The sequence below is a fragment of the Mixophyes fleayi genome, chromosome 3 (assembly GCF_038048845.1).
Source record: "Mixophyes fleayi isolate aMixFle1 chromosome 3, aMixFle1.hap1, whole genome shotgun sequence".
NCBI lineage: Eukaryota > Metazoa > Chordata > Amphibia > Anura > Limnodynastidae > Mixophyes > Mixophyes fleayi.
In genome coordinates, this window is record NC_134404.1 from 22303586 (window position 1) to 22375674 (window position 72089).

Genomic DNA, 72089 nt, shown 5'->3' on the forward strand with positions numbered 1-72089 from the left:
CACCTTGTCTTACGACCAGCACCTGTAAAACAAGAGAGACAGCACAAAGACAAACCCTTCCCAACACCCCAGATACTTACTCAATCCCGAGGGAGTGCTATGGGACTCACCACACCATACTTCTCCTCACACGGACCACTCTCACGTCCTGAGATGCTGTACCCCACAGGCCTTCGCCCGCGTCCCTAGCTCCGGCTGTTAAGCCCGCCTTGTCCTGGGGCTCAGGACTTAGGTGCCCTTCCGGACGGATAGAGGGTTTCTATAAGCCGCTCCAGAACTCTACTTTGTAACTACTTAGGAACCGAGTGTTCCCTACACTGTGTCAGGACCTAGAGTCCTGCTAGACCTGGGCCGAATGCCCACTACCAACTATAAGGGCCTACTGCCCGCTCACCATCAGGGACCTCATGTCCCTCTAACAGCAAGGACCCAAAGTCCTACTATGCTACAGGGCAGCCACCCTGCTACACTCGCGGGAGCCTATACCTCCCCTCGCCAGAGGCCTCTGCCTCTCTACACTTCCAAGGGCCTCGTGCCCTGATACGCTGAAAGGGCCTCGTGCCCTGCTACACTCAAAGGGCCTCATGCCCTGCTACACTCAAGGGCCTCGTGCCCTTCTCACTAACTAGGGCCTTGCGCCCTCCTGAGGTAGACCTATGGGGTCTGGTACCCCTTCTGCCTAGCTATGGACCTTGTGCCCCCTGCAATACTACCTATGGGGTCTGTTACCCCTTCTACCTAACTATGGGGCCTTGTGCACTCACCAGAGAAACTATGGGGGCCTTGTGCCACTGAATACCTACAATGGCCGCCGCTACCTGTGCCACAGGCCTAGTGCCTGAAAGGTGCCCCCGGGCCTTGTGCCCGACCTATTGGAGTATTTTATATTCACCTGCTCCGTGCATGAAACTCAGCTTGACTCGCCGTCTTCGGTGCTTCCACGTTCTCCAGCCACCGGCGCCTCTTCTCCTCTTCGGCTCTCCTGGAGTCTTCTTGGCGGGGGCGCTCTTAGCGCTTACAAGGGCTCCCCGTCTACGTTCTCCTCGCCGGTGTCTTCTTTGTAGTCTTGGGCAGCAGGGTAGCTCCCAGCCCTTACAAGGCTCCCTGCCACTGCTGGACGTCGGAAGACGTCCTCTCTCTTGCTCTCCACCACTGGACTCCTGTAATTGCGGCGCCGCTGGCGCACTGACATCATTAGCTGTCGCCGCGAGACAATCGGGGGCGCCAGTAGTTCAAATGGCCGGAGGCGAGCCAGGATCAAGGCTCGCTTGCCTGCTGCCATCGGGACCTGCAAAAGAAGAGAAGGGATACTCAACGCTGGAACACCGGGCTGGTGAGTATCTTCCTCTGTCTTCTATCTTCGCCCTCTTCAGGGGCAGCTGGACTACGGAGCACTCCTCCACAGGAGTTCAAGAAAGAACAATCTCATGACTTGAAGGGCCATATTTGTCAAGTAACCCTAATTTTCAGAGTAATATCAAGGTTGTAATGATTTCTCCCTAGAAATTCCTCTTACTCTGTTTATAAGATGCAAGTCTCACCATCTATTTAAGTACTTCCAAATAGGTTTTTATCCCGAAAGATCCCCCGAAAACTGCTTTTTAACAGTTTAAGTTACATGCCTATTTATTATTAGCGAATCACAGCCTGCTTGATCACACATGCAAACCCGATAGATTTCTATGAGGACTACAAAAATGCCCTATATCTCAAGCTCTGAAATTTGAAGCTTGTCCCGACAGCTAACGCCAGCTGAGGTTGGCATTAGCCATTCTACCCTATGGGAAGCCACTATCCCGTCTGAAGAATTTTAACAAATAAGCACGTTAAATAATGTATTATTGCAATATGAAATGATCATTAACATGAAGAAAATGCGATTAGTAATAAACAGACCCCTTAATCTGTGAGCTTCACAATTTAACAGTGATGAGCATGTTAAATGCAAAATAAAATAAAATATTTATATTCAGTGAACGTGTCATGATATAGTTCCCCCAAGTTCATCTAAGTGTGGCACTCATCTTTACTGTTAGGGGCAACCCCCCAGCAGTTATTATACTGCCCTGTGTGTCCATACTCTGCATTGTGTAATATATGGTCCTGCAGGCACAGCACCCCCTAGCGACAGCTGCGGTTACTAGCAAGAACCATAACAGTTATTATACTGCCATGAGTGCCTATACTCTGCATTGTGTAATATGGTGCTGCCTGCACAGCGCCACCTAGCGACCACTGCGGTTACTAGCAAGAACCTTAACACAGTTATTATACTGCCACAAGTGCCTATACTCTCCATTGTGTAACCTGCTAGCACAGCGCCACCTAGCGCCAGCTGCGGTTACCAGCAGGAACCATAACAGTGCAATATACAGGAATAAGCTCAGCAGAAGGAGCCTCAGACAGGAGTTCTGGGATGTCACATAGTGACTGCGCCCTATAAATGTCCGCTGCAGGGTGACTATGACCGTGATATTGCGGGAACAGGGGAGTTCTGTCGGGAGCGCGCAGATGTGGGCATGCGCAGCATGGTTAGGGATGGGCATGGTTGCGCATGCGCACTTGCGAAGTAGTGGTAGTATGACCGTGGTTGCGCCTGCGCAGTAGAGTCAGGAGGGAGGCGGACACGGAGCGCTGATCCCGGGCCCGGTCTGCTCCCCGCTCCCCGGTATGTGCAGCCTGTAACGTCCGCCGGTGTCCTCCTCCCGCTGTCTCTACGATGGAGTTTGCGGAGCTCATCAAGACCCCCAGGGTGGATAAGGTGGTTCTGCACAGGCCCTTCCACCCGCAAGTGGGCGGGACCCTGTGTCTGACGGGTCACCACCTGATCCTCAGCTCCAGGCAGGACAACAGCGAGGAGCTGTGGCTGCTGCACTCCAACATCGACTCTATAGACAAGAGGTAATGTCACCTGTGTGTAATGTCTATACTGTGCATATATATATATATATATATATATATATATATATATATATATATATATATATATATATATGCCACCTGTGTGTAATTATATCACCTGTCTATACTGTCCATAGATGTCACTCTGTGTCTATACTGTTCGCACAAACTCATACTTGTATACATAATGTAACCTGTGTCTATACTTATACATGATGTCACCTTTGTTTATACTGTACAGCCATATGCATATAATGCATCCCATGACTATAGTGAATGTATGTAATGCCCCCACTGTCCATATATGTATAATGCCACCTAATGTGTCAGAGTGTGCGTGGGCACTCATACACACACACTGCCATCTGGATTTGTACTGTGTGTGTAAAATATATATATATATATATATATATGTGTGTGTGTGTCTATACCGTTTATACCTAGATATATATTGTGCACACACATATATACAAGGGCTTCCGTGTCTATACTGTGTGTGTGTATAGGACTGAATAGTTTATTACAGTACTAATTGTGCATAGTTTTTTATTTCATGTCAGATGTTTGCTTAGTTATCTCATGTGCCTTAATTAATGTGTGTGTCCCGTCCCCTCGTTTCAGGATGGAGCACGTTATGGGCTGTACTGTGCTCCTGATCATCAGTGTGACATTGAGTCCAAGAAATGATTGTCTTTTTGTCCATATACAGATTGTATTAAACGTCTTTTCCCCCACAGGTTTGTTGGCTCTTCTGGAACGATCACCATAAAATGTAAGGATTTGCGTATCATACAGCTGGAGATAACCGGCATGGATGAATCTCTAAACGTTGCTAATTCTATTGAGGTGAGACAGAACAATGCATATATAGGTATATTCCTCCTATTGTGCTCTACAGCTTGGGATGATTGTTATATAACCCAGCCCCCCTACACTGGTGGCTGCTGATACATCTGTACCTATGAAAGCATCCAGCGCAGTGGTTGAAACGAGCGACTGCTTTTGATTGGCCGAACGCTGCAGTCGTCCAGTTAGAAGCCGTCTGTTACTTAAATCACAGCGTTGGGTACATACTTGTAGGTATTGGAGAAATTCCCCCACAAATACATTACATTGGGGGAAGGAGCGCTGTACTAAACACCTTCTATAATGATGCTTTTTGAAATAAATATATATATATATATATATATTAAAATATTCAATAAACCTCAGATTTGCGCTATACTGGTTTTAATGTGTGATGTTACTTAGTTTTATTTCAAGAACTAAAAATACATCAGTAACTTTGCTGTGCTCTCCGTAGGCCTTATCCACCCTGGACTCTATCACATTGATGTATCCGTTCTTTTATCGGCCCATGTTTGAGGTGACGGAGGACGGATGGCATTCTTTCCTTCCCGAGCAAGAGTTTGAACTCCTCAGCGCAGAGGTGAGTTGTCCGGTTCCTAGCGCACCTCAGCTTCATGTGTCCACTGTATGTGATCCATCAGGGTTCACTGATACGTTAAAGAGTGATTATTGAGTATAACAGACGTCTTAATCATCCCTGTGCTCAGGGTACACTAATAATGCATGTATTGTGGCTGTCCTCCTCCCCGCAGAGGTGGATTAATATATGTGGCAGTTATCCAGCGTCTGAGGAAACAAATTAATTAATAGGCTCCATATTGTAATGTTATGTATTTTATGCTACAAAAAAAAGTCTATTGTTTTCTATGATGTGCCGTTGTTATTGGGTTTACTGGTGGTCCCTGTATACCTCACCCCTTTACTGTTTTGAAAAGATTAGCCGGCTAAGCTGCCGTGTGGTAGACGTGGAAGGAAACGGCAGTATTGCTACAGATAACACAGAAGATCAGTCACTCAAGTGTCAAAACAGGTTGTGAATGTGTAAAAATAGATCATTCAACATCCTGGATGCCGTTTGAGCTTGGTCAATACAAGGACACAGTTTGGAGCGGTCATACAATGTTATTTACATGGAAACCATCGTTAAAGGGACTTTTACCCCTAGTCTAGTCTCCTTGATTTAAGATCCAGTGAGGATCGTTCACTTGACTTTTCATTGCACAATCCCAGGAGGAATCTTGTGAAACAAGTCACGTGTCCTGAGGAGCTTACACAGATATCCGGACTGTGTCCGTAAGAACGAGACCCCTGATTGGATAGTCATGGCATCCAATGACAATCTAACATCGCCACTTTGCAGGTGCCTCTATTGAATGTTTAGTACCTGCTCAGCAATATTCAGAATGTCACCAGTAGATTATTATTATTAATCTTTATTTGCAGGGCGCCACATGACGTCTGTACAACAAGACAGTACATGATATAACTGTAAAATACAGTAAACAAATAACACTACAACTCTCTGCACAGCTACTGGGGTACAAGGGGTATATTCAGCGCAGACTGAAACCTGTGCCCATTAGTGTGGGCACTACTAACAGGTTTAGAGCCACTGAAAGAGGTGCAGAGACAATAGAGGAGAGGAGTCAATGGGCAGAGAGCCCAAGGAGGAGGTGGGCAGTGTAGCTGGTGAGCAGAGGTTATATGTAATGAGAGCAGGAGGGAAGAGGGCCCTGATCACTAGAGCTTACAATCTAAAGGGGCAGACAAACGGAGACACATGGGGGTGAGCCAATGTAAGAGGATCTGAGGGCAAGAAGCAAGAGTGGGAGAGATGGAGGATGAACGAGGGTGACATGGTTATCTGGAGGACTGGGAGGCTTTTATAAACAGGTGGATTATCTGCAGATGGAGGAAGGATGTTTAACTGACACAGCAGCTTAAGTTTGTTTTTATACCATTCAGAAAACCATAATTTTATTTATCTTTAAATCTGATGGGACAGTTTGATTGTCAGGATCTCTGTCCGCACCGAATACCATCAAATATACACAGCCATTTCCATTTCTTGTAAATTAAAACCCTTTTTTTAAATAATTTTCATTGGGAAATGAAGAGAATAAAACAGATCTGTTTATCTCGTATTAACCAGCTTGTCCCGTCCCCAGATATTAGTAATTCCTGTGTTTCTTCATCTCTGCCCCTGTTGGTTGTGTCCAGATGACTAACATGAGACAGACACAGATTGCCTTGTATAAAACCAGGGTCCGGTGCTCTGAATTGTGAAACTAGACCATTTTGCAATAAGTTTATAGAACATCCGCGAGTCTGATTAAAGAAAAAAAAAATATTATTTTTAGGAACATTTCTTTATATAGCGCCAGCATGTTCCATGATGCTGAGAAAGCATATCCATTACTATATAGGTGCGCTGTAGGATATTGTTCTGTGTAGCGCAGACCATTCAGTGTTTTTATATATTCTCACTGCTACGTACAACGCTCCTCATGAATATCGCTCACTTTGTCCGCTACTGAGGGGTTTAAGGCATTTCTGCCTGTTTCCCTCTGATCAGTTTACGTGCAGACAATAGTCTTTCAGACTTGGGGACATATGTGGAAATAGATACACAGGAAAAGATGATGTAACTCACAGCAACCAATCAGATTTCTGCTTTTATTCTGTACTCTCCTATATAAAGGTGAGCTCTCTAGAAGGATTGTTATACATATACTGGTGTGAGATTTGGCACAGTCACCCAGAGACTGCTAGATGGGAATTATCTTCTGTTAGTCTTTATTATGCTTTCCAATTATATCCAACTATGGGCCTGATTCATTAAGGAACGTAAATACTGATACGTGGTGTATATTGCGTAAATCGCTCTGCGCATGTCCAGAGTATTTACCAGAGAACACAACAATTTATCTTCTAGCACAAAGGACCCTTACTACAGTCTACGAGTTCAAGGGAGGAGACTGGGTGTATGGACCTAGTCAGTGTTTAGGTTGTGCCAAGCTTGAGGGCACGTAGCAGCCTCCAATTCCAGCTTTGGGCATTTCTAAGCTACGTGTTTTTCGGTTGTATCCCCTGCACCAGTTTGCATTCAGGAACAATTGTAAAAATGCATTTTATGTACATTAATAACATCCTAATATATGTATTTTATAGAGGGGATCCCTTTTTTGTTTTTGTTTATTTTTTTAGTTTTTAATGGTTTGTCACTAATGACTATATTATTAACAGGTGACATTAATGGAATTTTTTTTCTGTTGGTTGATTTGAGACTTTTATGTTCCACATTTGTATTGGACGTATCCTGCAGTGTATTGTCTGTTAGAGCAGAGCGGCCCTAGACCGTATTCACCAACAGACATATCTTCAGATCCACTCCTTGGCGTTTATTAAAAAACGTTAGTTTTGCGTTTGTTGATGAATCGGGCCCTATATGTCCAAACTGGCAATAAAGATTCCACGAGAATCGGGTACACGTTCATTCCAGGCCACTGTTTGTTTGTATCGATCAGCAAGCTGAATTGTACATGAGGAGTGCAAATTATTTAACTCCATAAGAGATCTGTACAGCAAACATTATTTATCAGATAACGTTATTATAGCGTTTCTAGATATGTTTCCCCAAAAGTAAGGATTCGGTAATGTTGTGACAAACAGTTTGTGAGCTGTGTAATTTTTTGTTGTTGCATGTTCTCAGTTAACATAGAATGATATCACGGCCCCATATTATTCACCATCGCTCTGTCTTTGCCCTCAACTAAACGTTGGTAGTGGTCGATGTAGTGCCGCAAAGGTCTCTTTAAATGCAGTGTAACATTAGATCAGCGTTTTGTTTCCAATTGTCTATAGGTCGTAAGCCCCGCCAGTGCCACGTTATGACCCGTGGTCCTAAGTGACTCTTCTCTTTCAGACAGACGATTGGAGACTGAGTTATGTGAATCGAGATTTCTCCGTCTGCCCGTCCTACCCTCCGATCGTCACCGTTCCCACATCCATCGACGACGAGTCCCTGCGCAAAGTGGCTGCGTTTCGTCAAGGAGGACGCTTCCCTGTGCTCAGCTATTACCATAAAAAGAATAGTATGGTAAGTATGTGACTATTTGTACGGCTTATTTTTCCAAAGAGCTGACAGTCTAATTTGGAGCCTAAAAGGTGAGCGGCCTGGCAAACAACTTGGGGCTAGATTTACTAAGCTGCGGGTTTGAAAAAGTGGGGATGCTGCCTATAGCAACCAATCAGATTCTAGCTTTCATTTATTTAGTACCTTCTACAAAATGATAGCTAGAATCTGATTGGTTGCTATAGGCAACATCCCCACTTTTTCAAACCCGCAGCTTAGTAAATCTAGCCCTTAGTCTAGATTTCTTATTAGGTAGTAGCTTGTCCTGTATGGATACATGTCCTGGAAGTCTTACATGTATGTGGATTGTGATTTTATTATTTCTGCATAGTGTGGACCCTTAATATTTGATCGGAAAATGTTTGTGGAGCCATCGGCCAAACATACTGCATGGTGTCAATGAGTTCTAGTCACTCTTTCCAGCTTATGAACGATTCTATCTGTCTAATGTAATGTTCCTCATGTGTGGCCAAATTGGACAAAAATCAGTTTGTTCAGTGATTAAGTGGAACGCCGGATATATATATATATATATATATATATCACTGTGGCTCATCATCATCATTTATTTATATAGCGCCAGCAAATTCCGTAGCAAACCTTAATAAAACAATACTGGGTAATACAGATAGAGAGGTAAGAGAACCCTGCTCGTAAGCTTACAATCTATGGGAGTTTGAAACACAAGGGCATGTGCTACATCATATTGCACAATGGACCAGCTAGGACGCAAAGGTAAAAGTATTGAGTGGGCTGTGTGTGTTGCAATGTTGGTCAGAGGGTTGTTGTCTTGCGTTACCAGTGTAGAGGATGGTAATAGGGTAACCTAGGGAGATTAAGATGGTGGTTGAGGAATATCATAAGCTTGTCTGAAGAGGTGGATTTTCAGTGAACACTTGAAGCTATGAAGACTAGAGGAAAGTCTTATTGTGCGAGGGAGGGAATTCCACAAAGTAGGTGCAGCCCGAAAAAAGTCCTGTAACCGAGAATGGGAGGATGTGATGAGAGTGAAGGGAGACGCAGATCTCGTGCAGATTGGAGATGTCGAGTAGGGAGAGGTGTATTTTATTTGGCTCCCGCCAAATAACATACACCTCTGTTAAGTCTCTTCCTGTTGCCAAGGTAAAGCGTATATTAGGTACTGTGAAGATACCGGGTTTATCTGGCCCAGTGCTACCCAGTACCTTCTAGGATTCGTATGGTCACTCAGGCAAAATGCAGTTATAAAAATACAACAGTATATTTATTGTCATACAAACAACACTAGAATATTATGTACACACAGTAAATAAATGCCAGGCAGATTTACCACATCATCTGTCCCTTACCCCAATAACTTAAGGAGATATTGTCACCTGCTGTCCAGACTTCATGACCCATGGATCCCTCTCAGCTGCATATATATACTCGAGTTAGAAAACGACAATTCAAAACTCCATTTTGCACCTTCCTGAATGAAATCCAAGCATGAACACCCCTCCCCCCTGGAGTTGTTCCTTATATATCACAGGTCTAATTTCCACAGTCTTTCCCCTCCCTGGGCAAACCCCTGCGTCTATTCTACTTCCCCATTGGCCAGTGCAGGACTAGGGGGTTTGGACAGGGCAGTGGAGATGAGATATCCTTTCACAGAAGCCCCCTGCTGGGATGCAGACAGAACGTCTGGACTAGTCCTAAGGAGAACAATTGATGCTTAATTGGCTTCCCCTACTTCCAAGGATAAGGTAGCAGTGAGCCCCTCCTAAAATTAACCCTTTACACTACTTTGTGATGTCACAGGGTCCCCAGCTGTTCCATGCTTCCTGTAGAAAAAGGAGGGGGGAGAATGAATGCAGCTCAAGCCCTCTCACCTGTATCCTAGACACCACCTGATCTTAACCCATAACCCTCCTGGCTTCAGTTTAAGGACAATGAATAACATTACTTCAAGTCATCAATATATAATACACAATATACATATTTAAATTGAATTACAATGTCCCCTTAACCACATGTTATTGGACAATGCAGTTATAGTCTGGTGAGCTGGGGAAACAAAAGAAGGCTATAAAAAGTATTTGCTATAATCACATATCACACTCGTTTTGTCACAGGTACTTGGACCCACATAGCATGTTTATGTAAAGTACCTACAATAGTTTCAATATACTCTGCATCTCATTTACACAGGTACTCTAGTTTGGTAGTGAGGGATGTACGTGGTATCGTCTTTCTTAATGAATGGACAATGCTGTCGTTTGCATTTCTGTCCATTTGAAGAGTCCAAATAATAGGATTAGACTTCTTTAATGGAAATGTACTGTATCATTGGTTTGCTTATGATGCATAGTTTAAACTAAACAAAAAAATAATTAAAATGACAAAAAAATGGCAATTGGCAAAACAATCGGGGGATATAGATTGGGAAAGGACTTTGATCTCATTCCAGGTGGAGTAACACAGGCAGAAGAGGAGCAGATGCAGAAACTAGATGGAACAAAAGGTTATGGGAAAGTAACAGAAGCTGGCATAGTGAGGAAATATTAGTGCATTTAAAGGGTTATGTAACATCCAGCAAAGCACAAGAGAAAGTGATACGTGTCTGTATCTTAATCACCTTTTGACAACAATTTGCAGATGTAACAACTTGTGAATGCTGTTGTGTATACAGTATCTTGCATTGGTCTATGGGAAGCAAAATTGACTCCCTCTGACTCCTACTGATCTCTCTCAGGCCTTGTGTTTTCTGTAGTCATAGTGACTGCAAAAGAGAAACGGTGGAATCGGTACACGAAGGGCTGGGTGCACCAAATACCGACCAGCACGCCTTGTGTAACGTTGGGCAGCAGAGCTGCTGATTCTGTTTCTCCGATGTGGAGCACACACTAATGAAAGAGCCAGTCCCTCTGTTACAACTAAATAGAATGTCTCAGAGCGTCCTGCTCAAATTTGCCAGGGGTGCGGTAGTCCAAGTGTGGTTTACTTGTATCACTGAGGCACTGCTGATGAGGCCAATAACAATTTCACGGTCCTGCATCGTCCTGCACGTGGTAGTTCCAAAAGGGTGGAGAGTCTGTGTATCTGGCAATAGGCATCCTGGAGACCATAGGTTGGAGCTGCACTGAAACCAATGACCTCTCCACAGATGCCACCGTTCCTTCTCCGTCTGGCAGGCAGGTCTCTCACTGAGGCAGTAGGATGGAAGTCCTTCATGGCTGAGGATTTACCATAATGTTATTAATGGGATAATATAAATTTTCACAGCAGGACAGATTATTTCAGGAATTTCGTTTGCTGATCTTATTGGAGGAAGTGACCTGTCCATCATATTGTCTGTCTCCACCCACTTGCTACATAGCCGCTCTCCGTTTGATAGTGTTCCACAGTGAGAGGTATAGAAATCACAGCAAGGACCAGACGCCTACATAAACAGGTCAAATCAAAGGACAATATTGTCAGTTACAAGTTTGATGAAATTAACATTTATTTGTAATTTGATGTGTTAATGTTGGATGTTTGTGATCGCACTGAGGCTGCTGGTGTGTGTGTGGCTGCGTCTGTACATGAAAGCATGCAACGTGTCAGTAGCGTAGTCCATTCCCCCCCTTCCCCTCCCCCCCCCAGTACTGCATTGTTTAACATGACAAGTTGAGCGTGAGGCTCCCTCTGCAGCGTCTCCTATAGCAGTAAATAAAGTGATTGAGGACCGGCTCTCCGCGCACTGTTAATCAGTTCATCAATCACTGCTCCGTACTCCTGTTCATCCTGTCAGCTCTCCTGTGCGGCAGCCATTTTCTGCTCTCTCCTCCGCTGGCTGGAAGATAATGGCCGGGCACACACACACGCTGCAGCGTTGTCTGTAACCTTCCGTCCCAATCTGAAATGATGCACAAAATCACAATAATCAATTCAAAAAAATAATACAAATAATATAATTATTTTTTTTTTTTATACCTAATTGACTCATGGCAATTTAATGGTATGCCGTTACAATTAATTGAGTTTTGATAATTGTATATACTGATTTGTATTTAATAGTATCTATATAATAGTTGTTTTAGCACCACTCCCTGAATGAGGAGTTTAATGTAGATTTGCCTAATCCTTTATGTACCCAATGCAGGGCCTTACAAATATTTTAGAATTTAGGAGCCAGGAGAATTTGTAAATATTTCTATATGGTATCCGCTAATGAATAGGGAACCATGCACGCAGTCTACACCAACTTTACACTCTGGTCATCCTTATTACAGACATTACACCGCATTCAGTCCACGTCATAATCCGTCATTATCTCAACCTCAGTCCTCTTCGTCTCGCTCCTTTACCCCTGTCGCCTCATTAACCCCATCATTTGATTGGCCCATTGATCATTAACTCCTCCCCCTCAGTCACTGACGCTCAGCTCCTCACGTTTACGCATCCGTCCCCCTCTGACCCTCCAACCAGAGCCCGCTTGATCAGAGAAGGACTGATCTGTGACCCGTTCCCGTCTGAGCAAGTTTAAATCTGGCGCTATGTCATTTTATATAAAAGCTATGTGAGGATTCGTTTTATTCAATGGCATGGCCATTTTGCTAAGATTTCCTGTCAGGAAGCCTACTGAAGGTCCCTGGAATTGGCCTATGAAGTGCTCCTGTCACATAAGGGCAGTCAGCCATTTTGTGGGTTCAGCTTGCATTCATGAGGATGCAATCTAACACTTCCACAAGAAACTAGTGACCTATCTGAGGTATAAGACACTTCGTGCATCACGCCTCAGCCTTGTGTCACTAATCCTTAGTGAATGGATGGACTGCATTCTCTTAAATACTGGTTTGGTCGCAAAATGGCTGACTCCACTGTATGTAAGTGAGAGCTATACCTGTACAGCATAAAATGGCTGATGGCAGAAATCCGTTCACGGAGGAAGATGACATGGCTGCACACAGCGTAGAACAGTTTACTGTCTGTCTGGGTATGGAAATGTTTAAACATTGTGAATGTTGCAAGTTGCTTGTTCATTCTAGATCAGCTTTTATCATTTAGGTTTAGTCACCCTTCATAAAACACAACCGCTTGTTGCTCCTATTAACTATTTCTCAATGCTTACACGGACACAGCTGCCCAGATAATATTCAGATATCGTTATTGTAGTAAGCTGGATGCCAGCAGGACCAGCTCCATGTTTCATTGTGTTAGCTCGTTCACAGACAGCAAACATACACCGCTGACCAGAGGTAATCAACTTGTGTGTCTCTGGCTGTTGTGGAACTAAAAATCCCAGCATGTCTTACCAGCTTCTGGTAGTACCCCAACATCTGGAGAGCCAGTGACACCTGTAGTATACTAATGCGGGTTTGTCTGCTATTCCTACCCATTAGATATCACAGTTATCAGTCTAAGGGGCAGAGTTATCAAAACCTTCTAAAAGGAAAAGTGGAGGTGTTGCCCATAGCAACCAATCAGATTCCAGCTTTCATTTCCTAGACTGTACTATATAAATGATAGCTAGAATCTGATTGGTTGCTATGGGCAACATCTCCACCTTTCCTTTCTAGTTGGCAAACGGAATATCTTTGTCTCTTTTATCCCTCGAGTTTTCTCTCTCCTGTCTACTACTTCGTCTGTTTATTTTGTAGAAGGCTTCAACTCTTGTGGAACTACAAGTGCCAGCATGCTCTGATGGGCATGCTAATGTTTGTGGCTGCACAACAGCTGGTGAGCTGGGCGGATATGTTTGCAGACAGTACTGTAGCACAGTGGTTAGCATGTCACAGATTGTTCTGTGGAGCATAATGACAATATACAAGCTGGGTATATCTGTGGTAATCTCTTCCTGCTGTAATATCCTGGCCGTGTCCAGCTCTTGCACACTGTCAGTGCTCTACGTGTGATAATAAGGGAGGTTTACGTTGGTGTTCTGCAGCCAGCGTCCTATTGTCGTATCCTGTTCCTGTAGTAACGCGCTCTCCCCCCTAGGTGATGATGCGCAGCAGTCAGCCTCTAACGGGAACCAACGGCAAGCGCTGTAAGGAAGACGAGAAGCTTATTAACGCCACTCTACGAGCGGGGAAACGGGGATACATCATAGATACTCGCACCCTGAACGTGGCTCAGCAAGCTAGAGCTAAGGGAGGTGGCTTTGAGCAGGACGCCTATTACCCACAGTGGAGGAGAATTCACAAATCCATTGAAAGGTACCTAAACTCTCTGTGTGTATACTGGGTATGAAGTCAAACAACTAGGAAAAGCAGCTCTACCTGCTGGCAATAAAAGGCTGCTTGATAAGTTTGTCATTGCATCTAAGCAGTTTTCCAGCTTTTATAGCTCGTGTGACAAGTGCTGGAGAGATAACATAGAAGCATTTTTTTATTTTTTTTTTTTATTTTTTACAGCTAGCAGAGTAGGAAATCTGCTTGTGTGACACCCTCTAGGCAAAACCCATTCATTTCAATAGGACAGAATCCTTAAATAAAGACTCACTTGTGTGACACCAGCCTATGTAAAGCAGAGCTGGGCAGTCTGTCTCTCTAGCTACTGCGGAGGTAAACGTTCCAGTTTTCCCTTACAGCTTCCTGCTGACAGTGCATGCTGGGACTTGTAGTTCCAGTACAGATGATAAACCATAAGTTGCCCAAGCCTGTTCTAAAGTATCAATTTATTAATTTATTATGCACTTCTCACCCTGCCTAGTACTGCAGGGGGTCATATGGCTGGTTCCCCTAAACATCTGGAGATGGTCTCCCACCAGCGATGGAGGAGAGAAGATGATTGGATGCTGTTCACAGGGGCTCAGGGTATAGGATCCTGCAATTCTAGTAGTTGGGGAAGGATATATCTGGGGCAGATATAGAGAGATATAGATTCCAGGTGAGGCAGCACTCAAGGATTTAAGACAAATTGTAGTTTGTATCAAAAGGGTGTATTTAATCCATTACAACGTTTCATGATGTCCCTGAGGAAAAGTACTATACTGAAATGTTGGAATGGATTAAATACACCCTTTTGATACAAACTACAATTTGTCTTAAATCCTTGAGTGCTGCCTCACCTGGAATCTATTTATTGTACTGTCCGTAGAAGTGAAGTACCGAGGAAGAGAACGGGACCTGGATATTATATAATCCAGGTCCCGTTGTCTTCATATAATATATATATATAATATAATTTTTGTATAATTTCCATCTTGGACTGTGCTGAACATTCCCTTTATAGATCTAGTGATGTTGCATATAATGTATTTATCGTACTCTTCCTATTTCCTACGTTTGTTCTCTGTAGATTCCACATTCTGCAGGAGAGTATGATTAAGCTGGTGGAGGCCTGTAACGACCAGTCCCACAACATGGACCGCTGGCTGAGCAAACTGGAGGCCTCCAACTGGCTGAGTCACATTAAGGAGATCCTAACCACCGCCTGCCTGGCGGCCCAGTGCATCGACCGGTGAGGACAGGTGTCGCTATGCGGACTAGCTGTCTAGTGGTAAAGACCAGAATGCCAATAACTAGGGCTGGTCAGACCCCAGCACTCGGTATCAAATGTGTCTTTAAAATGACTGATCTCGCCCAACGCTTCTGTTGATGTCAGGAGCACAATGACCTCTATATTTCACTAACTAATGAATTCTATATTATGTCCGACCTTTTGATTGGGTTTTACACAGCTACTCTTCTCCCCCACATTAGTACATCGGTAGTAGTCAGACATTTAGTTTTAATTTTGTGCTGCTTAAATGGTCACTGCAGTTATATATAGCCCTTGGCTTTGTATCGGTTACATGTACAATACTTAGCATTTTTACTGAATATAACCTTTATAGAAAACAGTGTGATGTGGCTTCACGTTTCTTGTTCACAATCTATCTGTATTAAATAATACGTGTTTGTTTTTTATTATTCTTATTGAAACTTACAAACAAATCCTATTTCCGGGACAGGGAGGGGGCTTCCGTGTTGGTCCATGGATCGGAGGGTATGGATTCCACATTACAGGTGGCGTCTTTGGCCCAAATCATTCTGGACCCCAAGTGCAGGACCATCCGTGGGTTCGAGGCTCTGGTGGAGAAGGAGTGGTTACAAGTGAGTAATAATAATATATAATAGTATATAAAAGTGAGTAATAATAGTATAGCTAGACAAGGAGCCTGATTCTACTTTCTGTTCTGTAAACATCTCTGGTAGCTTCATAGCTGCAGCATGGAATACAGGCGGAAATAGCAAGGCTGGACTAGAATGATGTGTCGGGAGATTGTATTTGTTTGTTTAATGTTCAGTGGTAGTTTGTTTTGTTTTTTGACCTTGGATACAACACACATACCACTGTATGCAGAGAGTAGTTCTGTGCTGTACCCAAGGGAGGCAGAAGTCGACAAATCTGCCAGGATAATATAAAGACCTTACTCGAATGTACAGAAGGAAATGCATTTGGTATTTGCTGGCGATGGGCATGTACAAGCCAATCATCTGAAGGTGGAATAGCCTGTAATATTATGTTTATGTCCCGTGTCCCCAGGCTGGCCATCCATTCCAGCACCGCTGTGCGCAGTCCGCGTACTCCAACGGCAAGCAGAAGTGGGAGGCGCCCACGTTCCTCCTGTTCCTGGACTGCGTGTGGCAGATCCTCCGCCAGTTCCCCTGCTCCTTCCAGTTTAACGAGCGCTTTCTCGTCACGCTTTTCGAGCACGCTTACGCCTCTCAGTTCGGGACCTTCTTGGGCAACAATGAGTTTGAGAGGTCAGTTTGTTTTAGGAGAGCACTTGGAGCACATTAATGACCATTAAATACCGTACTATTTTCCGAGCCACCATCTGTTGTAGTATCGGAAGTAATACATAGCTGCACATTATCGGCTTTATATAACACTTCTATAAATGTCACTTTAGAAAACAATTTACTGGAACTTTTATCACAAATTTATACATATTTATTCAGCTATGTCTCTGTATATACGTAATGTTACATTTCATGTACATGTGTCACTGTGATTTCTGTTTCATGAGCAAATCAAAACATCGTTCTACATAAACAATACACTTGTATATTATACTTCCACCTGTTGAAGAAGTACCCACTTTTGTTAGTTATTTACAGGCGATATCAACCTCTTGCAGAGTTTTTCCCTAAAGGACTCCGCTGCCCCCAAATGCTATGTTATGTAATAGAGGTATATATGTAGGTGTCTTTTGTTTTGGAAATACATCTGCCAGTCGGTAGCTGGGGTACAAAGCTTCACCTTACCAGGGAAAGAAGATCTGCGCGGTTCACGGCTGTGTATGCCCTGCGCGGTTCACGGCTGTGTATGCCCTGCGCGGTTCACGGCTGTGTATGCCCTGCGCGGTTCACGGCTGTGTATGCCCTGCGCGGTTCACGGCTGTGTATGCCCTGCGCGGTTCACGGCTGTGTATGCCCTGCGCGGTTCACGGCTGTGTATGCCCTGCGCGGTTCACGGCTGTGTATGCCCTGCGCGGTTCACGGCTGTGTATGCCCTGCGCGGTTCACGGCTGTGTATCCCCTGCGCGGTTCACGGCTGTGTATGCCCTGCGCGGTTCACAACTGTTGGGGCTGTAACTTTAGAGCCTGCGGTTCAGTCTGGAAGGGATAGGCTGCCTGGCTGATAATTACTATTTTACCCAGAAACTTGTCATTAGATTACTATTGCAAGTGACCTCTAATTGGAAAGGGGCAGAGGAGACCTACATTCAGTAACTGCCTTGTTTAGGACGTCATTGATGCCACAATGATGGCATCAGACTTCCATAGTAGTCCCAAATGGAATTCGTTCACTGGGGATACTGAGTTGACATTGAGCGCTGTGTGTTACTGATTGTGTGTCTGGAAGATGGATCGTATGGATTCCGGGCACGGTAATGAAACAGGAGACTGAGGGATAAGTGTTTGCAGATATTGGATCTTTTTGGTCTCCTGTTTCACTTTCATTCCTGTAGGAGAGAGAGGCAGGTTCAGCAGCAATCTAGTAGTGTAAAAAGAGGCCACTGAGCTTTAGAAACGTTATTCTGTTTAACACAACGGAATCTCTTAATGGTTCTTAATCCTGCGTTTTATTACGACTGACTAAATAAAAGGCAGAATTAATGGCGTAACATGGATGAGGTTCCTAGATGGTTAAGGTCCCTACCTCCTATTCGTAACAATCTTTTTGGAGGCCTTAAAACACACCAGAATTGTGGCAAATTGTGCCGTGTGTAAGCTTCAAATAGCCTGGTTGTGTCCTTTACTGCTTGTATCCAGGATAAATGCGTCATAACGATGAATGTTCTGTAAATTACTATAATTCGAAATATCGTAGCATCAGTGATATTCTAAGTGCCTGGCGTACAGGCATTAAGTCCGGGACCCTGTTGTCCGTTCTACATGTACCAATAGTTAGGTTTGTATAATGTATTAACTGAAGTCTGTTTGTGTATAGGAGTAAGCTGAAGCTACAGCAGAAGACCATGTCTCTCTGGTCCTGGGTGAACCAACCTAAAGAGATCCACAGATTCACTAATCCACTTTTCGAAGCCAACGGGCTGGTGATCTGGCCGTCCGTGGCCCCCCAGAGTCTGCAGCTGTGGGAAGGTAATTCTGTTATCTACACAAGATGTATGGATTGTACTGAACTCTGTAATATCACCAGCGATATAGAGAAAAGTACCCCTGTATGGCAGCGTTTGTGGCCCAACACAAGCCCAAGAAATATCAGATTAAAAATGCCAGATGACTGTTAGACCTGGATCACTATTTACCTTTTTTGTGCTTACGTGTTGGCTGTACTAAGAGGCCCCCATATAATGTATTAGCTTGGCCTGAGATTCAGCCAACAAACTGGAAACAGATCTTCAGAGTTCAGCTCCCATGTGACCATCGATATTTATGGTGCTTTTGGGTAGAATCTGTACATTTCAACATCTAAATGCTTAAATGAAATCTACAAATGACAGAAGTGTAATCTTGAGTTGGGCTCTTGATCCCAAGGTAAAATCGGCAGAATTAAACCTGAATTCCGTTTTAAGTAGTCAATCTGGCTTAAGTCCTGTCCAGTTACCTCCTAGGACCTGTTTGTTTTATTCATTGATTTTTCTTACTGCTGGTTGTTAAAACATCAAACAAAAAATAGCTGTGGCCTTGTTTTATCGCCATTGTGGAAATTGTAGTTTTATTCACTTATTGGCCCTCTGTGTCAATTGAGTTTGGCATAGCTGCCACAGATATTGTGCCATTGTTCCTGTAATAGAACCCAAACTGCTACCTAGATGTAGTAAAATATGATTTGACGCTTTTATCTGTCCACTCTACCCACTACAGGTCACGTCCACTCCTGCCCTCCCACTTAGACCGGTGGTGGTCATTACACCGTCTACCACAAACCCAATAACACTTACCCCGACAAGGATTACCCGACCGTCTGTTTCCCTACACAGTTCTAAACCCAAATGTTTATTAAACTGATTTGCAAGAATTCCGATCAGATAATTCACACACCCTGTATTTATATCAATTTGTTTTTTGTTTTGATGTTAAACTCCTGCATTAATACTGTGTCAAGCTGTTCACAATATATCACAATTGGGTGGTTGTTACATGCTGCTCTTTTTTAGAACTTAGAAAGTGCAGCCTTCGTAAGTGCTGGATTGCTTCCATAATGGATGCAGCAAGTATCCGTTCTTTTTATACAGGTGTATATGCACATGCCTCTAACTTTTTGTTCTCTTAATTCCTAGGGGTGTTCCTGCGCTGGAATAGATCCACTAAGTACCTGGAAGACGCCAATGAAGAGATGATCCACATCATAGAGTACAACAAGGAACTGCAGGTCAAAGTGAACGCATTAAGGAGGCAGCTAGCCGAACTGGAGACAGAGGGCGGGATACTCGAGACCCCATAGCGCGGATGTCGTCTGCCCGTTATCTCACCCCTTGCAATTGTGCTTGTCCACCCCACTGCCCTGGAAAGGGCTACTTGTTTACACTATCTTTTATGCATGCACTACAGTTTTCTCTGGAGCGATCGGTATAGAATTCCATTTATACTAAAGAACCTGTTATTATGGACCAACGAGTGACGTGACGTGATGGCGTCTCTGCATGTGAGCCGCGCTTTGAACCTGTGCGTAAGATAGTCACGTAAGGTGTACCCATCATCCTGGCACTCTATGCCTCCGTTATGGCACTACTTGTTGATGAATTGACGCGTGTGTCTCCTCCATCGGGCCTTAGACGTGTGCTACACTTTAGCCTACTTCTGTCTAAACTGTATTTCTGTGATTAATACTGAATCTACCACCAGGGGGCAGTGTAAACTCATTTACAAGGGCCCTGGTTTCTTGCCACACTGCTACCCTCAAAAGGTCATTTTTGCACTAAGGTTTAAATTAACTCTCTAGTTGTTTTCTTCTGTTATGTTTCCGTATGTAATTGTGAAATGTACATAAAGTGATTCTGTCAATCCAGCAGGTGACTCTTCTGTACAACGCTCTAAGCAGCTCTACTTTGTATCGGACCAGTGCGCTTCCCCTGTCTTGAGTGATTCATTTACCCCAGAAGTAGACGAGTAGAGAGAGAGAGAATAGCAAATAGCTTTGAATAGCATTACAGAATAAATAAAACAAAAATAAAGATTAATCACATTCTAAAATTGAAATGGTCTTTGAAGCATGGTTAAATCCGTCCATGGCCGTTAGTACTAGAAGGTTAAACCTTATACTTGATTAAGGCTTGATAGGAAAGAAGTTTACAACAGAATTATATACTGCAATTACAGGACAGCGGCAGGTCCGGGTTCAGGACGGGAAACTAGCGACTGCCCCCACCTACGGCCCTATCGAGGAGGATCCAAGGCTGAAGTCTGGTGTCCGTGGAGAGAAATATATGAATATCTTAAGGTCATGCAGTGAGGCCATCAAGTCGCTGTACGTGAACCTGTTCATGTCTTCCACGACCAGATATAAAATCTTTGAAAATGGCGGAAATGTCTGATTCTCCTGCCAAACATTTAAGTCTGGAAGAATATTTTATGTTCACTAATTAAATAAAAAAGTTGATTACTAAAGAATGGAAGCTACCAGCATAAAGGCGAGCTAGTTTTAAGTGTGTACGTAAGTTATTTCCTTTTAAGGAGCAAGATGCGTTACCTGGAACACAGTCGCAGCGATTAACGCAGCTGCAGAACTGCTAATCTGTTAAAGGACGGGAGATTTCTCGGGAACCCTCAGGATAAGTAAATGGAGAGTTGCCTGTAGCTATAGGTGTGTTGGTAACCTGGCGCTATGGGCTTAATATCTCCTGTGTGAGGACTCCTTAGACTCTTGGGGGTAAATTTATCAAGCTGGTTTGAAAAAGGGGAGATGTTGCCTATAGCAGCCAATCAGATTCTAGTTATTTGTTTAGTGCTTTCTACAGAATGACAGCTGGAATCTGATTGGTTGCCATAGGCAACATCTCCACTTTTTCAAAACCCGTAGCTTGATAAATGTACCCCATAGTCTGTCAGCCAGAACCATATTGCAGGCTGTAGGGGTGAGGCAAGTTTATGGTTAAGATCCCTGCACGTTTATCAAGGTTTTGGTAGTAGATATAGCTCATCTAATACAGGCTTACAAATATACCCTTACCTAGATGACATTCAAGTGAAAGTTACGTCATGGCTGTGGGTCCAGGAGCACACAGCACAGATTATTACAACCCTCCAAAATCGGTTAATTTGGAAGAAAAGTCACCGTCCTATCAACAACAAGGCAGTTCCTGAAAGTGGCTGTAGACACAAAGTGGAGGATAATCTCTAAATAGAGAAGAGCAAATATAACTGCAGTGCTCAAGGTGTCAGAAACCAGAGAACCAAGTGAGAGGTCTAGAAAATCCTTTAGTTTATTATAGGTGTGAGCAGGACGGGTTTGGGAGCCCACCTAGGGGACATAGTAGGCCTTGGAAGGTGGAGTGGGAGCGAAAAACTTGCTTCGAATAGAGATGAGGGCAGTCTGGATGGGAATTCTGTGTATGTATTTTAGAGTATTTAGACTGTAAGCTCTAATGGGGCAGGGACTGATGTGAGTGAGTTCTCTGTACAGCGCTGCGGAATTAGTGGTGCTATATAAATAATCGATGATGAATTCAAGAGTTCCAGTCTCAGATTGTTCACAATTACCTTCAAATTTGACCATATAGCAGGATAATGGTGTCATCCAGTAGGGCAGGGGTGGGCAAACCAGTCCTCAAGGGCCAACAACAGTTCATGTTTTTAGGATTTCTGTCTGTAGAAACAGCTGGGATAATTACTGACCCAGCCAAATAGATTAACTCAGCTGTGCATGATTAAAGAAATCCTAAAAACATGAACTGTTGATGGCCCTTGAGGACTGGTTTGCCCACCCCTGCAGTAGGGTTAGCTTTTGTTCTTCCCAATCTCTGTAATCCGGGTGGCAGCAGACTCCCAGAACTTCAAGGTCTGCAACCAGGGGAATGGGAACGGCATTGAGACATTTTTCAGTTCATAACAAATCCAAACAAAATTCAAGGATCTGTGGTGCAAGCTTCTCACCTGCAGCCTTCAGCTCAATCAGGATCTCGTCCACTAAAGATCCAAAAATAATATTACACACAAACATGTTGAGAGAATTGGCACTAGTGATACAAAATACACTTTACATATTCCTATTTAAATAGTGGACAAATATGGGGAACCTCAATTTCCACTAGGCCAAATACTAAGGTGGCCCATTTATTCTAAAGGACAGAGTGCCCAGCAATGGAGAGGGCCCGTGCGCTTGGCCACGCGCTTAGTGAGCTAAGACAAGGTTATGTCTTCCCTCTGCTTTCTCTAACTCCAAAACTTCTAACAAACTCAAGTAAGAAAAGATGGCGTTACAGTATTATGCTTTTGGCCAAGGAAAGTACGTGCTAAATATGACAGTAGAAGAGCTTTGCCCGCTGCCTGTCACACAGATCTTTAACAAGTTCTAAAAAGTCATCCTCTCCCCCAGAGTCTGCCGGACGGCCTGGAGATTGAAAAGGTAAATTTGCAAAACAAAGATTTCTCACAAGGGGTCATTAGTACTCCCCTGAAGGCCAAGCAAATCTAACACTTAAGCATGTTGGATCTGGGGTGTGTGTTTTTTTTTTGGTGTCTTGAAAAAGAGCTGGTAGGTTTGGTGAATAAATGGGTTTTGAGAGCCCATTTGAAGGCAGGCGGAAAGCCTAATTGGGAGAGGGAGTTAGTTCCAGTGGAGGGGGAGCAGTCTTGGAAGCAGGAGTGAGGGGAGGTGGAGAGGCAGCGGTCTTTGGCAGTTGGAAGAGAGCAGATGGGAGCATGTAGAGAGACAACACTGGAGAAGGGGGTGGGTGCGATTGGGTGGGTGAGGACTTTATAGAGAAGGGTGAGGAGATTGAACTCTGGCGGAAAGGAAACCAGATGGCAGGAACGGAAAATATGACAAGCAGCAAATTGTTTCTGGGTGTAAATCTTATTGTAATCATAGTCCCAATTATCTATTTGAAACTTCATTTGTCTCTTGACTATAATCTATTATTTTTTTAATTGGCACATTAAGACGTATAGAGCCTGATTCATCATTGGACGTAACCTGCACGCAACTTGCGTTTAAAAAAACGGGCATGGAACTTGAGCATAGTTCTGCCCGTATTCAAACACATCGGATCTCAATATACATTCCCATTTAATTCTGGATATCAGTACACACATCAGTATGTTGCTTGGCGTATGTAGACAGGGAGCAGAGTGCAATATAAAGTATGTGCAATATAAAGTCCTATCGTGCACAAACATTTTATAATATAAATTAGCAACTCTTAGTATAATACTATAATCATTAATAAAAATATATATATTTTTTTACAGCAAATACGTAAATTAGGATGTATTTAATGCATACTATACACACAATGCGTTTTTCTTCCTTGCATACACTTGTTCTGTGCTATATAGGGGCACGCATATGTGGGGTTTTTAATACATATACTATGCTGTCAGTCATCACTATCAGTCGGCACTTACACTGCCTGCAGCTGGGGCAAATGATAAGGCTAAAAAAACACGTATTTTAGATAGACATGAATTGGATGTAATTGCGGCCATTGGTGTAATGTCTATTCTTGAGCATGCGCAAATCTATTTCACGCAAGATACGGGACGCAAAGGGACTTGGGTCTGAACATGGATCAGGTGCATATCCTTTAAATTCAACATCATCTTTTAATGTTACCAGCTTTTGTTATAAGTCCTGCACATTGTTAATGTTTGATTCCAGGCTGGAATATATTTTGTGTTAAATGTATTAAAGTTTGGTGCTTTTTTAAATTCTCAATTCTGGTGAGATTGTCTCTACCATAACATCGTTTGCCAAACTTGCTCTTCCCCCTACCCGGCTTTATCTTCCATTAACATCAATTTTTCCAATTCCTGGAATCAGGACATTAGGTCAGTTGCTGTTTTGCTAAATATTTGCCTATGTTCCCAAAAGAACATTCTCTTTCCATTACAGCGATGATCTCGTTTTAGAAAAGCAATACCGGTCTGTGTCATCGGGTTGTGATGTCATTGTGGTGTAATATGGGCACTGAAAAAAACAAACAAATTAACCTGGTACAATGTGGATATTCAAATGCAGAAATTTAGTATCCAGATACTTATAAGACATCTCGGTGACACAGCGGTTAGCATTGCTGCCATACAGAGCTGAGGTCAAGGGTTCAGTCGTTGTGTGATGTCTGTAAGTTCTCTCTGTGTTAATGTGGGTTTCCTCAGGGTGCTCTGGTTTCCTTCTACAGTCCAAAAACGTACTGGCCGGTTGATTGGCTTCTGACAAAAATGGACCATAGTCTGTGTGTGTGTGTGTGTGTGTTAGGGAATTTAGACTGTGAGCTCCGATGAAGCAGTGACTGATGTGAGTGACATATTCTCTGTACAACGCTGGTGCTACTTAAATATACTATAATAATATGGTAACAAAGCAAACGGAGAAATGTAATCATTGATAAACTATATACTATACCTCCAATGCTCCAGGCAAATATGTGAGAACCCTAGACAGAAACACAGGTTTAAATTAATATGCAATACTTTAAAGTTTTTATATCGGTCAGCAGGGATGACCGTTAGGTAGACCCCAAAGATTGGATGTCAGCCCGTACCGGAACCTAACAAAAATGTGTCTAGCACCAGTAAAAAGTCAGTAGAAAGGTCAAAGGTCATCCTAGGTCAGATCTGAGACCAGATGAAGGCAGCATGACCAAAAAAACCACAGGAATCACAATCACAGGAGAGATCAGCAGGTAAAGACTGCAGGATTCCAGCAGATGTTGGGAGACGAGCTTGTAGCAGGTGGCAACAGGAATCAGTCTGGAGTCTAGATCAGGCTGCGATAGGCAACTGTGACCAAGAAAAGACTGAATGCTGAGTGTAGTTTTAAACACCCAACTGGTTAATCAAATTTATAGGTGAAATTTAGAACAGAAACAGTCTGATAGAACCTGGAAATAGCTCACAATCAACATGGAGCTTCACACCATCCCCTTCCCCTAAGGGTGTAAAATATTTAATTTGCCATAGATAATTAGTAGCATCTTCTCCCAGACATGTCTCATTCCATCTATGATCCTATACAGGGATGGAGCTATTCTAATCTTATCCAATTGGAATTTATAACGGCTCTGGGCTTTCTTCAATGTATCCCTAAGAAAGACTTGGGTCCGCTGAAGGGAGTGATTCATGTCAGAATCTTTGGGAAGAGGGCAACTGGTGTGTTAGCCTTATGGAATTAGTACAGTGTACTAGGCTGGTGGATTCTGATGGCAGGAACAGTCTTAGTGAGAAATGTGGGCTGGAGCTTTAAGTACAGAAGATGAGTCTGGGGGCTCATATCACAAAGTTCAGGAACAGCCAGGGGTCCAGAGAAGGTGGTTGTCTGAGGGTCAGGAGCCAGAGAAAGATTCAGAATACTGGTTCGTAGAGACAAAGTAAATAAACTAGCCAGGTGTTGTTTACTGGAGGCTGCTTATATAGGCCTGAAACTATGGTAATAAGCCTAAGGTGCTTAAGTCATTATATCAGCAGGTCATTCGCTGATGTAGGTCTACTCAAGGGAAATGAAAATGGGGCAACATGTTATTAACTGAGCCTGTGGTTCCCTGTTCAAAGCATTTCCTAAGTATTGATGATGTCAGGTGTCATGAAGAACCCTGAGTGTGCGGCAGCAGAGCAGCAACACCGTGCCGGAAAAGGAGTGATTGTAAACCACGGACCCTGTGCCATAATGTTGACACGTTCAGGGCATATAAGACTCTCACACACCAGGACAAGACAGGGACTGTACCAGCACAAGAACAGACACTGCGCAGGATGATGGAAAAGATTATGACTGAAATCAATGGCTTACAAAAAAAACAGCTTCTAATTTATGGAGTTATGAACAGAATTATCATAATGAAATTCCACAGAGGAAAATTAAAAGAAAAACATCAGATGCATTGCTCCAAGGTTTGGTTTGTCTTTTCTGTTTGACTATTGGGTTGAGGATAGTAGGTTGTAGAGAGTTGTATATAATTCTGTTGAATTTGCAGAACCCATGAAAGTAGCATATGAACTAGACCTTCCTTTCCAAAATGATCTCTGTAGGGCATCCATAGAGTCAGAGTATTTCCTAAAGGAAGACCTTTACTGTCTGAGGGGCAGAGGAAGTACATTTTAGAGGGCAAAAGTAAGCGAGCCTTTGCCAATTATAAATTTGTTATTGTAACCTCCATATGGTGTTGTGTGATAAAGTTGATTATTTTAGATCTTCAGCTACCTTTTGGTACAAGAAAAGACAGAAATCCTATCTGACATTATCTAAGAACCTTGAACCTGGCATAGATAGGACATGCAGCCACACGTTGACGGAGCATTTTTTTTATTTCAGACACTAGCATAGATGTTCAATGAGAGCCACAGTTTTATGGGCAGCTAAATGCTCACCAGTCTTTATGTTGTGATAACGCCACATAACTTGTTTTTGTAAAGTAGCATTGGTAAATGTTACTACAACTGAGACAAACATCACCCTGTACCACCATTCTGTGGTATAGCTTCTGAATACCGCAAAAGAGCACACCCATGTTGACATTTCAGGATTCGGCCTGTAGTCTACAAAATAGGCTAACGTGCCTGCCACAGAGTTATTTGACAGGCCTGAGGTATTCAAGGTTTTTGTGGTATGCAAATACAATGACAGGATTCTGAGAACCTTCCAACATTCTTTAAAGGATCTGTTATGTTAATTTTATCGCTACCAATAAACATTGTCCAATGCGATTATTGTGTTTCCAACACACAAGGAGATTTAATTTCAAAATATAGCAGGATTTACAGCAAGCCATTATGATGCATAAAATATATTATAATAAACAGGAAAGTATAAACCGAATACATTACATTAAGCCAGTGCTTTCTCTGGGCCCAGGTTCAGATACAGTCATGTTGTCTGTTGTCAGGAAGAAGAGATTTTAACAATGCCAAGAAGCTTGCTTATATGCAGTTTCAGTTAATAAAAAACACTGATGATGTCATTATGTACACAGATAACACTTAGAGAGGTCTTAATTGATCCAGGGTTAATGATGTTCCAGATGTCTACTGGTCATAGGTCAGTTCATTTGATCTTCTCCAAGTGTGGGGGCAACTTACTCCAACTGTTGCCTATGTGTCTTCCCCCCAAATAACCAGCTCAAACTGACACATAATGGTAGATTAATTGGCTGGTTTTAAATTGCCCTTAGTCTCTCTTGGTCTGTGTGTGTGTGTGTGTGTGTGTGTGTGTGTGTGTGTGTATATGTGTGTGTTAGAGAATTTAGACTGTAAGCTCCAATGGGGCAGGCACTGATGTGAGTGAGTTCTCTGTACAGCGCTGCGTTATTAGTGGCGCTGTATTAATAACTGATGATGATAATGATGTATAGTCTTGATATCTATGGGTGAAGGACAAGCGATGCCTTTTGCTTTTTGTGGATCCATCTAGATGACATGAGCTGAAACGTGTCCGAAGAAATCAGCTGTGGAAACTTCAATCTTACACTTCTTCGGTTTGGCCAAAAACGTCATGCTGCCCAAACCTAATACTATTTGCATGCCAAAAAGACAGTTGTCAGCGCTTATCTTTTACACTTCATATCTGTGTCCATCTAGCAAAATAAAAACATGAGGTATTAGTTCACATTTTGATCAAAACATTTAAGCCTGCATCCCAGCGTCAAAAGCACCTCATTATATGCAGGTCCTACACTGACCTATATGTTTTCAACACCATTAAAATGCAGTTAAAGTCAGATACACTCACCTCCCAGGTATAGGGGTTTACATCTAGCACAGGCTGGCTTTTGAGCCACACCCAAATGTGCCTTAAATAGTCTTGATGGACAGCTGCTATGACAAAAAGGCAATATTTTGAAACAAAACCAAAGAAAAAATAAGCCTGCGCTTGGTATATCCTATATTATATATAGTACCAGCTGCATGGCAATATGCCCGCATTTGGTATATCCCATATTGTATATATACAACATAGGATATACTGAGTGCAGGCTTATTTTTTTCTCTGGTTTTGTTTCAAAATATTGCAAGCTCTCCTGCATGCTCCTTTGGTCTATGCCTTTTAAAATGTGCACTACTCTGTAAATATACAATGTATATTAATGTATTTTAGTTTATAAAAGAATAATATTATTGGAAAACAAACCTATGTGAATTGTGTTTTGCTGGCGTACAAGTGCAGGTTGCAAATCCCTTTTGACTAGCAACAGGTGTCAAGAGAAGCCGCGCACTACGACATAGATCTATTTGGACATTGATCATTGTATTACTGTTTTGTGGCATGATTTCTGTATTGCACTGTTTGAGCGAGTGTAGGTGTTCCAGCAGCTTATGCTTAGTTAACACCAGCTATGTAATTAGAGCATGGTGTGGGGTTTCTGGTAACAACTATTGTTTAGTTGGTGAACATAGTAATATGTGGGTCTGAGGCAGGGCCGGACTGGCCATCTGGCCCTTCTGGCAAATGCCAGAAGGGCCGATGGCTAGATGGGCCGGTCCGCATGCCCGCCCGAGCAGCAGCGCCTCCTTTCTGCGAGCTGCTGGGCGGACCGAGACTCAGTGACGTGCGGCCGATGCAAGTAATCACATGGAACGGCACATGGTGCAGTGGATGGCTGCATTTTGGCCCCGCCCTCTACGGCACAGTGACGCTTTCGCCTAATTGCGTCACAGGGCCAATATGGCGCCACTCGCCGTGCCCCGCCCCCTTCTGTCCTCACACTTCACCTCCCACCCGGGATCTCCCAGAGGGGAGGTGTAAACGTTGTCAGGTACGTGTTACACAGATAGCAGATGAGTTGCTCGTGGTATAATTAGGGACAGGTATTGTTTGGGGCCTGAGCAGCAGAGTTTGTTTAAACAGGAGAGGTTACAATCCAGAGACTTTATATTTAAATACACAATGTTGTCCTCTGTAATTAAACAAAGAGCTCTATCTGTGGACCTTTTCACACACAGCCAAACAAAGGGCACGTGACCCCCCTCCAGTTATACAGGAATTTGGTGGACAATAGTCCTTTTGCCTGGGCTGACACAATGGGCTAATCTGAATGTATAAACAAGTGAACAAGCCATGCTGGCAGACCTATTACAACGTAAAAATACAGTAAAAACAATACACAATTTAAAGAATGTGACTGAGAAATAGGGAGAACCAGGGGGTTAGATAAAGTGCATGTTTTTTTTTTTGTTTTTTTTTTATAGTCCACACTCCGGACCTGAGCTATTAAGGAAGGTATCTGGCTATTTTATGCGTATCATCCGCAAAATCAGTCTGATCATGGTCAGAACCGGACGATACGCAACAGAACGCAGCCACGTCCAAGTCATCTTCGAGCGCAAATGACACTACAGACTATGAATTCGGGGAGGGAATGGGGTGGTCAATGGGTGGATGCACGTAGGCAACATACAGTAAGGGCGTTCCTGTGCAGCCACGTCCAAAGTCAGACTCAGGCACACACAGACGTACGCTGGTTTTCTGCCGAATCTCTTGCGGCAGCTAGAGGTCTGGTCTAAGTCCTGAGTCCTAGTTATCTCAGTATCGTATGCAGCTATAACTTGTGTCTGCAACCAGGGTCAGCTGTAAGAATGTCTGTTATGTACAGCAGACATTAAGTACCCAAATAAATGTTTTTCAAAAACAAGCAAAAAGCCATTTTTTATTTTTTTTTAAAAAAATCCATGTATAATCATAAGTGACTATATTATTGGCGGGTAACATTCATTGAATAAATATATTTCTGTGCGTTGTTTTGAGATGTTATATTCCACATAGGTCTTGTACGTATCCTGCAGTGTCTGGTCTAGTACAGCAACCTACACCCGTAGTCATCTCCACACGTATCTTTAGATCCGTTCCTTGTTGACTTCAGGAGTTTGCAGATCAGAGTTAAGTGCAGTTTAAAACAAACGCACTGCGCTCAGTACGCTGCTTTAATGTCTGTGACAAACAAGGTGCAGACTGGTTGAGGTGAGATTGTTACCTTGTTTCATCTCATTTGGGTCACATTAACTGAGTTAATTAGGTGATGATTGCAGACAGAGTAACTATAAACTACCTCAAGAGTTCAACCACGCGACAGACTTGCACCATTTGGTCTGTTATGACACACGTGCTTCTTGTGTTCTGGGAGATCTCGAGAAGATGTCCAAATAAATAAAAATTCAGCAATTCAACCAATGTCTGATGACATCATTGAAAGCTGGCTGGTGCATTACACAATCCTGGTAAAACACTTGCAAAGTAAATAGATAATACACAATGGACATGATTAAGTACGTGTACAAGGCCTTATTCCACTCACCAGAGCTCTTTACAGGTTATTTGTTGTACACCTATAGTGTGCAGTGAGATTATCTCTACCTACAGCACCATATGGATGCCTGTATTACACACAGATTGAAACCTAACAAGTGACAGGTGTTTCTAGAAGGCCGTCACCTCGACGCGGATTGTGGAAAATTCTTTTATCCTATGTGAGCTTGTTTTGTACCATTACAACTTTAACCTACTTGGTGTTTATTTTGCACAATAGTGTTCTATCAGTGGCGGATCCAGGGGGGGGCGATCGCCCGGGCTTGCTGCCGGCGGCTGCACACTATGTGCAGATCCGTTCAGCAGAGAGAGTTAGGGAGAGAGTCCTGCCCAACTGCTCTGATTGACACAATCAGAGCAGCCGGGCAGGACTCTCTCCCTAACTCTCTCTGCTGAATGGATCTGCACATAGTGTGCAGCCGCCGGCAGCCTTAGGTGTCAAAAAGGGGGCGGGGCTAAATCGCCCCCGGTACAATTAACTTCTGGATCCGCCCCTGTGTTCTATATTGTCCTTCTTTCCCATAAGGAAAAATTAAACAGTTAAATATATGCAAGTGTCACTATTTTGTTCCATTATTTCTTTAGAAGCCGTTTAATTGGGTCTCATTGAGTCTATAGACCACTGTTGTGCACTCAGTACTGGACGTGTGCAGTAGACTTGCTCTAATGCTTTAATCCATGAGCTCACACACGCAGTTAAAGCGCCTTGTGAAGTGTAAAATCTGGGGTCTACCCTGGCAATGCTTAGTGAGAGCCTGATGCAATACGAAGCGTGGGTTACAGTACCGTATTGAACTGGGCACCGAGGATGAACAAGCTGAGAAACCGAACCTCGCTTATCTGTAACAGCTTAATTTTATTTACTCATTAACACAAATTCACTGCGTTCCTATCAAAACAACACACAGGGACTTCATGATCAGTGTTCATCAGCCGTGGTGTAAATCTGATTTTAATCTTTAGGACAACATATTTATACTCGTAAAACATCCTATGTAATGCAGAGATTTTATATACACAAATGTTTGGCAAATTTGGGTGTACGGACTGAATACCTGTTTATATATTTTTTTTGTCCAGCGCTTTGAAGGCTGTGACTGACTTCTCTGGGGTCAAGAATCCCTCCCACTTATGTGGTGGTGTTTGAATTAGAGTAGATTTCAGATAAGTCCTACCAGCATGATCTAGTCTATAACCTGCATGCAGATGCAACTGAGAGAGGTCTGTCTGTACCCTGATATAGAAATGAAACATTAGTGTAGGTCAGGGGTAGGCAACCTTAAACACCCAAAGAGCCATTTGGACTCGTTTTCCAGAGAAAAAAAAACCTCGGGAGCCACAAAACCCTTATTATGCAGCCCCCTCTTGTAGGTCCCTTTTTTATAATGGATACAAGAAATTTTGGAATCTGCGCTTCCCACAAATGGATGGTGTTAGTGGGCTGCCTAAGGAAATAATGAGAGTTGGGCTTCAACCTTCAAGGTAGATAAATGCAAATGGGAGATATCCTAAGGCGCCAAAAGGTCAAGATAAAATTGTATATGGACACAGAGATAATAAATGGTATTGTATTAAGCCAAATATAATAAAATCAGTGCACTGATATAACATGTATACATAAATAGAGTTGACATACCCATATATTACAGATGTATAATATACAGAGCAAAGCTCTTGTATGTAATCACTTAGAACCAATATAATCGATGGGTAAATGAAGTACCTGGACAGAGTAAACCGTCCCAAGGAGTCTATGATGGTACTTGCGGAGACTAGAAAAAAGTCCACAAACTGGTTGCATTAACAGCAGCGACTGTACAGCAATATAAATGGTATTCTCAGTGTGCTGAAAGCATCAAATGTATTGATAGTCTTATATAAGGACCACAGTGGAACAAAAACAGTCAATGCTGTAAATATAAAGAAAATGGAAGTTGCTCAAATCAATTTATAGGCTATATCAGGTGCATGAAAGGGTGGGGTTATCCTAAAAGGAACAGACACAGACAAATCCTCCCAGCACACTGCTATAGCCAGCAACAGATCTGCTATTTCTACTGTAGATAAAAATGCAAAAGTCTCAGTTGCACACATTTGCAAATGTATGTTGAAGCCACCCACCACTCCACGGCGCTTTTGCTAATAGGGTGGTCCTACTCTAAACAATGAGAGTCCCATATATTTGGGCCATACATATGTGTTTTTAAATTGAGAGCTAACTTACCAAAGAGGTACCCCAGAAGCCTCCAAATAGCAATCCAATGTCAGCATTTAATGCTGTAAATATGTCAAATCCAAATGACTCTGCCCGAGTTTAATGTATCTAGGCAAAATATAGCGTCCCAATAAGATGTGATGGTGCTTGTAGAAACCACAGATAGTCCACAATGTGTTGTAACAACAGCCACGGCTTCACAACAATGGAAACGATATGCTCAGTATGTTGGTACCATTGAACAAGTAGATCATCTAATGTAGAGATTGTTATGGACCAATTGGCAATGTTGTTGATCAGCCCAAATAGAAATGACTCTGCCCGAGTTTAATGTCTATAAGATAATGTTGTCAAATCAGCACACTGAGCATGCATGCCATATATGGGAGACTTGCCTGCTCTCCTGGGAGTCCGGGAGACCTACCTGGAATTTGGGAGTCTCCCGGACTGTCCGGAAGACTCCCGGCAAGTATGGTGTAGGTACCCATCTGAATGAAGACACCTTGTCACGGTAGATTAATTTCACCGAAATGTGCACTGAGGACCTCTGAGATATTATAGTGATACTATTGAGCAATACACAAGTGTTTGTTACTGAGATTAGTGTGCTCCTGCATATTTGTCTTGTATTTTATATTTGTCTATTTAGGTTTTGGGGACTGTCCCCATATCATGCACCAGCTCCTGACACGGCACCTAAGAATCGTGCTAACATACTGTGTTTCTTGTTCCTGCAACACCAGTAGCAGCTCTCCTCGTACGTCAGTGTATGTCTACAGACCAGTACTAGCCAGAGCTGCCTGCAGGGTAAGTAATACTCAGAATCAGGTTTTTCTTTCCAAGAAATGCAGCTTTAGGTGATGAGATACAGCCACAGATGTAATGTAGAGGTGAGCACATTCTGGTCTCAATCAATATTTTGCTGGATCTGTTTAGGGATAATGTTTATCTTCAGCTGCAGTCTTGCAGCTTTATATGAGCTGCAAGACTGCAAATTTTTCAGTGGACATCCTGGGCCTGATTCATTAAGGAACATAAGTCCATTTACTTGGCGTATTTTGCGCCAAGTCTGTCTCAATATGGTAATTGCTGTATATCCATTGCATACTTATATCCGTATTCAACAAGCGATGTTTCGTTAGATCCACATGTAGATGAATGCAGACATGCATATGCCTGAATTAAATGCATTTTAAAAAAAAAAAGGTGAATCAGGCCCTCGTGAGTCTAATTTACTAAGGATACTAAGGGACCATTTTTTATTAAGCCATAAACATGCGGAAACTATTTTATCCGCATGGTTTAGGCATTTCTAAGTTATATTGCTGTGTAACAAAAGCCTAACGCAGAAGATATCATATTTCTAATACTGCAATCCCCATAATTTCCAATGAGGACTGCGGTCTGGGGCTATTTAACAAGCTCCAAAAAGCGTAGACTTTAAGGACCAGTAAACTTATTTGAAAAGGCTCTTATTAAATTGCCACCTTCCCAGACTCGTCTTTACTGGAAAAAACAGTTTTCAAAGCATCCCCATCAATCAGAGGAGGTGGAGATGGGGGTGGGGGGTTTGCATCCAAGCTAAGATCAATCTAGTTAAATCCACATAATAAGCGATTGAACAATGAAACAAGTTGCAGCTGCGCTGGGTGAGGCCACTGTGCTGCCTGTGTGTATAATATAGACTCACATATGAGTGATACACAGATCAGGTCACTGTGCCTGCGGACAGCGCAGATAATTGCGAGCAGGAGCTGACACCGAGTCAGACCACACAGCGCCCTCTCCTATTGGTCCTTCCAGACACACCTCCGACGCTCCCCCTGGAGGAGAACACGCCGCATTCCATTGTTACGTCACAGCAGGGGGCGGGGTCTCGGCAGCGTTCTATTATCGCCTGGATACATAAAGAACATGATACACCTCAACGTTCCATCCAATCCGCAGCGCTGTGTGCGGCTGGGCTGAGTTGCACGTGGCTGGGAGCCGGTCTATATCTCTGGTGCTGGGGATGATGCAGCTGTAGAGGGATCAGTTCACGTCTCCATCAGCTGCACAGAGGTAAGAACATTCCATTATCTGTAACAATGTATCAGGTCACTAAATGTGTCAGTAGAATTCACAGACAGATGTGTACAATGGATCTATGATGAGAAGGTCTCTGGGGGGCTCACAGGGGCTGTCTGACCTGTTGGAGGGGAGAGGCCAACTTTGCCTTTAATCACAATATTCCTTATATATGGAAAACTGTACGCATTGCATCTCTGCAGAAAGGAGGCAGGGTAAATGCTTGTCTAGTGCTAGAAAATCCCCTCCCCTTTTTTCCCCCCTTATATTCAGATGGGCAACTATAACCCTCCCTATCTATTCTTTGCTTATAATGTTTGCGTATCCTATTTTACATCTTAGGAGTGTACATGGACATTTACAGTGTTCTCTTTTCTATGGATGCTATATAAATATTTATGTAATGGCTCAGGGGTACCCTTTAGGATTTCTAGAGAGGGGTTTCCAAATCCTTGATTTCAGAACAAACCAAAAGGAAACTTGCTGCAATAACCCTGCAGCAGACGCTTGGGATGGAGATGAGGGGCAGCGTACTAACTAACCAACCCTCCCTTGGGTCTTTATCCTGGGCCATGGAGAATATTTCCCCAGCAGCAGCTGCAGGCAGATGTACACCGTGCAGGAGGATCATACATACAGGGTAGTGTGGGAAAGGACATCGCACTGACAGTGTCTAGATTGATCAGAAAATGATTTCATCCTGCCAAATGCAAGATCTTTATCAAACACACACAGGGGGGAATTCAATTGGCAGCCTGCGCACTATTACCAGTATTATGGTAATAGTGCAGTTAAATACTGTTATTACGGTAGTTTCAACGCCAGCTTTTTGCTCGCAGCTCCCTGAGCTGCAAGCAGAAAGCTGGGTTAATATTACCGGAATAACTAGGGGCAAAAGCAAGATTTGTAGAGGGGGTTTCCCACACCACGCCACCAGTGGGCGTAACCAGCATGCATGGGGGCATGGCTGTAATTTTAGGCAGTGCTTGGCTGCTCTCCAACTCTTCCTATCCCTATAATATACATGGGCAATGCTGCATGCACTACTGTTAGGTGCACGCAGCTCTCCCTTTTCAAGCAGAGCCATGTAAAGCGGGGGCAGGGTCCAGCCACCTCAATTATACAATGCCCCAGGCTTGGAGGTGGGTTTCTGGGCACTAGAGATCCCCCCTCGTTTTGCCTATGATAACGGTAATACGTTTAACGCGGTGGTATTTTGGGGGGAGTTGAATTCCCCCCATAGAGGCAGGGTAGGGCTGGCAAATTTTAGCACAGGGGGCAAGACTCAACTTAGCAGCCTATTAGGAACATTTTAAAGGCAAAAAATGCAGATGACCCTAGGGCCGGCAGAAGGCAGTAAGCAGGGTAAGCGAGGCGGAGGGGGGCGCGCCATGCCGTAGATGCGTGGCCCCCGCCTGCTGTCCACCGAGCCAGTTTATAATAAAAATAAAAAAAAGTCACTCCCAGCGGTGCCCTCCTCTGTGCACCCTGTTCACCCGGGGCAGGCTGGGCATATTTTGGCCCGGTAGTTGCATGCTCCGGGACCAGCCACCTTCTATCATTGGCCACAGGCCGTGGATCCTTCCTCCCCTTTGTGTGAGGGCACCCTGCCCATGCATAGAGTACATTTAATTTTGTTGTATTAGGCTGGGTGGCCACTGGAGTTTGATTTGTGTTTAAAAATACAAATTTAATTGCAATTAAAGAACAAGTATCCAACATGTTATTGGTGGTCACATTGAGATTAAATTGAATGGAGCAGGAAGGATTTGAGATACCCATGATAACAGTATTGATGATATATGCAGATATTGAAAACAATAAGTCCCATTGTCACACCTGCTTATATGCATTGTATTAGAGTTAATAGGCTGATAGCAGCCAATTAACCTACCAGTATGTTTTTGGAGTGTGGGAGGAAACCGGAGCACCCGGAGGAAACCCACGCAAACACGGGGAGAACATACAAACTCCACACAGATAAGGCCATGGTTGGGAATTGAACTCATGACCCCAGTGCTGTGAGGGAGAGGTACTAACCACTGAGCCATCGTGCTGCCCCATGCTATATAAAGTTATATCAGTAGTTATCATAGGGACAGCAGCACACGGTCATTACATTTAGTAGGTGTCTGTCACTTTTTCCCCTTTGTGTGTCTGTCTCCTTTTTTCCCCCCTCATCTCGTGTGTCCCAGAAGTGCACTTACGGGGACTCTCCAGGTGGCCCGAACCAGGGGAGGGCGGTGCAAATATTAGCCTGGGGGGGTCAAGACTTGACTCAGCTGCCTATTAGGAACATTTCAAGAACATTTATGAATACCCCCCTCCCCCCCCCCCCCCCCCCCCCCCCAGTGATAATTAGGATTTTTTCCCCTGTCGGCTAGACTAGCTTTATCGGGCTTTCAGCTCCACTAATATGGGATTTTTAATTTTTTACCTTTGAAAAATAAAAAATGTTAAATTTATCAACAAAAAAAATATTTAAAAACCTTCATTCACACAACTCTATTCAAACAATAAAGCATCTTTTTAAATATCTTAATTGGTTATCCCTATCCTGAGATATAGAATGTGTGTGTGTGTTGTAGAAACTGGATTATGGAGACTTGCCCTATATTGTTTTAAAGTACCCATGGTTTGAGTCCCATCCCACAGGTAAACAAGCTCTGCATTAAGAACAACCCTGCATATTCAGAAAATATGTCAACCAAAGCTTATAGCACGCTGCCATATTTCTGTGAAAGTCAGTCCCACATCCCAAGTTGTGACTAAACTACAGCCAATTCAATGCAATGATTACTTCATATCCAATTGTCACCACAAGAATAGACAATAGAGCACATTATTCTGTTAGTTTAGAACCAAAAATTGAGATTATGGGGGGGGGAATCAATTCAATGTGAGCTGTCGTTGTTCCTCGCGAGCAGGTTAACGTGAATGTCCGATATCTTGTATGGGCAGCACGGTGGCTCAGTGGTTAGCATTTCTGCCTCACAGCACTGGGGTCATGAGTTCATTTCCCGACCATGACCTTATCTGTGTGGAGTTTGTATGTTCTCCCCGTGTTTCTGTGGGTTTCCTCCAGGTGCTCCAGTTTCCTCCCACACTCCAAAAAACATGGTAGGTTAACTGGCTGCCAACAAATTGACCCTAGTCTGTCTGTCTGTCTGTCTGTGTATGTTAGGGAATTTAGACTGTAAGCTCCTATGGGGCAGGGACTGATGTGAATGAGTTCTCTGTACAGCGCTGCAGCATTAGTGGTGCTATATAAATAAATGATGATGTTCTCTTGTGAATTGCCTATTTTGGGCACTCATAGAAGTAGCAGACAAACATTTATGGTCCCAGATACATTTAAATGGTTGCTTTCAGTTGGTCGAGATAAATCCTTCTATATGGAGTAAATTTTCCATTTTGTGTTAGTAAAATGATCCTCTCTGGATCTTCTTGGACCATTGAGCAACTTTCTTTCTTTCTTTTTTTTCCCCAGAGAGGCTGCAAAACACAATTGTAGCATTTAAATCTCTTAATACCCCACACAGTGGCCATAAATGCTTTCGATGTTTGTCAGCTGCTTTCCTCTGTTATGCAGCGCTGTGAAATATCTGTGTGTAACATCATTACAGAGGAATGTGCTGCTTGGTGCAGAGAGTCATATAATTTGTTTGAATGTAAGCTCCCAGCAGGTATGAGTCGGTCTAATCTGGCTGGTTTGCAGTGGCTGCAGGCTTATCCAGTTCCTCGCACGTTACTAGATAACACTATACTGTCAGCTGGATGCTTCAGGAAGGTGATATAAGATCGGTGAATGTAAACCTCTAGATGTATAGAGTGACAGTAAGGAGGAATAGGAATTAATTGGCTAAACTTCAGATATTGGTTGTGCTGTACATCGTTTAGTCAGAGCCAGCATTTAATTGGTTAAATGCCAGAGCTGAGCTGGGGGCAACATAGGCAAACCGAGGGGGGTTTTCCTAGTGCCTAGAAACTCCCCTCCAAGCCTGGGGCACTGAATAATTGAGGTGGCTGGACCATGCTCCCGCTTCACACAGCTCTGCTTGAAAAGGGAGAGCTGCGTGCACCTAACAGTAGTCCACGCAGCATTGCCCATGTATATTATGGGGATAGGGAGAGTTGGAGAGCAGCCAAGCACTGTCTAGAATTATTGCCACGCCCCCATGCATGCTGGTCCCACCCACTGGCGGCGTGGTGTGGAAACCCCCTCTACAAATCCTGCGTTTGCCCCTGGGCAACGTCTGTCTTGGTTGAATCTTCCCAGTGGGTCCTATGAGGAAGGGAGGGAGAAGCAGAGCAGATTGGGAAATGCTAATTGTACAGACCGGATTGGTGTTGGTTACCCTGTTTCTGAGTATTTCTGCCCTATAACAGCTGATCTGGTGACTCCCAAACCGAAGCCTCTCTAGTCATTGTGTAGCTAAGTACCTGCATGATCTGCTTACTGCTGGTTAAGGCCGGTAGTGAAAGAGAAGTGTGTACATTGCAAAGGTGATCAGACCATACACAATTACATAGGTGTAGTCTCCATAAAGCCACTCTGTGTGTAAAGCCTATATTCTGGGTCATCTTGTAGGGTGTGAATAGATAATGTCTGTAGCTGTCATTCTGCTTTTGCATTTAGCATTGTATATCCCTGTGTTGAGATGGGTATGATATCTTCACAGACCATTTTACCAAAGTGACTCAGACAAATGGGAAACACTTATGAAAACTAGTCCAAATTCGGTTTTAATTTTCTAAACTGTACAAAAAGACATCCTGACTGCTATGGGCAACATTTTTTTTTTTTAACCAGTTTTCGTATCAATTGACCCTTATATCTGTTACACGTCTTGCACAAACGTTAAGTGTTGGGGTCATGGTTTTGATTCCATTCTCAGCCACAACATTAAAACCAATGACAAGTGAATAACATGGATTATCTTGTTACAATGGCACCTGCCAAGGGGTGGGATATATTAGGCAGCAAGTGAACAGTCAGATCCTGAAGTTGATGTGTTAGAAGCAGGAAAAATAGGCAAGTGTAAGGATCTGAGCGACTTTGACAAGGGCCAAATTGTGATGGCTGGACGACTGGGTCAGAGCTTCTCCAAAACAGCAAGTTAGGTCTTGTTCCCAGGGTGGAGTGGTTAGTACCTACCAAAACTGGTCCAAGGAAGGACAACCGGTGAACCAGCGACAGGGTCATGGGGACGCCCAAGGCTCACTGATGCATGGAGAGTGAAGGCTAGCCTGTATGGTCCAATCCCACAGAAGAGCTACTGTAGCACAAATTACTAAAATAAAATGAATGTTGCCTATGATAGAAAGGAGTCAGTACACACAGTGCATCGCAGCTAGCTGTGTAGCTGCAGGCTGGTCACCGTGCCCATGCTGACCCCTGTCCCCTGCCGAAAGCCCCTACAGTAGGCATGTGAGCGCCAGAACTGGACAATAGAAGAAGGGGGACCTGGTCTGATGAATCATGTTTTCTTTTATATGTGGACAGCCGGGTGCGTTGTTTACCTGGGGAAGAGATGGCCCCAGGATGCACTATGGGAATAAGGCAAGCTCTGCGGAGGCAGTGTGATGCTCTGGGCAATGTTCTGCTGGGAATCCTTGGGTCCTGGCATTCATGTGGATGTTACTTTGACACGTACCACCTACCTAAACATTGTTGCAGACAAAGTGCACCCCTTCATGGCAACGGTATTCCCTGATGACAGTGGCCTCTTTCAGCAGGATGATGCACCCTGCCATACTGCAAAAATGTTCAGGAATGGTTTGAGGAACATGACCGAGTACATCTTGTTGATTTCGCCTCCAAATTCCCCAGATCTCACTCCGATCGAGCATCTGTGGGATGTGCTGGAAAATCAAGTCCAAGCCCTGGAGGCTCCACCTTGCAACTTACAGGACTTCAGGGATCTGCTGCTAACGTCTTCGTGACAGATATCACAGGACACCTACAGAGGTCTTGTGGAGTCCATGCCTTAATTAGTCAGAGTTGTGTTCTCGGCACAACAGGACCTACACAATATTAAGTAGGTGTTTTTAATGTTGTGTCGGATAGGTTTATATCTGTTAATAAGCAGGTAGACTATAATTTTACATGATAAATTTGCCACTGGGGGACACCATTCTGTTACTTTCTACAGAAGATATTTTATGATTATGACTCTGCAGTGAATTGACAGTGAGGCTTATTTACTAACCTTGATGAGAGGTGCAAATTTGCACCAAGAACACCACAACCAATCAGACAATTACTTTCATTGTCTTAAGCTGGGTACACACTACAGTTTTCGTCCAATTATCGGCTCAAACAGCCGACCTACCACCGCTTGGTCAGTGTGTGCAGTGACACAATGGACGATTGTCGCCTCATTTGGTTGGTCGTACCGTTTAATATTTTCGTTCCAATCACGTTTCCGCTGTGTAGTGTGTATAAACTTCCGACCGATCCACAACAGTGAGTACGAAATTACAGTCATTGCTCACGACAACATGGCTGTAAAAAGTCGCTAAAGGGACGGCCGCTCTTCCCTTTATCGTCCTAAACAAGGCTAGTGTGTATGCAGTCCATGGACCGAGCGATCGGACCATCGATCGCATGTAAAATCGCTCGGCATAAAAAGTTGGTCGAAATTTCTGTAGTGTGTACCCAGCTTAACTTGCACTCTGGAGATAAAAGCAAACTGCTGATTGGTTGCTGTGGATTTAAACGTATGCTGAGCGACATCTAAAATGAAAACAGTCCTTACTGAGAAGTCTGTTATATGCATTATGTGCTGTTTATTATCCCTACAGTAATTGCATTTATTCATGACCTTTCCAAGGTATAGTAGAGGACATGTTTCCTGGACCCATCAAGCTGAATTTTGTGTCATGTCGTCTTCGGTTCCCTAAGTCCCTCTAGGTTATGTTTCTAACACCTGCATTCAGAGACAAATGTACAATAAACTGTTTTAAAAGATCGGACATAAACTGGAGTTGTAAACCCCCCAAACAGATCTTTGTGAGACCGTTGTGATTTGCGGCACTCCAATGTGCTTAGTTGTCCAGTTTCAAGATATATTCAATTGGATCAGAGAATGGCCACAGAGGGGAAAATTTTGTCCCTTTATTCAGCTGCAATATCTGTGGCGTTGACTTTACTTGCTATCTATTTCCTTAGCAATTCTACATGACAGAGAGAGTTGGTGCAGATATGGCAGGGGTGTAATAAATTGTGAGCAATGTATTTCCATTTTAAAAAGTCCTTCTTCGCTTTTCCAAAAAGTTTGTAAATGTTCTAGGGTTTTTTTTTTCATGAATAAATGGCCACCAGGTGGCACTGTTGTATTTCTATGAAAACACATGGGTAAAATTTGAGTGCTCATTCATAGATATGCGTTGGGCCTTAATGTGTTAAGTCTTATTGAAATGAACATGTGGTTTAGTGATGCGATAACACGTCTTACACCCATTGCACTTTTACCAATCCAATCTGGTACTGGTAACTTGCATGTGTATTCATACTGAGTCCTAGCGTATTTACAGCTGTCCTTGCCAAAAGGATTGGCTTGTCTACTACATTTTAATTTATTTACATTGTCCTTTAAGTCTGTCCATTTGACATGTTCAGTTTGAGTTTTTACTTGTTCTCTGAGAGTAGAATCCCCGCCTTCTCGGCTCGTTTTGTTAGTAAACAGCTTGTATTTTTTGTTCCCCCTGCCCCCCCCCCCCCTTCCCCCCCTTATCAGTTCCCTGATTGGCTGTCTCTGATCTTTTTGTAGATAATGCAACAATTGATCACATATATTTGGTATAAAATGCACCCAACTTCTAATGTAAGTGCAACTGTGCATTCATCTCATGAAACAAGGATGGATACTGAGTTTTGCTACAAAACAAGAGAAGTTTTGCCGCACATCGACACAATTTTAGAATATTAACACTTACTGAGAATTAGGCAGTATACAGAACCATAGAAGTGGTACTGTGCATTAGTCTATAGGTATATAACAGGCACATATGCTAAATTGCAATTAGTATGAGAAGTGGTACTGTTCAGTTGCTCTTCATAGAAGAATAAGAAAACTTACTAAGAACGGCCACCAAATACAGAATGTAAAAGAGAATTAAGCACACATACTACAAATTGTGTAAGTAAGAAGTGATACTATGCAGTTTTTTTGAAATAAAAAAAATAATTTCAAATATCAGTTATACCCAGAATAGAAGTTGTACAGGGGACCAGCAAACATAAAGGGTATGCGATTTAGCACCATTCATAGAGAATAAGAAAAGATATTGAGATTTAAATGTATGAGAAGTGGTACTGTGCAGTTGATCAGTGATATTGAAAATCAGGTGACCGCTACACTGATAGCAGAGAGACTGCTCTGGTAATCTGCTGGGTTCAGGCACCAATGTGAACCTTTCCTGGAAGCTGTCTAGAATTGCTGCAAGTGCATTGTTATTCAGGGAAGAGCACACAGTAGGGGTGTTGCAAGCGGTAACCCATGACCAGATGCCTACACTGCAGATGAGTCAGTTGGGGGGGGCTACCAGCTGAGAGGTGTGAAATATTGATGTTCTGCTTCACTCTGTCCCACCCCTCTCTTGTGAGATATGGGACAACGCCTACACCCTCACAGACTCTGATTGGCTGTCTCTAGAGGATGTGTCCTATAAAATGGCAAAGACACGTTTGGTCTTGTTGAGAAACACACATAGCAAGTGAGGTAAGGCAGGATGAAAGACTTTTCACTCGATTTCGTCCCAGTATAGGTAGTGCGCATAGAATGTGTGTGTGCATGAGAAATTGTATGTATGTGCGTATGGATAAATGTCCCTTTCATGATTTACCATCATTCTTCACACAATATATTCCTGTATGATGTATGTTAGAATATTTTTTTTAAATAATGCTACACCAGATGTATAAGAATGTAATGCCATAACTGAAGAGATTTAGTTTATTTCAATAAACTAGCTTGGAAATTGATGGCACACTGGGTAATATTAATTTTCAGAAACCATAATTGTGGGAAGCTTCTAATCCCATTTGTCAAGTCTTCTGTTTTTTGTTTTTTTGGGAAAATCAATTTGTTGTGTTTTGGTTTGTTTGTTTGTTTTTGGGTATTTTTTTAAGCAGAGATTTGTCTGATCTAGTTGGGTATTTTTTATTGTGCTAGGTATACAAATATTTGCTTTGAAGACAATAATGCTTTTTTAAATATTTATAAATTAAAATGAGCAGCAACAAATATATAGCTCAATACAGCTTTGGCTATATGTACAGGACAGAAATAGCAGGGACACATTCTCTCTGCAGTACAGTCTGTCCTGCTGTAGTATTACTGTAGAGTGGATCTCCCATAAATTATTTTTACCTGTAAAGCATATTGTATGATTGATACCTTCAGGCTGCTGTGGAGTGACGGGAATTTATTATATGTGTTGCACTAGTAATGCAGGGAGTCTGCATCTAATACTATATAGATCTGTACGAACTACCGACTCGGCATTGATTTTTCCTGTCTTCACACCAGATGGACTGGTGTAATCTCTGCATTGTGAATAATTACACACGCGGTGTATAGTATAATGGGGAAGTGCTTGGTGTTGGTGACATGCTAGAAAATTCTCACACAAAGGGTGTAAGTTATGCAGTATTGTGCTACAAGCTGGGACACAGAGGTACAATGGTAACCCTCTAATTACTGGCTGGTTCTGTTATATATAGGTTCTGTGACTAACATTTTAACAAGGTACAGGCGGTTTCCAATCATTCAGTAATTAAAGGGATACACTGACAATCTTGTCTAAGATCTGCATAGTGCACCAGGGGGTAAATGTATCAAGCTGAGAGTTTTCCGGCGGGTTTGAAAAGTGGAGATGTTGCCTATAGCAACCAATCAGATTCTAGCTATCGTTTTGTAGAATGTACTAAATAACAGATAGCTAGAATCTGATTGGTTTTTCAAACCCGCCGAAAAACTCTCAGCTTGATACATTTACCCCCAGGTGTTTTATTTCTTAAATCTAGATTGGTGTAACTTTGGCTAACCCCCACCCCCCTCCTAAAAAACAAACCTTGTTCAGGTTACCCATTGCCTTCTAAGAGTACACCTTTAAGCTCTCAACCTTAAACCCACAACTTGTTAAAAGAAAATATTATTGTAAGGGAAGCCACCATAAATATTTCGTGTTTTCATAATGTGTTGTAATAGGATTAGATTAGCTGTTGGGTCTCGGGATGAACCAAATTACCCTAAAATACAGCAGTATACCATGGGGACTATCCAGCTGAGACAGTTTAGAAGAGCATGCTGGAACTTCTAGTGCTACAGGTTATCCTAACTGTTTGTATCATGTTATGCAGTTGTACCGATTTTTTATTTTCCTTTTTAAATCGCCTTCGGTTTACGCACACGGGATGTGATTTTTGTATCTAACTATATTGCTGCTTTGTCACAACTGTTAATAATTGAATTGCTCATCAGTTCATTCTTTGTGTTGATGGTTTGTTCCTTTTGCAGACTCTCAAAAAACTTGGTCACATCTGTTCAAAAATATTAATAAAGTTTTTTAGAGAAACCAATTTCTGTTCAAAGGGGGGAGAGGGGGGGTGCTGGCTTCTGAACTTTATAAAAAGTAATCGTGTCTGATGTAACAGCGATCTTATTTCAATGGTCTGGTAATATTTTTAAAAAAATGCTCTGACCTTAAATAGCATTTTATATTGGAATGTATCGCTCACCAGTCGTTGCTGGTAGTGTGGACGTAGTGAGATGCTCTAAACCACCCCTTGTGTCTAATTCAGGGTTACGTGATTTCCCTGCAGCCTCATAATGTCCCCCTTCCTGTGCCACGCAAGCAACTTGACACCAAGAGGGAACTCTTCTAAGTTTAACTCTTGAGCTGCCTGAGGACATGACTGCACACCCTGGTTAAGCAGATGATTCTCTGAAATCGTTCAGATACAGAGTAATATAAAATGCATCTTACTATAATCCTTAGAAAATGCATATTGACATTTCATTTGCAAGAACAGGTTAAAAAAGAGCAGTGGATGACAGATAAGCCAAAGTGGTAGAACATAATGCAGTGAAATAATATATTATAATATATATTTTCACCTCTGTATGTGTAAATGTGTGTCTGCCAGTTTTCAGGCTATTAAGGTGTCTGTTCGAATCTCTGTTCCAGAAATGTCTGTAGTGAGGACGTTAACGAGAGGGGCGAAGCAGGTGCTTCAGAGCCCTTTGTGCGGGTGTCAGGCGGTCACGTCTGTTCGTTTTATTGGCTTCTCGCCTCGTCAGGTGACATCAGATGCCAACTTCCATTCTGTGTCCTTCTCCGAGGCCGACCACCCTCGTGTGCTCATAACTGGTACGTACGTATATCAAGACTGCGGGATGTGCCCTCTAGACGGGTGTTTCATTGTTGTCTATGCAGTTATGGAGTGTTCTCCTGTCCTGAAATGTGTACAAATTGGTTTTTACTTTATTCTGGCTCTCATTTCTCCTGGTACTCCCAGCTCTTCCCTGCATATCTTACTGTCTATTGCATGGAATGGTATTCATTTGCATGCAGTCCGTTTCTCCTGCATGATGCTCTCCTCCGACCTCTACCCTGCATAATGACCTTCTCTCCTTTCCTGCCTCCCCCTGTGGCCGATGCCGCCCACCGCATGCTCTCCTGCCTCTCCCTGTGGCCCATGCCGCCCACCGCATGCTCTCCTGCCTCTCCCTGTGGCCCATGCCGCCCACCGCATGCTCTCCTGCCTCTCCCTGTGGCCCATGCCGCCCACCGCATGCTCTCCTGCCTCTCCCTGTGGCCGATGCCGCCCACCGCATGCTTTCCTGCCTCTCCCTGTGGCCCATGCCGCCCACCGCATGCTCTCCTGCCTCTCCCTGTGGCCCATGCCGCCCACCGCATGCTCTCCTGCCTCTCCCTGTGGCCGATGCCGCCCACCGCATGCTCTCCTGCCTTTCCCTGTGGCCCATGCCGCCCACCGCATGCTCTCCTGCCTTTCCCTGTGGCCCATGCCGCCCACCGCATGCTCTCCTGCCTCTCCCTGTGGCCCATGCCGCCCAACTCTCTTTTTTTGATCTTGCTCTCTGCATGTCCTCTTCCTCCTCTGTGTATATACACCACATTCAGACAGTCTTCTGAAAGCTGGGGATTATACTGCTGTGCTCCTACAAAACAAACAGTCTGAGCCTTTGAAAATAAACATATCAGACCTAATAAATGTGAAAGTCCTTTGAACAATTCAAATTTTATAGCTAATATAAAATTGTTTCCCACAACTTATTTCCACCATAATGAATTTGTTGTTAAATTCCCCACAGCAGAGCAGAGTCCATTTCCAGTGATTGTAGTTGGCCATGATCTCCTCGTTTTCTTATGGCCCAGCAATCTGCATGATTTACTCAATTAGGGTCTCTGGAGAAGACCCTTCATTGCTTATACCAGCCACAGTCATTCTCCTCTGATCCACCCCCTGATATAACCCCACCCAGCTGAATTTATACTGTACTAATCCTTAATGAATATCCTGCCATACAATGAGGGGTAACCATGGGCAACCAAGAAGCGTGACATTCGCTTCAACCTCTGCATACTCTTCCTCTGCCTCCAGCAGTGATAACAATGGCTCCGTATTCTTTGTTTGTGCATTCAAGGTGTATTGCCTAGGAATACAGAGAATGCAAAACCATTTCTATGACTGTGGCCCTGATCAGCTCCCCGGCTCATGACCCTGCAGGAGATGACTTGAATACCTTCAATGACAGTTGAAAGACCATTGTGAAGACTGAAATTAGCAATTTGAGTGTCTGTCTTGGTTCATAACAACTCTCTTCTTGCCTTTGGTTTATGTTCTGTCTTGTAAACGTGCATTCTCTCTCACAGGAGGATTGGGTCAGTTGGGAGTTGGACTTGCCAAACTGCTGAGGTATGATCTTCAGGCTTAAACTGCCCTGTGTATATCTATGGCATAGACACTGTTAATATTTTAACAAACCAGAATTGTATCATTGCAAACAGTTTGCAGAAACTACTAAAAATTCTTATATGCATGTAGAAATGTGTCGCGTGCCACAAGCTATAGCATCTGATTAAATATTGGCGTTATTAAACACGGGTGAGCCCAATCCTTATGACGAAGGAATGACGCAAGTCGCACAATTAACATAAACCTAGAGAAATATTATTACACGGTCTATATGATGGCAGCAGAATTGCCCAGTGTGAAAAGACAATTTAACTGGCTACATCTGTAATAGAATATTAAGATCCTCTGCTCTGAGCTGTGGGTGATATATAATCACATAAAAGATTGGGACATTTAATTGCATTATAAGTTCTCTTATATGTGCACCTTTGTTTACATTTATTCAATTAAGTGCAAGACAATGACTAGTGATTTTTATTTATTTTTATTTCATTTTTTTTTTTTTGTTGTTCCAGGAAACAATTTGGGAAGAACAATGTTATTTTATCTGACATCCGAAAGCCTCCAGACCATGTCTTCTATAGCGGTAAGAGACCGTGGCCTGTGCTCTAATTGAATTTGTTACTGTCCTATAAAAATACAATAAAATGACTGAAGTAAGAATCTGCTTACGTCTACTGCATTCTGCTGTTGCACCAAGTTCTGTATGAGCTGTAAGTTTTTATATTGGGTGCATTACTTATTGGTTTTGTAGCATTTGGTAGACTTTGGTGGGGGTGGGGGGGGATGTAAGCTTCCCAGTCCAATGAAAAGGCAAGAAATTCCATTTCCAATGTCATGAAGATGAAGAAAGCACGATAGATAAGTTCCAGAACTGGTTCATTAAACATGGTAAACTGGTCAACTTCATTCTTGAAAGGACACAAAATATCTTGCTCATCTTCATTTAGACGCATGTCTGTATAGTTCTTGCTCGGTGGCGGGAGAGCCGGGCTCATGCGCTCGGTGGCGGGAGAGCCGGGCTCATGCGCTCGGTGGCGGGAGAGCCGGGCTCATGCTCTCGGTGGCGGGAGAGCCGGGCTCATGCTCTCGGTGGCGGGAGAGCCGGGCTCATGCTCTCGGTGGCGGGAGAGCCGGGCTCATGCTCTCGGTGGCGGGAGAGTCGGGCTCATGCTCTCGGTGGCGGGAGAGCCGGGCTCATGCTCTCGGTGGCGGAAGAGAGCCCCTTTGATCACATTGAGATTGATTCCTCAGCTCTTTGATTAGTATGGCACGCAGGAGAACCTCAACAGAGGACAATCTGTGCCCTGTTGAACAGTAGACATAGGACATGCTTTATTGAGGATAGGTCATGGATATCCTTCATTGCCAGGAGGCCAAGCTTTTCACACCCACATGAAAGTGTAGGGTAGGTGGCAGCCGTTCCTCTTCGTCCACAACACCTTTTTTCCGCTTAGGAACAATGCTCCTCAATCCCCCTCCTCTTTTTTGTTTTGTTTTCCTTTATGGTAATTCTTCTGAAGATATAAAGCTTCTAATGGATCATGGACGTTGACTGCGTACTGCTATGGTGGAAACATATCTATAGCAATATCTGGCAATTGACCCAATATAGTGTCTGTGGTTCCAATTGTCAGTTATGCCGTCCAACAATCGGGTGATTATTGGACATGTTGGTAAATGCAATTAGGAAGTTTGACCACAGATGGCCTCTGTCAGAGATATATATATATATATATATATATATATAATGTATATGTGATCATCTTCAGTATACACTACTGGTTAAAAGATCCAATCGCTCAGCTGCCTCTTGTCTAGGTTGGGCCTGTTTGCATGTCCTGGACCATGGGCAGAGCAGTAGGATGGCACCATGTGTGGGCGGCTTTACTAAAAGGGCACTCATTGTACGTGATGGGCAAGCTATTCCATTATGGATGGAGGTCTTAAATTTATTTTTACCTTTTTTGATCTTTCAAATATTGAAGATCTAGCATTAAATGCCACTAGTAGATGTTCTAAAGGTGACCATTTATTAAAGGGTTACAAACTACTAATATGTTGTTCATTCAACGTTCACATTTCCTTTCCACAGGACCTTTCATTTATTCAGATATCTTGGACTACAAGAACCTCCGTGAAATAGTGGTAAACAATCGGATCACCTGGTTGATACACTACAGCGCTCTGCTCAGCGCAGTTGGTGAAGCCAACGTTCCTTTGGCCAGGGCGGTCAATATTACAGGTAAGGCAAATAGAAGGTTTGTAAGTTGCCATTTGTTACTTCTGTCCTAGTCAACCAAGCTAATTACAATGTCCGATCTACAGGTCTACACAATATTCTGGACATAGCTGCAGAACATGGGTTACGTCTGTTTATACCCAGCACAATCGGAGCTTTTGGACCAACCTCTCCAAGAAACCCAACCCCTGACCTGTGTATACAGAGGCCAAGAACGATCTACGGGGTTTCTAAAGTCCATGCAGAGTTAATGGGAGAGGTATGCATTCTTCATAATGTGCCTTAACATCTTGCTATCTACAGTACTACACTTCCCATTATTTCAACCTGGTTTACCTAGTCAATATGCCATCCTGAACTGGACAATGGGCTATACTTAATGGCCAATCCATATGTTCTGCAATTGAAAGAATAAACCATTATAATTTTTTTTTTTTTTAAATTAAATTAAATTAAACTCCTGTTGGGTTATTAATATCCACATACGCTGCCCTGGCAGGGTGAATATATATATGTTCACTTGGCTCACAGCTCCGCTTGTGAAATCCAGACTTCTGTCATTTATTTAGTAATGCTCAGATGAGTTGCCAACGCCCGTACTAATAGGAGAATGGACTATTTATACTTCACAAGGAGCAATCTTCATGCTGATTCGGCAGTCTCCTAAACTTAGCACACACATGTTGATCCAAGGGTTATGCCAGCCAAAAAGATAAGTCTGGCTGAAAGTAAACTCGTGACTTCGTAATGTTTGCTTGATGCAGGATATTTCAGCCCATGTTACTCAAGGTCACTCACCACTTTTAAATTTTATTTCAACAGTATTATCACTACCGATATGGGTTGGACTTCCGATGCCTCCGATATCCTGGCATTATCTCCGCAGATTCCCAACCTGGAGGAGGAACGACGGGTAATACGCTCTTTTAGATGTGTACAATTTACAGTTTAAGCCAAACTCTGTTAAAATTACAATAATAACATATAGGTCACTGTTCATCTACAAAAGTCTTTCTGAACAGAACACCTATTTTGTCATATTTGCATTGGTTAACGCCTCTGAAAGGGGTTGTGTTTTTCTGTCGTCAAATAGAAAGTTGACCATATACTGTAATGGAACAGTGTTCCAATTAGGCCTAACTGGTAAAACATTTGCATCAATTTACCAGATGACAGTGGTTACTTATGAACATTGATGAAAGGTGCAGATCTACACTAAAACCAAAGCAACCAATGAGACCTTTGCTTTCATTGTCGAACTTGTACAAGACAGATGCAAGCTAACTTCTGATTGGTTGCTGTGATTTTAGTGCAGATTTGTACCGTCAGCAATGTTTGTATATAGCCCTCTATAACTTTTGAACAGATCTGTGGGTGGACATATCTTTTTAATTGCATGTTGTGTTCTAAGATATAATAGTGTAGAATAAATAACACATCCTAACAAGCAGGTCTATGTTGCATGGTCATCAGGGTGGGTGATGGTGCTTTAGGTGGCATCACCCTACATACATTGGAAGGGTCACCTACCCCTCTCGCATTGGCATCCCCACAGCTTACCTTGGCAGGTCAGGTGGGGGTGGCATCCAGTCCTCCTGGGAGTGTGGTCCTTGGATGTGACATCATTATCAATTTATATAGCGACACCGATTCTGCAGTGCTGTACAGAGGACTCATTCACATCAGTCCCTGCCCCATTGGAGCTTACAGTCTAAATTCCCTAATATACACAGAGAGGGAGAGAGAGAGAGACTAGGGTCAATTTTGATAGCAGCCAATTAACCTACTAGTATGTTTTTGGAGTGTGGGAGGAAACTGGAGCACCTGGAGGAAACCCATACAAAACTCCTCACAGATAAGACCATGGTCGGAAATTGAACTCATGACTCCAGTGCTGTGAGGCAGAAGTGCTAACCACTAAGCCACCGTGCTGCCCCATCACAGCCAAATGCCACACTCCCAGCGTAACACTTCTCTACTTCAACATCCAGTCTCCGTGGGGAAGCTGTAGAGGCATTGCATGAAAACACTGGGTGAGATTTAATCGCTCGGGCTATTCATGTGCTCACTAAAGGGTTCCAAAATAAAAATGTCATGTCCCTTAACATTTTTACTTTGCTTAATGGGTTAAAAAGGGTTCTGTTTACTCTCACCCAAGTTGTAGTAAATTCATTGCTTTATATTGCTACCATTCCCTGTTTCTACATCTTTATATTATCCAAGGACAATGACAATTAACCAACTTACCGGCTATGATACAGCTCTGTAGATAGAATATAATTGTATCCAGAGAGGATTTTTGTATGTTTTCATTGCCATTGGATACAACACAATCTACCTATATTAAAACATGACTGAAAGTTGCCACCCACGAGCCTGATAAACTTAAGTTTTCTAAAGCTGGAAACCCCTTCACCTGGATTCTTCATACACTGTACAGAGGCAAACCATGCACAACGTTTCCAAATGGTAGACATATTATTTCTTAAACTTTCAGAAAATGTGCACCAGAATAGTTGGCTTCCTTCTACAGGTAACGCAGCAGTGTCAGAATGACTTGACACTGCTGCAAAGATATGCAGCACTGTAGTATGCTTGCAATGTCTGTAAAAGTTAAGGGACAGGGAACAGATTTCTTAAAAGAAATAAAAAAAAATGTTGAAATTAAGGAAACTGATCTTTGTGTATTGACCTTCTAGATTATGCAGTCCAGATATTCCATGATGCCATAAAAACTAGTAGATTTGTCTGTAACTTGAAGCCAAGCACGCGGCTCCCGATGATGTACATCGATGACTGTCTGAGAGCGACTGTAGAGATGCTGGAGGCTCCGGCGGAATCTCTCACAATGAGGACCTACAACATCAACGCCATGAGCTTCAGCCCCGACGAGCTGGCACAAGAGGTGCAGAAACATTTGCCGGAGCTAGAAGTTGTTTACAATGTAGATGCCGTCCGACAGGCTATTGGTAAGTTGCATGTCCATAAACTGTAAATTGAGAGTAATTCGCCTTAATTTTGTGTAGCTTGTCCATTCACTAGAAAACGGTCACATTGAAGCCAAGGGGGTTGGCAGAAGAAGCATCTGTCTTGGGTGCTTGGACTTGCAAGTCCAGCAGAAGATGCAATATCTACACTTGGACATCACCAGGAAGACTTCTTCTGTTGTCTTCCATAACTCCAACATATTTATATATGGAGGTCTAGATGTAAAAATGTGGTTTGGCATTTTTGCCTTGAGTGCCAACACACTTGTGTGATTGGATTTGGTCATTTTGTGAGCTATACAATTCAAAAACAGCCTATCAAATCTGTAGCAACCAGTGACATCACTGAGGCGGTCTACTGATGTCACTGGCATCTGGTTGGTAGGATGCATTCTTATAAATAATAGTTCAGCCAACGTATAGCTCCATTGTGTAAGTGAAGTGTGCACTGTAAGTAGGTTAGCAGCTGTGCTGTCCATCATCATCCTCATCACCATTTATTTATATAGTGCCACTGATTCTGCAGCGTTGTACAGAGAACTCGCTCACATCAGTCCCTGCCCCATTGGAGCTTAGTCTAAATTCCCTAATATACACACACACACACACACACACACACACACACACACACAGACACAGACCAGGGTCAATTTTTTTCTTAATAGCAGCCAATTAACCTAGTATGTTTTTGGAGTGTGGGAGGAAACCGGAGCACCCGGAGGAAACCCACGCAAACACGGGGAGAACATACAAACTCCACACAAATAAGGCCATGGTCAGGAATTGAACTCATGACCCCAGCGCTGTGAGACAGAAGTTCTAACCACTGAGCCACCGTGCTGCTGTCTATCAGAAAACCCTTTCTTCCAATGTCGACAAAACTGGCCATATTTACTCAAATGGGATAAGAGGATTAAATACTCCAACTAAAGCCACGGGATCTAACTCTTATCTCACATCTTCTGTTAAAAATGTAAAACTGGGGTAACATTGACATGCTTCCATATTATTAAAAATGTCTTTGTAATATATTTGCCTATAAAAAAAAATAATTTGATGTTTAAGACGTCCTGAATTTATCGAGGCAGTCAATGTTTAGTCTTCCTGTTTTTAATACTATAAATTTGTCATTCATGTCCTGTCCATAAAGGTGCTTTCAGTTTCTTGTTGGTATTAATTTAACTAAAAGAGTAGTCCAATTTTGGACACGCTCCCCTCATTATAACCCCATGTATCAAGTAGTTTGGATCCCTCCTCGGCGACCACTGCTGGTGCGAGATAGAGCTTTAGCTGGCATAGTGTTTTATGGTCTACAACTTTATGGCATGGTGCTTCTTCCGGTCTAATCTATGGCTTTCTTCTTGTATTCTCTAGCGGACAGTTGGCCAATGAATTTTGATGATGACAATGCTCGCAAAGACTGGGGTTGGAAACATGAATATGACCTTCCGGAGTTGGTGACGACGATGCTCAACCACCTCAACATGGAATGCCGAGCGGTACAGGCCAGCTGATCCCGCCTGTAGTGACCATGACTTGGTCTCTGGTGTGTACTGGAGACTGGACACCACTGTACTATATCTTTGTCTCTCGCCATTACTACTAGGGTGAAAAGAAAAAAAATCTTTGACTTATATAAAAGTGAATCGGTTCATTGAATGGAAGGAAACTTCCATTCAATGAATTGATGTTGATCAATGTACACCTAGCTATGAGAGGCCAATGTGAGATCCATGTTCCGTTACTTGAAGATGTCTTGTGGTCAGTGCGTAACAAACTACAATTCCCATAATCCTTCAGCTATTACATGGTCCTAAGTTACCTACCCTTGAGCTACAGAAGCAAGGTTCGAAATTGTAATATATATATTTTCCATGTCCAGCCTGTTTTATTTATGCTTTTAACTTTTTTTAAAAAAAAAATATATGTTCTAAAATATTGCTCATTAATGTGTTGAGTTTATCACGGGATATCAGGACTGTCTTTCTTGCACTTTTCAATATTGCATAATGTAATGTTTTTACTACACTGTGATAAATACTTACAATCCCCTTTTCTGTAGAAGGTGCAGAACTCTCCTGATTTCTCACTTTCAAGTACATGTAAAATTACGGTGAAGTCCTTTCAAAGAGAGTAAAAAACTGCTCCTTCTCCACCCCTTAAATATCATTTTAGATGCATTAAATTCTGATTGGACACCTGCACCTGGACTACACCCAACAAGTAACGCCCCCATCTGCCCCGCTAGTCCAATCAGAAGATTTATTTATTTTTTTTAACTGCAGACATGTGACATTGCACAGCGGAATTTGCGCTGAGGGACGGAACTCTTGTAAATGACCGTTCGTGAACCAATGTGTAGTATCACCGCTTTTAATTTTTAAGTGTGATTATTTCTTTGTCTCTGGACATTGGGAACTTTGCCTGCTGCTAATCTGCATGTGAGCAGATAAACCACCTCTGACCAAGCATGTGATCATAGAATGGACACACCCACAAATGTAATCTCCTGTCAATGGGCAGTGCCGGTTGGAGTTGGCCCCACCCACTCATGTAAAGGCATGCCGGGTAAAACATAATTTATTCAAACACACCAGCTGTGTATATATAACACAACGGGCACCCTTTAAATGCAGGATTTTAAGAGCTCTACTTTTTTAAAGGCTAATCGGTGCAGATTTATTTTATTTTTAAACATTGCATATAAGAGCTATTCTATAAGATCAGTATGTAAATATGTTGAATCTTTAAGTCATAGATCCAAAACTACAATAGTTTGTGAAACAATTTATGTATAAAAAAAAAACAACAATCATAAAAATAACCGTTGGGCATTTTGCTTGCTATTGTAGCATGCTTTTACCTATGTACCAAAGCTGACCATTACACCTTGTTTTTGCAGCTGTCTTGTGTATCATCAGAAGTCTTGGTGTAGTGCAGAAAAGAATCCTTGGATCTTTAATTTTCTGCACCTCTTTGTAGTGTACAGACCCATCCATATACTTGAAGATCGTTACTACTTGAATATACAAAGTTATTCCAACAGTTGTACTTAAACAATAACCTTTCCGAGTATAGTACCATGCAAAAGGCTTAGTTTATTGTTTTGATTAACTGCTAGTGTATTCTGCTTTTATGTATATATTTTGCATGTTTATTGATCGTTAGTTTTGTATGACTTAATTTTTTTTATTTTTTTTTTTCCCCCCGCCATAAGCGACCTTGCAAAATTTGAGCATAGGACACGAATTTAGAAATGTTTGCTCCATGTATTCAAAGCATCGCCCTTAGAACAGGGCATTACAGTAAAGTATTATAATGTTTTGAAGTTGTACGTATCTAGCCCCCAAATTAAACAAATTGGGGAATTATCATTCGACAATCTCAAGAAAAGATTAAATAAATTTAACAGATTTAAAAGGCATTGAACCAGAATTATTAGTTGACTAAACTGGGTACACACTACCAGCTTGTCACATGACTATCGCGCCAATCACACAATAAATGACCGCTTTGTCCGATATCGCATTAGTGTGTACGCTGCAACAATCCTGTTTTATTGTACCAAAGCACATTGTAGCGTTTCATTTGACTTTATAACCGGACTAATAATCTCTATAAACAATGGAACGATGTGGGGCTAATTCTGCAGTGTGTGTGTGTGCACACTCGTGACCAGCAGTGTAGTCGGACCTCCATATAATTTAGAGTCACGACCTTTTCAGCCAATGCTTATGACTGATGAGCACAGATCTGATGGTAAATTGTGTATAACAAATGTATTGTGTGTGACAAATATTTTAACCCTTACGCACGGGTCTCTGTATAAAGGCAATACTGGAGAACTATGAGCAATTGGAAATTACCGTTGGGTAAAACTATTGCTTTTGTATTTAATGGGAAAGTCAATTCTACAGATCTTTGTGCTTGATAAATTTGGAGCCACAATTTGCTTCTAAACAGCTGTTTTGATGCATTTAATAGTGATACTTGTAGCAACATGAAAAATAAGACGTGTTTTTTTTTTTTTTTTTTTTTTTCTGTATCATTGAAATTTAAATATACTCTTACACTTGAGATGGGTACAAGAAAAGCAAGGTAACATACGAGCTGTATAATGTATCATGGACCACTCAATGACCAATGAGTGATGAGCTAAATCACTATTTTTGTAAAGTAAAGGCATGGACGTATTTTTGCATTCTTTGGTTGTAATATGGCAAGAATGTATTTTAATAAATATAACATTTTAAAAGGATTCCTGCGATTTCTGTTTTATTTAAAGACTGTTTTCCATTTACCATTTGTAGTATGTATAAACATCAATTATTTTTATTTAATTTTTCCAAAGATAAATAACTGGGTACAGAATAAAAAGGGGGTAAAGGGGTACAACTGGGGGATGGGGTAGTCTAAAGGAAGGACGCCATTCAAACAGGCACAGGGAAAAATAAAAATAAAATTACGGCAGCCATTTCATCATTTCCAAATTGTAAGGCTCCAGGTATTGATGGTATTCCTATAGAAGTGTATACAGAACACAACACATTCCTTGTTCCAAAACTTTTAGAGATTTATTCTCAGTTCTTGGAATGTGGTTCGCTGCCCCGATCTATGTCAGAGGCGCATGCGCAGCAGCTCCGTTTCGCCAGCGCTGTCCTATACAGCAGCCGCGGCGCTGTCTATGAAGCATCTGCGGCGGTGCTGTATACAATACAGCACCGCCGCGGACGCTTCTTTGACAGCGCCGCGGCTGCTGTATAGGACAGTGGCCACTTAGTTAGCGCAGGGGGGGTTTCTAGAGACTCAGAAACCCCCCCCCCCTGCGTGCGCCACTGCCCAGAATCATACCGTCCTATTTCCTTAATCACCTCTGATGCCAAGATGCTTGCTAAAGTCCTTTCTATAAGGCTTAAGAGTCATACAGGAGATGGTCCACCCAGATCAGATGGGGTTTATGCCTGGAAAGTCTAACCTGATTAACGTCAGGTGGTTATTTATGCATATCCAGTCGCCTGGGGAGAGAGCAGTGGTCGCGTCCTTGGATGCGGCCAAGGCCATTGATTCGGTCGAGTGGGACTCTCTCTGGCAGGTTCTGGAGAGTTTCAGTTTTGGCTCCAGGTTTATCAAACCTGTTAGGCTCCTCTATTTTGCACCAGCAGCCAGGATAAGTGTCAACGGTTTTACGACAGCTACGTTTGATATGGGTCGGGGCACCCGGCAGGGCTGCCCATTGTTCCCTGCCTTATTTGTCTTGGCAATAGAACCGTTGGCTTGTTTGATCTGCTCTCGTGAAAACCTCAAGGGTATCCAGATGGGGAATATCTCTGATAGTATATACGATATATGCGGACGATATGCTGATGTTCCTTAAAGACCATGATGGCTCTTTGACAAATCTTCTGGAAGTAGTTGAGGGTTTTGGGGACTATTCTGGTCTCTGAATCAATTGGAATAAATCAGTGGTTTTCCCTCTAGGTTGGCAACCTCCACTTGGTGCTGTGCTCTGCAAGTCAGTCCAATGGACTAGCAAGTTTAAGTATTTGGAAATTTACGTGATGGCTCATGTGTCTGACTACGTCAAACTCCGTATAGACCCAATAGCTGAATGCCTTAAAAATAAGTGTCATACATGGAGAAGACTTCCCCTTACAGTCACTGAAAGAATTAATCTTATTAAAATGTTAATCCAACCGAAATATTTATATACTTTACAACATTCTCCAATGTATTTGCCGCTATATGTGTGTTAAAATATAAACAAGTACCTAATCTCGTTGATATGGGAAGGGTAGAGAGCTAGCGTGTGCTTCAATACTTTATGTAGGACAAAGAGCTCAGATGGACTGGCCTTGCCTAACCTTAGACTTTACTATCTTGCTTCTCAACTTAAGCTGGGTACACACTACATGGTTTTCATCCAATAATCGGCTCAATCAGCCGACATACGACCGCTCTTTCAAAAGTCTGTGCAGTGTCAAGATGGTCGAAAGTCTGCCCAAATGAACGATTGTCGCCTCATTTGGTTGGTCGTACCGTTTAATATTTTCGTTCCAATCTCGTTTCCATTGTGTAGTGTGTATAAACTTCCGACCGATCCACAACAGTGAGTACGAAATTAGTCATTGCTCACGACAGCATGGCTGTGGTGAGTCGCTAAAGGGACGTCCACTCTTCCCTTTATCGTCCTAAACAAGGCTAGTGTGTATGCGGTCCATGGACCGAACGATCGGAACATCGATCGCATGTAAAATCGATCGGCATAAAAAGTTGGTGGAAAATTCTGTAGTGTGTACCTAGCTTTACTCACATAATCCCTAGGATAAGTTCTTCACATGATCTTGCTCTTGGACACTTCCTGGGCAAACAGACTGACCCCTCCCTCGAACAACTACAGGTTCTTTTGATCCGACAGAAACCAAGTGCGGCGGCTCCAATTATAAGACAGGCCTCAATGATAGGGTCAGTGGCACATGCCCTCTTGGGAGGCGAAGGGCTGGATCTAGACTCCCCTCTGTTGCATAATTCTGATTTTGGGGAATTGGTGAAGTTAGAAGATACAATGATGTGGATATAAGCAGGAGTGCATACTATTGGTCAAATATATATAGACGGTCACTTAAGATCATTGGAGCAACTAAAGTCCGCTTACCAGTTACCTAACTCCCGTTTCTTCAGATATCTACAACTGAGGGATGCCATTAACGCTCAATTTCCTAGAGTGCAGCCACAGATCCTAGACTCCCCTTTAAAAAATGTGATGGGTTCTCTAGGTTCCTGTAAATTAATATCCGTGTTGTAGGCCACATTACTGCCTCCGATGTCTCCGAGAGGATTGGATCAGTTGAGAAATAAACGGGAGACTGATCTGGGCGTCCTTTTAGATGACGAATGGAGCTTGGTGATAGGTGATACAAAAAATACCACCTCATATCTCAAGTTCCAGCAAATACATTTTTATATATTGCATAGAGTGTATTTAATCCCCTCAAGCCTACACATGATGAGACTTCGCACCTCCTCTGAGTGTCCTACGTGCGGAGACCCCCTATATACTTTCTGGCACTTATTATGGACATACCTAGTTGTTCAATCATTTTGGTGTAATATATGGGATTGAATCTCCTCTACACTACCTCTCACCCCTCCTATGCGCCTCAAAGATATGTTTGTTTGGTATTACATTAGATGAGACTTTAGACAAGCCACTCTTCAAATATGTATATTTATATTGTCCTCCCAGGGCAAGGTGGTCCCAGCTAGGGTTTGGATGGTGCCGGAGGCTCCCAGTGTTGATCATTGGACTAATTTAGTTACTGAGATATGTAGGTATGAACGGTTTATGTACGATAGTAGAAAGGTCTTACACAAGTATCATAAAATCTGGCACCACTGGTATGTAATGTGCGTATTGTCGCTAACCAATAACGATTGTCGAACCTCGATTTGTGTTTCCAACGCACAATTATTTATTCGCAATAAGTTGAAAAAATATGCTCAAGCGATGTAATAGTAAATACAGCCGTTACTTAACGCAGGCGCTCTGGATCCAGTGCAGTCATTCAATCCTGAAGTCTGGGGACAAGAAGTCTGCACTCTGGATCACAAGCTGCTGCTTATATACACAATCAAGTACAGTAATACAATGAAGATGGTATGGCTTGCATCTATTGGTCCGGGTCTCAGGAATGTCCAAGGGGTCGTCAATCATTGGCTGGTTCATCCTAAGGAATCCAAAGGAGGGGGTCATCTCTGCAGGGGGTATGCTCTGCTCTTCCCGCCAGAATTCCTTACTCTTAAGTAGTTCATAATTCCCTATCATTCATAACTTGCGTATGCACTCTGCGATTCCCTCGCAGAGCGCACCAAACAGTAGGATATGTAACAAGGTTCATTATGATACCACTCATGATGTTATTCCTTTAACCCGTTCTGTGTATTTCACTAATATGCATGTAACTCCGATATAACATATAAATACTACTATATTTCGACATAACTGACTATGTGTTGCAACTACCAATAATGTGTACTATTTTATAAGTATGCGTGTTTGTGCGAATGTATGGTAAAAGACCAATTACTGTTGCTGCCACGTGTAGTGGATGCGTACGCCCTTTCACGCCGTAGCGTGCCCTTGTACGACATAGCGTACCGTACGCATCTTTTCAGACAAAGACAACCAAGTTTGCTAGACTTTAATTGAAATGACTTTATCCAATTTGCTGACTTCGACAGTTCCACCCTTTGATAGTGTAATAAACTATCACCCAATCACCGTTTCAAGTTCAGGATTATACCATACTTCTTCACAGACCATGATCTCGGTATCTGGTACCACCCTTTCAGTCTCTTTCTCAGTGTTCCTCTTATGAGACCGTTTTCCACACTTCAACACAGTAGGAACACATTTGACAACTAAACCAATTGCTAAGATGACACCCAGTATAAGGAGAAGGAGCTTACCTACACTAGCAACCATTTCCTGTACCCACTCCCCCAGACCGGAGAACCATTTTGCTGGGTTCAACCATGAGAACCAACCCGCCACTTTTTCCCCGACCTCATATAACGAAGAATTATGGCTCTTTCGAAATTCCCATTTCAGCTGCAAAATTTCATCCATCTTCCGGTCTATAACCTCTTTAGGGTCTTCCGTATTATTAGTAATGTACGTGCAACATTTGACACCGAACTGGGTGGCCAGTGTCACACAGTACCCACCAGTAATGGAGGTGAGATAATTTAGTACCAGTCTATGTTGCACCAACTCCTTCTTGTACGCTTGTAGCTCCCTTCCAGTATACCTGAAAGTGTCATCATACATCTCGGTGATATTATCTATTAATTTAGCTAGGTCTTGGATATACTTAAAGTTTAATGTTCCCCGAGCGGTCCTGGTGAGATCTAGAGCAACCATAACTTGGAAACCAGCAGTTTCACTAATCAATTTTGTAGCTATGGGTTCCTCACCAGGAATCATATTTCTCTTGCCACGGTGTTCATACTGTGTGTGTATGTATGGTGGTGATGTAGTCTTGTGAATATCTACCATTTCTTCATGAGTAATAGTCATGATTTCAGGAACCAGTTTAGCTAAGAAACACAAGCCCTTGGAACTCGGAGTCACCCAGGAATAAGCTTTCCTCCCACAAACAAAATACACATCATCAGGGAGAACATAAGGAACAGTATGCCCATGAATTATATCACACAGAGTTTTGATAAAACTACCCATGCCTAGTGTCTCCATCTGCTCTAGACACGTGTCGGCATTAATGATATTTTCACATTTATCTGTAGAGACTTTTCCAATAGATACCTTCTTATGTTTGGTTATACGCCCTAACTTGTGACTTCCATCAGCATTCCTGCCTAGTAGTGACCTTGTGGGTCTCTCTCTAAAATGAGTGTGACGAGCCATTGTCTGATCTGATAGGTCAGCCTCCCAATTCTCCAGGCGCTTTGCATGAGATATGTTTAGGCACAGCAACGATCTGCCTATGGAGTATTGTCGAAGCGTCAGACTAGGGGACCTAGTGTTATTGTACCTCCCTTCTATGGGCCTCCCACCCCTTAATTCGAGTACTTCGGATATGTTTAGCGGGAATGGCACTAGTCCTATGTTATGCTGCCCTTGAGGCACGTGAGAGCACACCCAACACTCAGTTTGGTTTAGCACCTTACCCACCAGGGAGTGATAATCCTCCAAAGGATGCCCGCCTATATTCAGAGTACTGGGGGACTGGCATCGTTGGATGCATCTCTCGTCAACTAGGGAGTTGCAGAACTTGCAGATACAATACTCATCAGACAATAGCCCCTCACACTGCCTCCGAGTTCCTGAGCTAGCAGACCTTTTCATAACCCCTGGACCAAGTTTGATAATGGGCTGCTCAGGATATCCTATTAACTTTTCTTCGGCCTCCATTTCATCCGTATCACTCCCAGAACTCTCCTCCATCCTCCATTCTCCTTCACAAAAATAGAATGTCCTAGAAAAAGTAAAAACAAGGAAAATCCTGGAACAAAAGAAAAACAAAAACCGCCACTCCATCGCTGGAAAGATAGTTCTGAGGCAACGTCTCTGGTTCAGGTGTCTTAACTGCAGGCTTTAGGTCTCCCGGAACAGGCTCACAAGTGACAGCTCTATGTCGTCGGTCTGAGTCTTGTCTTGCACTTTCTCCGGATTATGGACTCTCCTGCAGTGGGTGGAATGGACCCAAGTGTCTCTCTCTGCAACCTTCAGTGATGTAGTACTGGTCAGCAGCACTTGGTACGGGCCTTCCCAACGGTCTGTTAAACAACCTGAACGTAAGAAATTGCGGATCATAACATAGTCTCCAGGTTCAACATCATGACAGTTCGTTTCTGGCATACCAGGTGACAGCATTTTTAGTTTTTGTTGTTGTTGTTTCAGCTGTCTACTCATTCTTATAAGATATTGTACAGTCACTTCATTATTACACTTTAAGTCGTCTTGTGGACTCACGATCAAATGAGGTTGTCGTCCGAACAGTATCTCAAAGGGGGACAGATTAAGAGGAGGTCTAGGAGTGGTTCGAATGCTGTGGAGGACCAACGGCAAAGCCTCAGGCCATGCCAACCCAGTTTCAGCCATTATCTTACCTAGTTTGTTCTTGATAGTACCGTTTACTCTCTCCACCTTACCACTGGCTTGTGGTTGGTAAGGGGTGTGAAGTCTGCTACTGATTCCCATGAGTTTACACATATTTTGGAAGACATCACCAGTAAAATGGGTACCCCTATCACTTTCAATGATTCTAGGGATACCGAACCTACACACAAAGTCTTGTACAATTTTCTTTGCAGTGAACACAGCAGTATTAGTGGCTGCCGGATATGCTTCTACCCAACCGGAAAACACATCAATACACACTAACACATACTTCAGATTCCTGCACGGTGGTAGTTGGATATAGTCAATTTGTATTACCTGAAAAGGTCCGTCTGTAGGAGGGATGTGGGATGGCTCAGTTGGAATAGTTTTCCCAACATTTTTCCTCAAACAAGTAAGACATGACATTGCTTTCTTACCAGCTTGAGAGGAAAATCCGGGAGCACACCAGTATGCTCTCACCAGTTTGCACATACCTTCTTTACCCAGGTGAGTCAGGCCGTGTGCTGCTTCAGCCAGGCTTGGATAGTATGTTCGGGGAGCTACAGGCTTACCTTGTCCATCCCTCCAGAGTCCTGAGGACTCTTGACCACATCCCTTCGCCTTCCAGACCGCCTTCTCCTGCAGGGAACACAAATCTTGCATTTCAATTAATTTCTGCGTGTCTAATGTCTGAAAAACCATCATAGTCTCGGTCGATACAGTCATAGGTTGCCCTGCTGCCCATTTAGCAGCTTCGTCTGCCCTGTTGTTGCCCAATGACACTGGGTCTTCTTCAAAGGTATGGGCTTTGCACTTTATGACGGCTACTGTTCTGGGTAACTGTATCGCTGTCAGAAGTCCTTTTATGTGTTGTGAGTGTGCCACTGGTGTACCTGCTGCTGTCGTAAAGTTTCTAAGACGCCAAAGGGCCCCAAAATCAGGCACTACCCCGAAGGCGTACCTAGAGTCAGTATATATGTTGGCTGATTTACCCTCTGCCAATTCACACGCTCTCCTTAGTGCTACTAGTTCCGCCACCTGGGCTGAGTGAGGTGGACCAAGGGGTTCAGCTTCTACCACATCCTGATCGTCTACAACAGCGTAACCAGTACATAGCTCTCCTGTCTCTGTCTGTCTATGGCAACTTCCGTCTGTATAAAACGTAAAATCTACATTTTCTAAGGGGGTGTCACATATGTCGGGCCTTGCAGTAAAGGTCTGATTCAGGTGTTCCATACAGTCATGCGTGTCAGTATTCTTGCCTAACTCATCATCAACCAGGGTCTCCTCACTTCCCACCCTTTGTGTCTCTTGAGACACATACGGAAGGTATGTAGCTGGATTTAGGGTGCTACATCGTTTGATGGTGATGTTTGAGGGTGCCATCAGGGCTAGTTCCCACTTTGTGAATCTAGCTGAAGAAACATGTCTGGTTTGGGCTGAATTTAACAGAGCTGATACAGCATGGGGTGTATAGATGGTTGAATTATGTCCTAATACTACATCCTCGCTCTTACTTACTAGAAGGGCCGTTGCTGCTACACTTCTGAGACATGTTGGGAGTGACCTTGCCACATTGTCTAATTGTGCACTGTAGTATGCTACCGGTCTGCTAGCGTCACCATGTTTCTGTGTGAGGACACCTGCTGCACAGCCATCAGCTTCTGTACAAAATAGCTCAAAAGGCTTTTCATAATCAGGTATTCCCAATGCAGGTGCTTTTGTCAGACTATCTTTAAGATTAAAGAACGCTTGCTCCGACTCTTCTGTGTGTATGACACGTTCTGGTTTTGAGGAAGAGACTAGCTCCTGCAATGGTAATGCCAGAATAGAAAAACCTGGGATCCAGGACCTACAGTATCCACACATCCCCAAGAAAGTACGAATCTGCTTCTGGCTCTGCGGCAGGGTCATGTGTTGTATGGCCTCAATTCTGTCGGTTGTCAGGTGTCTTAGCCCCTTAGTGAGGCAGTGTCCTAAGTATTTGACCTTAGTCTGACATGGCTGTAATTTATCCTTTGCCACCTTGTGCCCTGTTTGTGAAAGATGAAGCAACAACAATTTAGTATCATGTAAACATGACATAAAAGAATCAGAGCACAACAACAAATCGTCCACATATTGAATTAGAACAGACCCATTGTGGGGTTGAAAGGATTGCAAACAGTCATGTAAGGCTTGAGAGAAAATACTGGGGCTGTCAATGAACCCCTGGGGTAGTCTGGTCCATGTGTATTGCACTCCCCTGTAGGAGAATGCAAAAAGGTATTGGCAGTCAGGGTGAAGAGGGACTGAAAAGAAAGCAGAACATAGATCAATGACCGTAAAATGACTGGCAGACGGTGGAATCTGCATGAGGATGACAGCTGGATTCGGCACTACGGGGAATTGGCTCTCAACAACTTTGTTAATTCCCCTTAAGTCCTGGACTAATCTATAGCCCCTCCCCCCACTCTTCTTCACAGGGAAAATGGGACTATTTGCTGTACTGGCTGTACGAATTAAAATCCCTTGTTGTAACAGCCTCTCAATAACAGGATATACCCCTAGTTCCACCTCCGGTTTTAATGGATACTGTGGGATTTTTGGAGCTATCCTACCACTTTTTAGATTGACCATGACAGGGGCTACGTTTGCCATCAGTCCAGTGTCCTGTCCATCTCTGGTCCATAGGGAACCTGGTATTTCCAGCAACATCCCCTTTACTTGAGATGGACTTTGTTCTATAACAGGAGAGTGTAACATTAACCTTGGAGGGGTGTCCAATATGTCCTGTACCTCATGTGCAACCTTCTCGGGTATATCTAGGAACACACCATCTGAAGTACAGTATATGACACATCCCATTTTACATAACAAGTCTCTCCCTAGCAAGTTAGTAGGAGCCGCTGCAGCCAAGAGAAACGAATGCTTAGTATGCAGAGGCCCGATAGTAACTTCGGCGGGTTTAGTTAGAGGATAATGTAACACTTTTCCCGTCACCCCCATAGCTGGAATAGTTTTGTTGGTCACCTGTAGATTGAAAGGAGAGGTTATCACAGATCGGGCCGCCCCTGTATCTACAAGAAAAGTTTGTTTCCTGCCAGCTATGTCAACTATCATTGTTGGTTCTTCACTCTGACTCTCAGTTAACCTCACTGGCTGTAGACTACAGGTATGACCTGACCCCTAGCGCTGACTAGTGATTTCCCGCGCCGCATTTGCTGCCGTAATATGCGCGGGTAGATGTGAGTCTTCTAGTCTATGTGAATCCTTTCTTGGAGGATATCTATGTGACCCACCCTTATGTGTATTGAGTCTTTCTTTATTACAATCTCTAACGTAATGTCCTTCCTCGTTACAGTTGAAACACCTGATCACTTTAGGTTTCCTGTTATATGGGTTGTATGCTGGTGGTCGTGTATGCACCCCTTCTAGAGCCTGTATACTTACCGTCATTAACCTATCACTTTTCTCTTCCCTTTTTCTAAAAAGGTTCTTGTCATGCTCCACAGCAGACTCCCTAAGGAAGTCTACCGTGACGCCTCTCCAATTAGGTAATGTGGTTTGTACTCTCGTCTTTAAATTTTCCCTAAGGCCATCCATCAGTACCCCTACAGCTACCTCTCTGTGATGTGGGTCCTCACTTATGTTGGATATCCCAGTAAATCGTGCAATCGCTGTTATAGCTCTAGCAAAGTAATCTGAGGCAGTTTCACTATCCTTTTGTTTAATGGTGAAAATCTTACTCCAATTTACTACTACTGGAAAACAGATGGCTAAGTGTTTGACAATTTGTTCTATATTCCGTTGGTTAATCTCATCAGTCAGGGTGTCATCTTCCTCCAACAAACAATCTCCAATAAATTTTTGTATGTTAGTATTGGGAGGAAGACACGCCCTCAACACTACCCGCCAATCCTTACTGGTTGGTTCATGAGCATTCCCTAAGTCTTTAACAAATTTCTGACATTTAGCTAACTCTTTTCTAGGATCTGGGAATTCAGTCATAATGGAACGTAATTCTGATCTAGTCCAGGGACAATGCATTGTAACATTTCTTAAAGGAACTATACCATCCTTATCTGGTTTCCCATTGGGAACTGATATTGTGCGGACCGGGAACACACCCTCTGGTACACTAACTTCAGGGGACGCTACAGGATTTACAGGCCCTAGATTTAGAACACTTTCACTCCTAGTGATCACGCTACTCTCACCTATCTCAGCCATTTTCTCATACTTGCGCTGAGCCTCTAGTACATTAACAGCATGGGCAATGGCCGAAATCACAGTGGGTTCATCTTCGTTTTCAGATACACTTGATTGAAACTGATTTAAAACAGGGTACAACTTAGTAATTTTTCTATTTTCAGTTTTAACAACGGCTGTACTTACCCCTCCCGCCACATAAGGTGGCGGGGGCGCGCTTGCGCTGAGTTCGTCACGCTTCTCAATGGTTACATCCGCCTTGCGCGCGCTTTTCGCCACGCCTATTTCCGGTTTGCATTCGCTGCTCTGCAACGTGTTACCTTCCATTTGCCACAATTTTAAACAATCATTATGTCTATTTCTCTTTTTCGTTGACTTGATCAACCATATTCTATCTTTTACAGTATTCAGTACCTCTGCATTAAAACTCCCTATTGTTGGGAAAGGCCTATCACAAGCTTTGGTCATCCCGACCCACGTGTCACAATACACAGTTGCATATGCACCATACTTCTTACACATGAGAAACCTCGCTGAACCAATAGGGCCTTCCTTAGGCAGTACACTGACCATCTCTAACGTATGCTTAGCACCCATGTTGAACAATATACCTTCTACCCGGAACACAGACACACCGCAATGCTCTGTTCCTTCCGGCCAAATGTGAAATACAGACACACCGCAATGCTCTGTTCTTTCCACCTAATAATTTCAACTCTGTTGCTATACTCACCGCTAGAGATCTATAATCCTCGGTGAACGTATTTCCTTTAGCCGCGTTCACTCGCTTTTCTCGCCCCTGGCGAGGATCCCTAATACAGAAATATCACTGTGGGCCCCAAGGGCTATCAGCTCCTCGATACCCTGGCTAAACCACAAAATCTGCTGAGTTTATTATCGCTGGGAGCGCAAAGTCGATACAATCAACCTGCCTTTCCAGTATAATTCCTCCTAGCTGCTTCACCAATTCGCACTAACGGTGCGACCGGATCGCACTGCCTACCAATACTAATTATTAGCAAACCTTGCGATCTATTGGTAGCGCTTTGCGAAAACCCAGTTTTCGCATTCGGTATACCTGCCCTGTATACCGTCCTTCAGTTGGGCAATCCGCCTCGTCAGACAGCAACTGAGCACCTCAACAATAAAACAGTGTATCTACGTTACAACATCACACACTATACACCTTTTCTGCGCAGAAAATCAAAAGTTCCCAACAATAGTAATAATGTCTCAGAGGCTTTCACAAGTAATTATACTATGCATGTATAATAACTATCAACACGATTGTTTAACCACGTGGCAAGTTTACCGGAAGTTCGCGTACGCACAGCAGGAAGTACACATACGCTAAACAATGCAATACAGTTAAAACGCACAATGACAGAAAAAAGAAACAGTTTTCTCTTTTGTCCCTAGGTTCTAGTTAGCGTGCCCTAGATAATGCAAAACGGACATTCGGTTTCACAACACAGAGTAAAATTCAGGTTTTGAACACAATGCGTTCTTACCCGTTTATGACGCGTCTCCACCCTTTGTTGAGGAACCGAAATCCGTTGGTCTTGCGTATCATCGGCAACGAAACCTCCAAAGCTCACGAGCCCCCAAATTGTAATGTGCGTATTGTCGCTAACCAATAACGATTGTCGAACCTCGATTTGTGTTTCCAACGCACAATTATTTATTCGCAATAAGTTGAAAAAATATGCTCAAGCGATGTAATAGTAAATACAGCCGTTACTTAACGCAGGCGCTCTGGATCCAGTGCAGTCATTCAATCCTGAAGTCTGGGGACAAGAAGTCTGCACTCTGGATCACAAGCTGCTGCTTATATACACAATCAAGTACAGTAATACAATGAAGATGGTATGGCTTGCATCTATTGGTCCGGGTCTCAGGAATGTCCAAGGGGTCGTCAATCATTGGCTGGTTCATCCTAAGGAATCCAAAGGAGGGGGTCATCTCTGCAGGGGGTATGCTCTGCTCTTCCCGCCAGAATTCCTTACTCTTAAGTAGTTCATAATTCCCTATCATTCATAACTTGCGTATGCACTCTGCGATTCCCTCGCAGAGCGCACCAAACAGTAGGATATGTAACAAGGTTCATTATGATACCACTCATGATGTTATTCCTTTAACCCGTTCTGTGTATTTCACTAATATGCATGTAACTCCGATATAACATATAAATACTACTATATTTCGACATAACTGACTATGTGTTGCAACTACCAATAATGTGTACTATTTTATAAGTATGCGTGTTTGTGCGAATGTATGGTAAAAGACCAATTACTGTTGCTGCCACGTGTAGTGGATGCGTACGCCCTTTCACGCCGTAGCGTGCCCTTGTACGACATAGCGTACCGTACGCATCTTTTCAGACAAAGACAACCAAGTTTGCTAGACTTTAATTGAAATGACTTTATCCAATTTGCTGACTTCGACAGGTATGAGTCTCAATTTGCTGTCCTCCCCTTCCAAGATGATATAGTTTGATGTGTATGGCGAACCACCAGTTATGATATTCGTAACAGCTCTGTAAAGCTTATATTTATTTAGGATGGTTTTGGAGTGTAGTTCACTGTACATTTTTATCAATGAAAATACTTAATCTGATTAGAGTCAATTAATATCTTTGTCTGTTATATGTTAAAAGTGACAATAACTTTTAGAATACTTATCCTGGAATTGGGTATGTATGTTTTGTTATGTAATTTGTTTTGTTGTACTGTCCCTTAAAAATCTAAACAATAAAAACACTTTATTCAAAAAGTTGTGTGGGTGTAAGAGAACGGCTTTGGGGGGGTATGATTCATGTAGATCTGTAACCTGTGTGATAGGTCCTGTTTAACCCCCTTTCAATAACATCCAGGACACGGATGCAGGTAGTGTGTGTCATTGCAATATCTCAGTGGATACATGCATATACGAGATGTGAGCTCAGGATGGAATGCCACCACATATATTGGTGTAATTATGAGATATCTCCCACAGCCCTATCACCTTCCAATGCATGCACATTTATATAGTACCTACATATCATGCAGCACTTTACAGACTGAATATTTAATCATTCACATGACCCTGCTGAGCTAGAGCTTACAAACTATATACCCTACTACACACTGGTTAATTTTTTTACAAGCCAATTAACCTATCAGTATGTATTTGGACTGTGGAAGGAAACCCACCTAAACACAGCGAGAACATGTAGATTCCACACAAATTGGGCCATAGTTAGTATCGAACCCATGACCACAGCACTATGAGGGAGCAATGCTAACCACCGTGCCATACTTGCACTTCATTAGTGGTGCAGTGCTTCCAGACCTATTGTGCCTAGTTAAACACTTAGCATTCAGAACCTTTTCTGAGTATATTGGTGATCTGCAAAGGGTCATATCGGACTTTAATAAATTAACCTGTAAATTAGTTTCATTATTGTCTTTGAGCTTTAACGTCAGTGTTGCAGAACGGAGACTGTACTACATATCTCCAATACATTGCTGTTGGTAACTCCTGCAAATTTCCGCATTGTACATAAGAGCATAATTAAAATTGTACTCTATGGAAAATAAAAATCAGTGGTTGGTTGTGTTGCATCTACAAGCATCCCAAGAAAATCTGAAGTGCTGGGCACCGGTATGTGTTCGTGGCATCAGGATCCACGTGTCAAATTCCAGCAGACAGGAGAAAAGTATTTCCACCTTCTCTTCCCTAAGGAGCTGATTTGGGAGGCTTCCCATCTCCCCACTACCTAGTCCTATTTACATTGATTAAATTTAGTTCACAGATCATAGATTCCTGCATGCTTCTGTTTTACACACTCACATACAATTTGCACAAAATGTAATTTTCTGTCTTTTCTCTCCTTTTAACACGGAAATCTGTTTTATGAATAATGCACAGCAGACCTCTGGCAAATTTTATTTTAGCTCTGTCACACACACAGATGTTTTATTTTTATATATTTTCCGTTGTTTGATGGCTTTTACAGTGACGCATTAAAATTATTTAATGTCATTTAGCGCTCTCCCCTCTTCCCAGACCTCACCAGATAAGAGATGAATCAGCTCTC

The 72089-nt window shown here is 42.9% G+C and overlaps 2 protein-coding genes across 4 annotated transcripts; both read left to right on the plus strand.

Moving 5' to 3' along the window:
* Nucleotides 1–2587: 2587 nt before the first annotated feature.
* Nucleotides 2588–20293, plus strand: MTMR9 (myotubularin related protein 9). Its single transcript, XM_075201209.1, has 10 exons — nucleotides 2588–2901; nucleotides 3639–3747; nucleotides 4205–4330; nucleotides 7676–7849; nucleotides 13826–14043; nucleotides 15128–15289; nucleotides 15783–15924; nucleotides 16358–16578; nucleotides 18272–18423; nucleotides 19566–20293. Exons 1-10 carry the CDS (start codon nucleotides 2720–2722, stop codon nucleotides 19727–19729), a joined length of 1650 nt encoding a protein of 549 aa, XP_075057310.1. The 5' UTR covers nucleotides 2588–2719; the 3' UTR covers nucleotides 19730–20293.
* A 14585-nt stretch (nucleotides 20294–34878) lies between these two features.
* On the plus strand, nucleotides 34879–57450 carry LOC142143390 (L-threonine 3-dehydrogenase, mitochondrial-like). 3 transcript variants are annotated; one of them, XM_075201212.1, is made up of 10 exons: nucleotides 34879–35012; nucleotides 46215–46397; nucleotides 47925–47967; nucleotides 48483–48553; nucleotides 50063–50212; nucleotides 50296–50468; nucleotides 51032–51122; nucleotides 52909–53178; nucleotides 54571–54742; nucleotides 56099–57450. In XM_075201212.1, the coding sequence occupies exons 2-9, from the start codon at nucleotides 46217–46219 to the stop codon at nucleotides 54708–54710; spliced, it is 1119 nt and encodes a 372-aa protein (XP_075057313.1). In that variant the 5' UTR covers nucleotides 34879–35012; nucleotides 46215–46216; the 3' UTR covers nucleotides 54711–54742; nucleotides 56099–57450. The 3 variants fall into 3 exon arrangements, with proteins under 3 accessions (XP_075057313.1, XP_075057311.1, XP_075057312.1); XM_075201210.1 differs by having other exon boundaries at nucleotides 54571–57450; XM_075201211.1 differs by lacking the exon at nucleotides 34879–35012 and adding an exon at nucleotides 43671–43744 and having other exon boundaries at nucleotides 54571–57450.
* The last annotated feature ends 14639 nt before the right edge of the window (nucleotides 57451–72089 follow it).

Bases quoted from the DNA above. Each gene is read 5' to 3' on its own strand.
- MTMR9 (XM_075201209.1), top strand. From the start codon at position 2,720: ATGGAGTTTGCGGAGCTCATCAAGACCCCCAGGGTGGATAAGGTGGTT. The intron at 4,331-7,675 runs GTGAGTTGTCCG...CTTCTCTTTCAG, and splicing joins TTGAACTCCTCAGCGCAGAG to ACAGACGATTGGAGACTGAG. The intron at 15,290-15,782 runs GTGAGGACAGGT...TTTCCGGGACAG, and splicing joins GCGGCCCAGTGCATCGACCG to GGAGGGGGCTTCCGTGTTGG.
- LOC142143390 (XM_075201210.1), top strand. From the start codon at position 46,217: ATGTCTGTAGTGAGGACGTTAACGAGAGGGGCGAAGCAGGTGCTTCAG. The intron at 50,469-51,031 runs GTATGCATTCTT...TTATTTCAACAG, and splicing joins ATGCAGAGTTAATGGGAGAG to TATTATCACTACCGATATGG. The intron at 53,179-54,570 runs GTAAGTTGCATG...TGTATTCTCTAG, and splicing joins TGCCGTCCGACAGGCTATTG to CGGACAGTTGGCCAATGAAT.